Genomic DNA, 72,089 nt, shown 5'->3' on the forward strand with positions numbered 1-72,089 from the left:
ATAGAAGTCCATTATATGGAGAGAAATCCTGAAATGTTTTCCTCAAAAAACATAATTTCCCTATGACTGAAGAAAGAAAGAGATGAACATCTTGGATGACAAGGGGGAGAGTACTTTATCTGTAAATTTTAGTTCTGAAAGTGAACTACTCCTTTAAGTAGCATGTGTATATGTTTTAGCAATAGCCAAAAATACATTGTATGGGTCACAATTATCGAATTTTCTTTTATGCCAAAAATCAATAGGATATTAAGTAAAGATCATGTTCCATGACGATATTTTCTACATTTCCTGCCATAAATATATCAAAACGTAATTTTTGGTTAGTAATATGCATTGCTAAGAACGTCATCTGGACAACTTTCAAGGTGATTTTCTCAATATTTAGATTTTTTGGTAACACTTTATAATAACGTTCAGTTGTAAGTCATTTATAAGTGGTTAGTTAATGATAAAATAATGATTTGCAAAACATTCATAAATGTTTAATAAGTGATATGCTAACAATTTGTGTATATTTTGCTAATTCATTTACAAGTTATTTACAAGTAATTCGTTAATGGTGAACTAATCATTTACAAAACATCGCTATGCATTCATAAGTAATTAATAAGTGATGTTAGTATTTTTATGTTTTGTAGATTAAGTTATAAATCATTTACAAGTGATTAGATAATGATGAACTAATAATTTACAAAACATGATTATACATTCACAAATGATTAAGTAATAGGCTAACAATTTACAAATCTGTCGTAATTTATCTTAAAAGAAATAGCATATCATGAAATAATCAAACAGATCCTTAGTAAGTGGTTAATATGTTACTAGTTAATATATTATTTGTCACTTAAAAATAATTAAAATATCAATCATTTAATTGTTTATCCTTCACCGAAGATCGCATCATGAATAAATCATTTACAAATCTTTCTGCATCCCCTAATCTAAAGTGTAAACAGTTCATCAGTTGTAAATGTTTTACTCATTTTTCAAAGGTCTTTCACCCAGTGTGTATACCCACCTGATGCCCACACAGCCTGGAACCGGCAGGTTTGTAAAACATTTACAACTGATGAGTAGTTTACACTTTAGATTAGGGGATGCAAAAAGATTTGTAAATGATTTATTCATTATTTATTCATCAACAACTTTTGAATACTTTGAAGTGTGTACTGCAATGTAAGGGCTGACTGGTGAGGGTAAAGATGTCTTCTCTGGCAAACATGAGCTGCGCCCCAAATGACGCACTATATACTCTGCACTTATTCACTGTGTACTTATGCACTAATGCACTATGCACCATGTAGTGTATGAATTATATAAGGTTATTTAGTATTTTATAATGCCCTAAACAAACTTTTACAGGAACCTCAATTTTTTTCATATCAACTTCAAATTTGGAATAACTTATTTAGATGTAAGACTTCAAACTGATATCAAATTTAGGATAAAACCTGTTATGTACAATATGTATTTTATATAAAATATAATAAAAATTGTACTGTGTATTCTCTTTACAGTAAATTTAAACTTATGTAATTTGTTAATACTTTTTTTTAAATTCTGCTTCTGCAGTAATCTGCTGATTGTTTTCTTTAAAAAGAGACCTACCTTAGATCCAAAGTGTTCATGAATTACAATTTAAGTTTGGATAAACTTAAAAAATGGGGGTGACAGTTAAGGGGTTAACTAGTAATTTTTAACCATTTACTTTAACCATTTAATTTAACCATTTAAGGATCTGTTTGATTATTTCATGATATGCCATTTTTCAGATAATTTACAGATGGGTAAATCATTAGCATAGTACTTACAATAAAATGAACATATCACTTATTCATAATTTATAAACACATAGTCATGTTTTGTAAATAATTAATTCATCATTAACTAATTACTTGTAAATTAATTTGTAAATGACTTGTAAATGAATTAACAAAACATACACAAATTGTTAGCATATCACTTAATAATCATTTGTGAATGTTTTGTAAATTATTATTTCATCATTAACTAATCACTTATAAAAGACTTACAACTGAACGTTATTATAAAGTGTTACCGATTTTTTTTTTTTTTTTTGGCACCCTCAGATTCCAGATTTTTAAAGTTTTATCTCTAAAATATTGTCCTAACAATCCATACATCAATGGAAAGCTTATTAATTCAGCTTTCAGATGATGTATAAATCTAAAAAAAAAAAAAAAAGTTTTGCGGTCCAGGCTCACAAATTGAAATCACCACAAGCACCATTTCTTGGTACTTTGTACTAGACTGCTGTTGATTATCATGTCACTGCATATATATATTTGTCATTTTAGCTTTTTTTGTTGTTTTATTATTCAAAAGATCAATAAAAAATCTGAAGAACAAATTCTGGCACTCAAATTAACTACAGCATGTACAACAAAAGTGCAATTATCGTAGAAAAGCGTAACAAAATATTAACCACCGCCTGAACCAATAGCTTGAAACGTAAAATAATCCGGAGGTAAGAAATTTGCTGATATATTAAGTCTCATATAGTCAGTGGACTGCATTTCTCATTATTGTTGTTGTTGTTTATAGTTCACCATTGCTGGTGCTCAACAGCACACTGCTCCTCTCTTTCTGATTGCTTCTGGAGTTCATATGGATTTTGTCATTCGCAATCACGTCTTTGGAGGAGCCCTCAGGTGAGGTCCTGACCACGCTCGAGAAGGACATGCTGACTTGCTTCTTGAGCAGTCTGAGTATCTTCTTCTTGTATCCCTTGCAGGCAAAAAAGTAGATAAAGGGATCCAGGCAAGAGTTGAGATTCATCAGGCAGACGGTGATGTGAAGGGAGATCTGAAAGTCATGCAGTTCTGAGCAGTCCGGCTCGTATTGGAGCTTTCTGATCATGTACTGCAAGAGGTCGACGTGATACGGGGTGTAGCACACTATGAATACGAGAATGACGGCGCAAATCACGCCGATGGCTTTGCGACTACGGCCTGACTTCTCTGTCAGTTTATTAGACTTGGCCAGGAGGCGGAGTTTGGAGCACAGTGCCGAATAACACACGAGGATGGTGATCACAGGTATGCCGAAGCCAAGCAACACAGCACCAATGAGCATGATAGGCAGGTTGTCGATCTTCTCGAAGCTGGGATACTCCATACATGTTACATGGCCACTTTGCTCCACGCTTGTCATGGGCATTGACAGCAAAGGCAGGGTCTGCATCAACACAACAACCCATACGGCAACACAGATGTACTGCACCTTCTGAACCTTACGGAATCGGGAGAAGCGCAGCGGTAGCACCACTGCAATGAAACGGTCCACGCTCAAACAAGTCATGAAGTTGACGCTGGCGTACATGTTGATGTAGAACAGCAGCGCCACGGCCTTGCACAAACCCTCCCCCATCGGCCAGTGGAACCCCTTGGCGTAGTAAACCGCACGCAAGGGCAGAGCGAGCGAAAATAAGATGTCCGACGCCACCAGGTTGGCTGAATACAGAGTTGTGGAGTTCATTTTTTTTAAATTAGGCCAAATCACATGCAAAGCCAACATGTTGCCCAGCAGTCCTACAATGCAAATCAGAGAATACACTACAGGTAGGAAATACTGTGCCCAACTACGATGGTCGTACAGGTTGGTACAGGTGTTGGAGCCATTGTGGGTGGTGTTTGTAGCTATTAACATCTCCATGGGGTCAGTTATGAAATCTGAAAAAAAGGAAAACCAATACGTTACTACAGAACTGAGAAAAATCAGTCCATGCTTGTATCATGTTACAGTGTTGTTTCATTAAGGAAGTGCAACAAGTTTGCGCTCTTTTTTGTAGGGGCATACATTGCAGGCAAAAGGAAATACATTAAGCCACCTGTGGTTTCAAATCAAGAATTCGCTCGCCCCCAAACTTACTACAGCAGTGTTTTTGTGTGTCAAATAATTTTTACGTGTGTGTACGGAAGTTTGTGAATGGCAAGGAAGTTTTATGTCAATCATCAGTGCAAATGCAAAGACTGGAGGTCCAGACGAGCACCGCGCTCCATTGGAGCAGCAAAAGGTGTTTCCTGTCAGCCCGACAACTGCCTGACTTATGCACCCTCACAAAGACCTTGACTGCTAGAAAAACGTGTCTGAGTAGAACGCAATTCTTTGTGATGGGGTAACGATTATTGTGTAATGGTATACTTCTGCAATGCTTATATTCACTTTTTTGTACTTTTCCAGGGACTATTTTAATTTGAAAGAAAGCCTCTTCTTTTTTTAATATGTCATTTAGCATGTTGTAGTTATTCATAATTGTCTCGCTGTATATTAGCGACCATGCTATACATAGATTTGTAGTATGGTAATGAATCGTCCATGTGCCAGCATACGCAATACTCACATGCTCTGATGCAATACAACAAACCTGAATGGATATTTCAGCTTATAATAATTAGATTTTTACAGAAATATTTCTACACACACACATGCTGTACATATATTATTAATTTATATTATTAATAAATTGTTAATGTAAAAATGAATACATTATAAATCATTCCCATATACTATCTTGAAGCAAGAACTGGTTAAAACAGCTTTAAAATATAAATAAAATCTCCCAAGCTGTTTCCTAGAGTATTTATGATTTTTGTCTAAAGTACTATTTGTGTGATCCATACAAAAAGTTTAAAGTAGTCCTTTACATTATTATTATGAAAACATGTGTACTTACCAACACTTGCTTGTGCCCCAGTTTTTGTGCTTTTGTTGTGTCAAGTGGTCTGATCATTGCAGTGTCAGAAGTGGCACCTCCTGGTCCGGCATTAACCACGCTTTCTAACACTACCCGACTGAGCGTTGAAATACTGTTTCCACTCTGCTTTTGTAACCATGACGACAATATAATTTCCTGTATTTCTGATCAAGATCTGCCCAGTTTTTTTTCTTTTTCTCAGTAGTTCTCTTTCGAGTGAGGACCTCTCTCTGTCACATGTTAATTGTCATCCTACACGTGTCCTTTGCATTCAGCTGTGGTTGAAACAGGATGAAACACATCAGGACTTGTTAAGGTTTACTTGAATAGTTTAGTTTGATTACTGAATTTGTGAAAATTGATACAACTGGCAATAACATAAGTACAACGAAAAAGATTTATTTATTTAGTTAGTTATTTTGTTATTAACATAGTTATGTTGATATTTTAATGAGGGGAAAACAATCCAACTTTATTTATTATATAGTTTTATTTGTGAATTAGTATGTTAGAATTTTAGTGGATATAGTGGGATAAGTTGGAAAATGCACTTTTGATTTTTCTTCAGTTTTGATAAAATGTGTTATTTTGATTGTTTATCGTGCGGTTTACAGCACTATTGGGTGTGACAGTAGTTGTGAAAGTGCGCAGTTCTTCGTTCTATTGTTAGAAGTTGAAAATTACATCTGCAAGCTTACAAGACTTCCCAGTTTAGTTTGAAACATCCCATTTGCACCTGTAGACTTATGCTAAAACCACAGGTTTTAAAACAAGGTTTTGATAAATTAATGAGCATGAATGCCTACTTTATAGCTGTACGTAACCATAGTAGCTAAATTATTTGTCATGAAGTTTGAGAATGGAGTTTGCATGCCAACATTTTGTGCTTCAGCTTCTGTTGTCTAATGAAACACTGTTTCTGGCTGGATTTTTCTAAATGTCCTGTAGATTCCTTAGTGTTCAGGTTGTATATTCCCAGTATTACATGTGATGGTGATGACAACGCATAGAGACATGCACAAAAATTAGTTTCTTTTGTATAAAAATACTTTTAGAGGCTTTTTACTTTCACTAAACAAAATGTTATTTCCGGCTATGGCTGTCCCGAAAGCTGTTATTCTATTAACTTTGGAGAGGATGTGGCTTTTGCTAAATCTTTCCATTTTCGCCTATCTTTAAATGTTGAAAAATTTTAAACACCGTATAGCATAAAAAGCAATGACTAACTTATTCCTGTGGGGTCACCTATTACCTCAATCTGTAGCACTTTGGGTTTTTTTCATGTGGTGAGACAGTGTTCAGAATGTTATGTTTGCGTGTGACTGTGTTAGGCGAAATGTCAGTGCGCATTTTGGCAAAAGAGCATGAAAGTCTCTGAAACAGATAATCTGATAGAAAGATATGCAATGGATTACAATCAGCCAAAAAATTCAGATAACTGTTAGTATGACACTGTTTACAGAACTATCAATACTTTGTTGACCAATTAGCAAGCAATGCTTAATTTTGTTCAGTCTGTGGTGTTTAAGTCATTAGCAGTTAAAGAAAAAACACTAGTGTCTGAATAATTTTTGGTCCCAAATTTTGCTGGCAGTCCAGTGTATAAAGAATTTTGGGGTATAATATGTCACAGTTTATTTTATTTTGCTATCCTCATTTACATAAATTAACTATAGTGTCATGCACCCACTAGTAAAAAAAATAAAAAAAATTATATCTTGGCGTCTGAATGATTTTTTGGTTTGGCTGTATGTGCTCTGTACAAAGTGCACTGCATTCTAACTTCATCGTTTGCGGTCTGACTTTAGTGATTTATTTAATATCCAATTACAAAGCAGCCAAGTCATTTACTTTTGTCTTACTGCTTCTTCTCTAGCATATTTTAGATGTTCTCACACCACACCCTCTCCTGCTCTTCTATCTTGCTATAAATTTAAACAAAACATTAAAAAAGATTAGATGTATGGTTCACTAGATAGCTGTGAAAAGTAGTGTGATAAACAGGAAATCTGAAATTAAGTAAGTTTCTGTTGTTTGCAGATTGACCCCTGTTCCAAAAATGCTGTGGCATACACACCTGCTGCAACTGCATACGCGAGAAAAAAAAATTCAAATGTGTAAGCAGTAACATCTCACGTCTAGGGTATGACATGTAGCTGTTAGCTATTTCCCGGTGGTGTTTTTCATACACATTAGGGTGGTTTTCACACCCTCTGTGGCCTTCAGAACTCTGTTAAACTGTTAAACTTATAGGATGTCATTGACTTGTTCATACTGTTCCATCGACATACAATTAATTTTCATTATTATAGTTTAAAAGGTTGAAGGTTTAAACCCATAATTTATCCGATAGCTGCTTGGGCATTACTCTGTACTGACATTGAATATGTCAAAAATGTTCTGTGAAGTCACTGTGGATAAAGCACTCTACCTACATCACGTAGTGTTTCATTAATCTGTCTGCGTCTGAATGGAAAAACTGGATGACTTGATGAGTCAAAAACATATGAAAAGACAGACTGAATGTGTTCCTGTATTTATTATAGCTATTCATATTAGTGCTTGTTCCTGTTAGAGTCATATGTACAACAAAATGTCAATACAAATGTTTTAAAATCAATTTCTTGGCTGCAATTTTGACAATTTCATTTGGGCCACAAACACCACAGAGACTGGTAGAATGCTAGCTGAATTTGTTTCATTTCTAAAGCACACTAGACAGAAGTTTCAGTATTGAGTCATAGCAAAAAAGATCTCAGTTGTTTTGAGTGTCAGCAATACACTTGAAAGTTTAAACCAGACTTACCATCACAGAATCGTTCATTTTAAAAGACTATCACTTCATACTGAGATCTTTTAACAAGATAATACAGGTGATGATGTTTCTTTTTCTTGTAATGCAATACAGACAGTCAAACATGACTCAAGAAATGCTTTCAGTATATCTGAGTTAAAGGTTAACTGATTGGCAAGTGAGTCTGACTTGTTTTCTTGTTGGTAAGTAAAAGCATTAAGCAGAAATTAGTAGTAGTGAATAAATAATGTTAAAAGAGGAAATCTATTTTAAACCATGCTGAACAGCAGCTCACATGAAATACAGTACAGCACAGTATTTATTTATTTTTAATTTATTTAAAGGGCACGTTAGTAATATGCGGCTATATGCGGGTGCACAATGTGCGTAGACTCTGCTTATTACACGCACTGGACAGCAGCACACAAACATGTCAAATATTAAAAATGAAATAATTAAGATGTAAAAGATTATTATTGGTGTACATAAAGAAAGCTTGTACCATAGTTGGTCTGGAGAAGCGTTCAGTCTTTGCTCTTGCAAATTCCGCCATGTAAATAGTGAATCCGCCATGGTGCAAGTGCAACTGGCTTTTAAAGGGAATGGGAGATGATACTCTGACTGGTTTATTGCACATTAAACCCGAAACTCACCCATGACTCATTAAGAGAATAGGTACTCTTTTAGACCATGCGCCTGGCGCACTGACCGTTTTTTCTGTCATTAAACAAAAAAGGATAAAGTGCATCTGCGCTATGCACTTCAGACCTTGTGCTTAGATCATTAAAATAGGGCTCCCGGTGTTTATGGAGCCCACTTGAATAGGACTCAATGTCATGTTCAAGAAGCCAGTTTGAGACGATTTTAAACTTTGTGAAATGGTGCGTTATCCTGCTGGAAGTAAAGAGTTGGATATGGTCAGCAACAATACTATAGGTATACTGTGGCATTTAAGTGATGCTCACTTCATCTAAACGGCCCAAAGTCTGCCAAGAAAATATTCCTGACACTATTACACCACCACCAGCAGCCTGGATTATTGATACATTTACATTTTACATTTATTCATTTCACAGCGACTTACGATTGTGGACTCGATTCATCATAAAGAGAAAAATAAACACAGGAAGTGTTCATAATAGAAAGTTTTAGGCATTGTTCAGATTAGTAGGGTACAACAGGGCTAAAGGCACACCTTAAGAAAAAAATTGCTTTTCACTTCGAAAAACGCATTATTTTTCACATAATTTACAACATTACAATATCTCCCCAGGCTGGCACAAATGGCTCGATTAGTTTGATGAAGGTCCGAAAACGAAATGTTATGATTGGTTAGCAGTCCCACTGCGTTGCAATTGGCAATCAACTTAAGTCATTTAAACTCACAAGTTAAATCAACTAATTTTGATTGTAATAAGTTAAAATGACTTGTAGTTTTAAGCTGATTTAACTTAAAAATTTAAGGCAGCTACTGAACTTAGGTTTTTAAGTTGAATCTAGTGAAAACTTTTTACAGTGTATCGTCAGCCTGCGAGATCGCCGATATAGCGAGATAGCCAAAACCAGCTCCAGCATAAGGCTAGTGAAGTTATCTACACTGTATGATGAATAAATCTCTTACCGCACACTGCACACGTCTACGGCGCGGCTGCGATGCGGCAAACGATGATCGTCACTCTAGTCAGTGCTTGTGTTCTTTCGCCATTCTTTTGTTTTTTAAAAACTGTTGCTTTAATTATCTTAAACAAAACTGAAAATCATTAGGAAGAACTTTGTCTCAAAATATATTAAAATTTTTTTGCAATTCTCATTTGCTTCTTAAATCTACAACATTTAAAAAAACCTCAAATATTAGATCAAGTAAGCATAGAATCAACTGTGCTGCCGCCCGCGGTCGCGTCAAGCATCAGACAAATTTGCACATGCATTTTGAAAAGCAGATGCTTTGGAAAGTGTTACGCCAAGTTGTGGTGGTTTAGAGGATAAAAAAAGATCAGAGAAGCCTGTTACCTCAGGACGCCTTTAACCCCGTTGTACCAAGCTAGACGGGGGGATTAAGGAAAGAGAAAGAAAAAGATTATTATTAAAAAATATATATATATTTTTTATTTTAGGATGAAGTTAAATGGCTGTCGCTTGATACAGGGCAGGATGGATCCTTGCTTTCATGTTGTTTACATCAAAGTTGCAGCATTTAAATGGCAAAACAATACTCATCAGACCAGTGAACCGTTTTTCAATTCTCCAATCTTCTGTGCTTTTCTGCATACCTCGGCTGTAACAAGTGTTCATTTAAATTTTTTAATGCTTTTCCTTCAGCTTGAACCAGTCTGGTCATTCTCTTCTGACCTCAGGCATTAACAAATCATTTTCTTTGACAGAACTGCCACTCACTGCATATTTTCTCATTCTCTGTAAACCCTACAGATGGTTTGTGAAAACCCCAGTAGTTCAGCAGTTTCTGAAGTACTCACACCAGCCCGTCAGACACCAACAATCATGCTACTTTCATAGTCACTTAAATCAGCGCTTTTTTTTTCCCATTCTGACTCTCGGTTTGAATTTGAGCAGATCATCTTGACCGTGTCTACATGCCTAAATGCATTGAGTTGCTGCCGTTTGATTGTCTGAATAGATATTTGCATTGATAAACAGTTGAAAAGGCATAACCAATAAAGTGGCCAGTGAGATGAGGTGTGGATGAATTGCATGTTGAAAAACAGTAATATTACATTTTCTGTGTTGTACAGAATGTTTTGAAATTGAAATTCCTGCTTCATAACCTTGGACCAAAAGCTAGAGTGGTGTATTAATGTTGCCTTCCGCTGACATAATGAGCAAAAAGGGGTTTGCGGGTTGTTTTCACACCTTTTTGTTAGTCTGTTTTCTTTGAACTGTAAAAAGTTGGCAACTCAAAATGTTTTAGTGTAGTTTCAAAATATATTTTTTTACTTCACCTTCTTATTAGAAAAAAAAATCCAAAATTATCACTAATCACAAAAAAATAATTACTCTTAAAGATGATTTATTTTAATGCACATAAATGCACAAAGTCATGAGTGGAAATGCTTTTTGTAAAAAATATAAATAAATAAATAAAACAAAGTTTTGCTTCAACTGAAGTGATTTGAATGGAGTTCCCCCAGAATGAAAATTCAGTCATAATTTACTTAATCTCAGATTGTTTCAAAACCTGACGAGTTTCTGTCTTTTGTTGAACAAAATAAGATATTTTAAAGAATGGAGCCAAACATTTGGATGGTCTCCATTGAGTGTTTTTTCCATACTATGTAAATCAAAGGAACCCATCAGCTGTCTGGTCACCCATATTTTTTGAAATATCTTCTTTTATGGTCAGCAGAAGAAAGAAATGCATACCAGTTTGGAACAACTTACTCACCCTCAAGCAATCCCAGGTGTATAAGACTTCCTTCTTTCAGATGAATACAATCTGAGTTATATTTAAAAAATGTCTTAGCTCGTCTAAGCTTTATAATGTCAGTAAATTGCTGTCGAGACGTCCAAGTGTTCGTTTTTAGTTTGTCTGAATTTTCCCTCTCTTCCTCCATGTGAGTTTTACTTTCACTTTTGAATTAGCTGCAATTCAGCATCAGTTGATTGAATCTGCCTACTACGTCAAACTAACTGCGTTCCAGGCAACCTGTTACCCATGTTTTTCCAACCTTCTACCCATGAAAGTGCACTGGAACTGCAGTCAAACCTGTGACCTCCCACCCGTGAACTCGTACTAGATCGATGTACTCCCAGTTCCGCGCTCTGACGTCACATAGCCTGTGAAACAGCAATGGCAGCCCCTACGGATGCAGTGTTTATGCAAGTGGTACACGATGAGAAATAGACTTTAAGACAATATAATGTTGCAATCAAATGAATAATAATATAATAATATTAAATAATACACACACAATTATGTATTGCAATGTTATGTGTCTGAAACGATAAATATGTCGTGAAAGTATATCGCTACATGGAAATGTTGGGCATAGTTAACGTTAAGGTTAAGGTAGGTAAACCTGAACTTGACCATGCAAACGATCATGCTTTTATTAAAAAAAATAATGTAATGTACAATTTCTTAGCATAGCTAAATTAGACATACATTTTTTTAACCTTTATTTAACCAGAAAGAGCTCTCTGAGATTAAAAATCTCTTTTACAGGAGTGTCCTGGCCAAAATGTGCAGCAGTACAATCAATAACATCACAGATAAACATCACACAAACAGACTAAAAAACATTTAAAAGCAGTTGCATATTGTTAGATCAACTTCCATTTGCCGGATAACTGATTTAAAATGATCTAGAGTCAGCAGATTTTCTAATTTTAATTTAGATTGGAGGAAATTCCAATCAAACGGCGCTGCATACATAAAAGACTTCTTACCTAGCTCAGTTCGGGTAAAAGGAACAGAAAGAGTATAACAATTTTGCGAACGAAGAAAATATTTCTTGGTAATTTTTTGCATAAAACAACAGAGATAGGAAGGCAACAACCTCAGGATGGCTTTGTAAATAATTAAGTACCAGTGCATTTTTCTTCTGGTAGACAGAGAAGCAGCTTAGCCAGCTCACAGTTTAGCTAGCCAGCTCACAGTTTGGTGTGACTTGCCTGGAACGCTACAAAGTTGTGAGTCGTGGTTTGAAGTTGTGACTTACGGGCTCAAAAACCTGCCTGGAACGCTTTATTAACAAAACAAATAAAATACACCATGCTATAGGCAATGCCTAATATAAAATAACAAATAACTTACACAAAGTTTAAGGTAGCCTATACAAAACTGAAAAAAGTAGGCTAACATGGAACCAAATAAATAAGAAAAGTAGATTGTTATTAGCAAAATAAATAAGAAAACTTGGAGACACTGCATACACCTTCATGTCAAATAAAATAAATAAAATCTGCAAACACTGTGGAACCAATTAGATAAGAAACAAATAAAAAAAAACACTTCTTATCATTTTAGATAAATGGCAAAAGTCAAGTTTGGATATTTAAAAAAATCCAAAATATTGCCAAACAGGCACTTTTGCATTTCATTTCTGAACTAAATAATCTGCTGTCGTCTTGTCTTTATCACCTCTCTCTTCTTGTTAGCTCGATTTACTCACATGATAAATGAAATTTGTTGCAACTGTCGTTTAATAGTACTTTCTGTTCTCTAACGGAACTAAATGAATTTTATTACTATAAATAAATCAAAACGATGGTGTCAGGCGGTGCCACGGTGGGCAAGTGATGAAACCGGTGTTGCGGCTTCACACCGGTATCACCGTCTTTCGCAGCAAGCCTATTTCAGATACACACTAATATAAAAACACCAGCCCCGCGTTTTGATTTTGAAATGTGCAGTTCTCATGTTTATTCAGCGAAGTCAAAATCTTTTGAAAAAACTATTTGTGGTGGTCAGTTTTGATATTGTTTTGGGCCGCCACAAATAAATCAATGTATGGGAAACACTGGTAATCTCTAGCTTCCGCTAACTGTCATACATGTGTACGAGAGATTGCTGTTCCAAAAGATGACATAGAACGTAGGCGAATGCAGTGATGAATGCAGAAGCAGTGAAGAAAGCAAAACAAAACACTGGTCTGAAATTAGAAGTACAAAAAGAGGATTTATAAAGAAAAATTTTGATAAAAGCCAAGAGGAGACTGGTTTTCCTTTGCTGTAAACAAAACTTGGTTCTCATTAAACTAGCTATATTTTTCTTACACAAATGCATCGATTTGCTTCAGAAGGCCTTTGTTAACCTCCTGGAGCCATGTGGAGTACTTTTTATAATAAGTGGATGTACTTTTTTGGGCTTCAAAATATCAACACTCATTCACTGCCATTATAAAGCTTGGAAGAGCCAGGACATTTATATATATATATATATATATATATATATATATATATATATACACATACATATATATATACACATACATACATATATATATATATATATATATATATATATATAAAACTCTGATTGTATTCGTCTGAAGAAGAAAATCATAAATACCTAGGATAGCTTGGGGTAATTTTCAATTTTGGGTGAACTGTCCCTTTAATTGATCACAGAATTTTCCTTTTCGGATGAACTATGTCTTTAACATCATGATTACGACTTCCTGACTCAAACTTTCCAAGAGACTTGAATGCACCATATATCTATAACATGGCATAACATACAGCCAATACCGGGGGAAGTAGGGGTGCTGAGGGTGCTGCAGCACCCCCTGCCTCGGAGCTAAAGAAAAAATGGGGGTGCGGTGCTAAAAATAAATAAATATAAAATTCGTAACAAAAAAAGAACTAAAACTAATTTTAATAATTCGAATGTCCATTCAAATTCGCGTGACGTCACCGCATCCGTCATTGAAGATCAAAAATACACCAGTCAACATGGCGCAAAAACACATTTCCAAACAAAATAAAAATAGATGAGCCTTGAGCTGGCAGATCAGTCGGATAAGAAAGCAGACCTGGAGCTTATGATTGTGTAAGTATACTTTCAAATTTTTGATCTCATAAACTTTTAAGTCAACAGCAGCTATGTCGCATTCTCATGATCTTTTATACGTTATCTTTTCGTGGATCAAAACTAATGCTTAAGGTTGATTCAATAAAACTTGAAAAAAAAAAAACCTAATAAACTGACTTAGTGTAAAAAAAAAAGTCTTTGTATGTTCCCCCTTGTGGCTCATTATGTCACCAATAGCGCCTCTGTGGCCCTTTCCGACCGAACACAGCGGGAACCTTCTCCCGAATATTAGTTCCGCCCGGACTCTTTTCCCTCACGGACCCAGTACTTTTCCATCACAGCTGTGGCTCATTCTCTCATCAGTTATCGCCTTTATAAGGCGCGGACTTTCTCTTGTTCTTCGCGAAGTCTTATCGTTCCTAATGGTCATAATTCTAAGCGTTTATCTCTGTGTTGGATTATCTGTGTATGACTCTGGACTGTGTACCCCGTTGACGATTCCTGCTTCCTGCCATTGCGACCATTGCCTGTCTATTGAACTGTTTCCCGGATTACCTACGTTGTTCCTGTTTTCTGGTGATTATTCAGGCCTGTTGACGATTCTAAATAAAGCCTTGCAGATGGATCCGAATGTCTCTGACTCCGTGTTACAGAAGACTTCGCCACCTCAGGATCCAGCGGCTTTAGATCAAGTGGTGACTGAAGTGACTCGGCAAGCCTCTCTGTTGACTGTGCATCACCAACAATTGGATCGGCTGACCACCATGACTGAGGAGCTGGTGCGGTCTATGCGGTCACTCACTCAAGCGGCGTCACAAAGCCCCACTGCATCGAATCCTTCCACTTCAGCCTCCACCGTGCCGCCTCCCGCAGTCTTCACCACGGGAGTGCACGCCCCACACCTGGCACTTCCAGAAAAGTATGACGGCTCTCCAGGCAAGTGCAAGGGCTTTCTCATGCAGTGTGCCATCTATGTAAACTCCCTGCCGCCAGGCTCTGTGACGGAGGATGGCAAGGTTTCCTTCGTTTGCAACCTTCTCACCGGCAAGGCCTTGAGCTGGGCAACGGCCTTGTGGGAGGGGCAACAGATGGTTTTCCCCTCGTATCAGCACTTTCTCACCAAGTTTCGGGAGGTGTTCGATCACGCTGAGGATGGCAAGGAAGCTGAGGAGGAATTACTAAAACTTCGTCAGGGATTTTCCACCGCTGCGGATTATGCTCTCACCTTTCGCACGCTAGCAGCCCAGGCGGGCTGGGAAGGAAAACCACTGAAGGCCATGTTCCGCCGAGGGCTTCGCACGGACCTGCAGGCCGAGCTCGCTTGTCGGGATGAGAGCAAGACTTTGGAGGAGTACATGGAGATGGCGATCAAACTGGACCATCTGCTCCGCTCTCGCAGGAGTCGCCAACCACGATTCCCTCTCGCCTCACCCCAGTCTTCGGTTCATACCCAGGAAGAGCCCATGCAAGTGGGATTTTCCCGCCTCTCGGATGAGGAGCGCGAGAGAAGGAGGAGAAATCGTTTATGCCTCTACTGTGGTCAATCTGGTCACTTCCGAGCACAATGTTCTGCTCGTCCCCCAAGAACCACCGACCCTCGGGTAAGCCACACCTCATTGTCACCCTCTCTGTTGTTGGATGTGTGCTTGATAGTCCGGTAACTTTATTGACCAAGACTTTGCTAATCGCCATCGCTTGTCTCTTGTTCCATGTGACCCTCCTATGGTGGTGGCAGCCCTGGATGGAAGACCACTAGGCGCTGGAAGGATCTACCACATCACTGAGGCCATCACACTGATCACCAGCTCCTTGCACACCGAAACCATCCAGCTCCACGTCACCCAATCACCTCACCACGCCATTATTCTTGGCCACCCCTGGCTCACTCTCCACGATCCACAAATTTCCTGGAGGGATCGAGACATCACCCAGTGGTCCCAATCTTGTCTCCAGCGGTGTCTCAAAACCCCACAGAGGAACCATCACGTGGTGCCAGTTCCCCAACCTGAAAGTCACCCCCCGCAGGGCCTCCCCGAGGTTTACTGGGAGTTCCAATCGGCGTTCAGCAAATCCCGGGCCACCCAGCTGCCACCTCATCGGGACACGGATTGTGCCATCGAGCTCCTACCTGGAGCCACACTCCCCAAGGGCCGTGTATACCCCCTGTCTCAACCCGAAACTCTAAGCATGCAGCAATACATCGACGAGGAACTCGCCAAGGGGTTCATCCGACCATCCACCTCACCCACCTCTGCGGGCTTCTTCTTTGTAAAGAAGAGGGATGGATCCTTATGTCCCTGCATTGATTACCGAGCCCTCAACGAAGTCACAACCAAGTACCGTTATCCCCTACCCTTGGTGCCCTCAGCCCTGGAACAACTCCGCACTGCCCGCATCTTTACCAAGCTCGACCTGAGGTGCGCCTACAATCTCGTTCGCATCCGGGCAGGGGACGAGTGGAAGACGGCCTTCTCCACAACGACTGGCCACTACGAATATTTGGTCATGCCCTTCGGTCTGTCCAACAGTCCCTCTGTCTTTCAGGCCCTTATCAACGACGTGTTCCGAGACATGCTCAACAAGTGTGTCATAGTCTACATTGATGACATACTGATCTACTCCGACACCCTATCGGAACACATCCAACACGTACGGGCAGTGCTCCAGAGACTAGTCCAGAATCAGCTGTACGCCAAACTTCCCAAGTGTGCCTTCCACCTCTCCACCGTCTCCTTCCTCGGATACATCATCTCTGCTGAGGGAGTCACGATGGATGATAGCAAGGTTTCCGCCGTGCTACATTGGCCCCGTCCTCAAACCGTCAAAGACCTCCAACGTTTCCTGGGGTTTGCCAACTTCTATCGGAGATTCATCCGGGGTTTCAGTCAAGTGGCAGCTCCCCTAACTTCCCTCACTCGTAGTGGAGGTGGATCCCACAAGCTGGCATGGTCTCCGCTCTGCGAGAAAGCGTTCCAGGACCTGAAGACTCGGTTCACCTCGGCTCCCATCCTGAAACACCCAGACCCCCAACGTCAATTCACCGTGGAGGTGGACGCCTCCAGCACAGGCATCGGAGCTATCCTGTCCCAACGCCAGGGAACCCCAGAGAAACTGTACCCGTGTGCTTACTACTCCCGCAAACTCAATCCCGCGGAACGTAACTATGATGTTGGGGACAGAGAATTGTTGGCCATGAAAGCGGCCCTGGAGGAGTGGAGACACTGGTTGGAGGGCTCGACCATACCTTTCCTCATCCTAACCGACCACAAGAACTTGGAGTACTTGAGAACCGCCAAACGTCTCAATGCTCGTCAGGCCAGATGGTCATTATTCTTCTCCAGGTTTCTCTTCACCATAACCTATCGGCCCGGGTCCAAGAATGGTAAGGCGGACGCCCTCTCCCGCCAATACGACTTATCTCAATCAGACACCTCTCCGGCCACCATCATTCCCATCTCTCAGATCGTCTCCCCCGTGCAATGGGACATCATGGCCGAGATCACTGAGGCCTTGGCCACGGATCCTACTCCTCCGGACTGCCCTCCGGGACTGACCTACGTCCCTGCTCCCCTACGACATCGAATACTGACACTCATCCACGAAAATCCCAGTGCCGGCCACCCCGGCGTCCAGGCGACCAGGGAACTCGTCCTCAATAAATTCTGGTGGCCTTCCATGTCTCAACAAATTCTAACCTTCGTCAAGGAGTGTGTCACTTGCAACCAAACCAAATCCCTACGACAGCGCCCTGCCGGTCTGCTCCAGCCCCTTCCCATCCCAGAGAGACCATGGTCCCATCTGGCCGTCGACTTCATGACCGACTTGCCACCTTCTCACCATAACACCGTGATTCTCACCATCATTGACCGGTTCTCTAAGTCATGCCGCTTCATCCCGCTTCCTAAACTTCCCACAGCATGGGAGACTGCTCAAGCCTTGCTCAATCAGGTCTTCAGATTTTATGGTTTGCCCGAAGACATAGTCTCGGATCGAGGACCCCAATTCACGTCCCGTGTGTGGAGGTCCCTCTGGTCTCAGTTGAACGTAAACGTCAGCCTCACGTCAGGATACCACCCGCAATCCAATGGACAAGTGGAGAGGCTAAACCAGGAACTCTCCCGCTTCCTACGAGCCTACTGTCACCTTCACCAGGAGGACTGGAGCGAATACCTCGTATGGGCAGAATACGCCCAGAATTCCCTCAGAAAACCCTCCACCCAACTTGCACCATTCCAATGTGTGTTAGGCTTTCAACCCCCACTATTCCCGTGGTCCGGGGAACCTACTAACCTCCCCACAGTGGACACCTGGCTACGGAGGAGCGAGGCCACTTGGGATCTAGCACACACCAACCTACGTCAGGCTGTTCAACGAATCACCCGCCAAGCCAATCGCCTTCGGAGAGCTGCTCCCCCATACCAAGTCGGACAGTGGGTCTGGCTCTCCACCCGAGACCTGAGACTCCGGCTTCCCTGCAAAAAGCTTAGTCCAAGGTACGTGGGTCCGTTCAAAATCCTCAGACAAATCACTCCTGTGTCATTCCGTTTAGCTCTCCCATCTCATTACCGTATCTCACCCACTTTTCATGTTTCCTTGCTCAAGCCCGCTGTGGAACCGGGAGGAGAGGGGGACCAGGACGAGGCCGCTCCGGCAGAGACTCCTCCCCTAATGGACGCAGACGAGAGCATTTATCAGATCAACCTGATCTTGGACTCTCGGCGCCGAGGCGGGGTGCTCCAGTATCTCGTCGACTGGGAGGGATACGGCCCCGAGGAGCGGTCTTGGGTCAACTCTAAGGACATGCTCGACCCCCAACTTACTGCTACATTCCACCGGGAACACCCGGAGAAACCCGCTCCTCGACCTCGTGGAAGACCTCGGCGCCGAGGAGGAGCTCACGTCGGGAGCCGCTCGCAGGGGAGGGGCTCTGTCACCAATAGCGCCTCTGTGGCCCTTTCCGACCGAACACAGCGGGAACCTTCTCCCGAATATTAGTTCCGCCCGGACTCTTTTCCCTCACGGACCCAGTACTTTTCCATCACAGCTGTGGCTCATTCTCTCATCAGTTATCGCCTTTATAAGGCGCGGACTTTCTCTTGTTCTTCGCGAAGTCTTATCGTTCCTAATGGTCATAATTCTAAGCGTTTATCTCTGTGTTGGATTATCTGTGTATGACTCTGGACTGTGTACCCCGTTGACGATTCCTGCTTCCTGCCATTGCGACCATTGCCTGTCTATTGAACTGTTTCCCGGATTACCTACGTTGTTCCTGTTTTCTGGTGATTATTCAGGCCTGTTGACGATTCTAAATAAAGCCTTGCAGATGGATCCGAATGTCTCTGACTCCGTGTTACACATTATTTTTATAAATATGAATTAATAAAACTTAAGTTTTTTGTTAATAAAATTTGTAACGCAAATAAAATGGATTTCCACTTTTAAAACGTAGTTTGTGGTTCATTATTATTAAAACAGACCAGTCATAAAGTAGTACAATGGAAAATTCGCATTTATCAAACATCTAACTCTCATTAACAAAATAAAGAAGACGAATGCTTAATTTGTGGTTCACTGTTATTTTTTAATGAAAACACAGCAACGATAAAGACCAGCTCATTTATTTTAAACTAAGAAATGAAAAGTTTATTATCAATAGTTCTCTTGCGCTTTTGGATCCGCCACCAGTCATTTCGCATCATTCTTGTCTTGTCCAGAGCTGCTTGGAACAGTCGCGCGGCGCTCCTTCAGATCTGTAGCCTCCCATGTTCAACTAAACTAAATTTATTTTATTTCTATAAAAAGGCCTTGTAAAAAGGCACTTACAAAAGAGGACAATGGAAGCAATCAAAAACAACAAAAGAGCAACTTTTTTTTTTTCCTTATAACTTCGCTCTTGGCAAAACTTTTTTTCTCAGCCCCCCCTGCTCAAAATACGTTCCCGTGGCTATGCATACAGTCAAACCAAAATTCATTAAGCCACCTTATCAGTTTATTTACTGTAGTTTAGAAAATGGTAAAAAAAAAAATATTACAAGAACTCAAAAGGTTACCTTTTTTCAGAACAAATTCACCTTGATAATGTCTGAAAATTTTGATAGAAAGGTACGTAACAAAACATGGTCAAATGAAATTTTTGGTGCCAAACTTTTATCAGTTTTACTGGTAGTCCACTGTATGAAGAATTTTTGGGTATAATATGTCACAGTTTACTTTATTTTGCTATCCTTGCTTACATAAATTAACTATAGTGTCCTGCATCCACTAGTAAAAACTCAAAATCAAAAATTATATCTGGTGTCTGAATAATTTTTGGTTTGGCTGTACATAGCAAACATCAAACATTATATGCATATGCCCATTTATATCCAATACATGTGCATATGGTGGCAAAGATAAGATTGCAACACACCAGCAGGAAGTTAGAGCTTGTGGTAAGGATGTTCTTGCTGACTTCACACAACTGGGTGTAGGGTTAGCTGGCAAAAAAACAAAAAACAGAAAGAAAAAAAAACATGTTTATCACAGTATCCAGACACTACTGAGGTACCATTTTGTGGAAACAGAGAACTGGCACTTTTGACGTCATCCACAGATATCCTGCAAGATAAAGTTGCTTGTTTATGCCGCGTTGTTAGAAATGCTTTGTATATTTGGGAAACACGCTTATATGAAAGTTTGGTCAAGGTGGTCACGAGTTACATTTTTCTGGATATGGATTTGCAGCATTGCTGTTGTTTGCCATGGGTTGTTGTAGTTGTCATGGCAGGGAGTTTTTTTTATCATCTTGTTTTACACATTCAGGAAATGACTGTTTAACAGAGTGTTTCTACTAACGTTATTTTGTTTTGGTTGCTTCCTGCCAAACTGACTAGTAGGTACCATCTCCCTTCCCCTCGATGAGGGCTTCCCCAGTTTGAGTCTGAATTCAGAAAGCATACTTTTGCTGTTTTTGTCTTGGTACCTTCTCTTGGTCTTGAATATATTGAATATAGTTCTCCTTGCCACATTCTGTTTTGGCTTGCTCACTGAGGGGTTGTAAAGATATGTATAGTCACTTTGGAATAAAATGTATTGTGAAAAGCAATTCAGAAATACTTTGAATTGAACAGCGTAATATACAAATAAATTAAAAGTTATTTTGCTTTGCCCTTTCCTTGAACATACTGCGACAGATTAATCAAGTAATGAAAAACTGTTAATTGTGGTAATTTGGTAAGTGATATTGAACTTTTTGATTTGAAAGCCTTTACTTTAGAGCTATTTAAGAACAAATCAAGGATGTAACTTTTTTTTGTAGCTTATTAATAAGATATTGCAAATCAGTAACAGTACCTGTTAATAGGAATGCTTACATTTCACAAAAGAGGATTAAAAAAATCTGTTATTTAGAATAAAACAGTGATATTTCAATTTCTATCGGTTATTTGATCTGAACATCCCCACATTAATTCAACATGATTTTGGCCAAAATAATTGGTACCCAAAGTTTGCTGTGTGTAGTCACTAGATGGCAGTAATGCTCTTTTTTTAGGATTTAGCAGAATTCAGTGTTTTTATACATAGCATGAGCCTATAAATGCATATTTAGTGTGTATATTCATTTAGCTACATGGAAATATTGGAAATCAATTCATTCTAAGACAGTCTTGATATGATTTCAAGGCTTTTTTTTTTGTTATAAATCATAAACATTGTATAGCGGTCTAACTGAAGTAAACTATAAAGTTAACCAGAGACTGTATAGCATACTAGACTAATAGAAGGTGGCAATAGGATGAAGGCTGACTTTAAAGGAATTGTTCACCAAAAATAAAAAATGCTGAAAATGTGCTCACCCTTAGGCCATCTAAGATGTAGACAAGCTTGTTTCTTCATCTAAACAGATTTGGAGAAATATTTGCATTACATCACTAAATCCTCTGCAGTGAATGGGTGCCTTCAGAATGAGCAAACAACAGCTAATAAAAACTTCACAGTAATTCTCCTTAATTTCTTGTTAAGTGAGAAGCCGCATCTTGGATGACCTTAGGGTGAGTCAATTTTCAGCTAATTTTCATTTTTAGGTGAATTATTCCTTTAATTTGACATTTTAGTCTGTAGATATGCCTCCTTTAGGTTGTATATGAGCAGCAGCACCAATAAATAACACCAATAAAGTACAACTACTTCATGGCCATTTTAAATTGGAACATGATAATAAATGACTGATATCCTGATTATTTTGTGTAAATGTGTTGGTGTTTTAAAGTTTGAATAATTGTTTATACAGACCCCATGATTAAGTTTACTGCTTACATTTTTCTTGCTTCATTCATTATGTGACCTAATTTTATATTGTTGCCACATATAGCTTCAGGATGTTAGCAGTAGAATGCATTTCCCCTTTTCAATATATTTAATTTCTCAAATCACTTTCACACATCAGATAACACAGGTCTCCCTGTAGTAAGCCGCACTTGTATGATTCATTTGATTAAAGGATGTTGCTTTTCTTATCTCCGTCTATGAATTATACTTTTTTTTTTTTTTTTAGCCCGTTGTGCCCCGTGTCCACATTGCTAATAGAGTAGTTCACCAAAAATGAAAATTTGCTGAAGATTTACTCACCCTTGGGCCATCCGAGATTTTTTGTTTCTTCATCAGAAGAGATTTTCAAAAATTTAACATTACAACCAGCTTATCAATAGATCCTCTGCAGTGAATGGGTGCCATCAGAATGAGAGTTCAAACACCTGATAAAAACATCAATCCAAAGTCCTTTATGATTCATTTGATTAAAGTATGTTGCTTTTCTTATGAATTACATTCCTTTTGCATTGCCCTTACCACAATGTTAAAATTTGTATAAGAGTAACCTTTTTTCCACTACAGCATGTTTATATATGTGTATATATAATTATTTCATATGCAATATATATATAATAAATTCTTCACAAAGAATATTAAACATGTAGGTTCAAAAGTGCACAATAGATGTGTCCAACCAGGATGCCACAGCTTCCTGTTCACACGAGACAGAAGTTGAGAACTTCTTCATAAATGCCCACAGCACGCATACAAAAATACAAAACTAAATACACATTGTACCAAATACACTTTGTACCAAAACCAAAAACAGGTAGGAGATTTAAGAATATAACAGTGTGGGGCTGCATGCAATCTTTGAGGTGCCATAGACTTTGGTCAGAACAGATGCCATATTGAATTTTACATGAATAAAAATGAAAGGACATTTTTGTTTGTTTAACAGTGGTAATTTTTTTTATTATTATTATGATTTTTTTTTTTTTTTTTTACAATTGAACACACTGTACTTCTGTCCCTCACGGCCTTCTTTTCTTTCCTGTCAACAAAGTATGGTACTACCCTGACTAAGGTCTATGACTTCCAGACTGAAAGGTGGAGTTGCTGGTTGCTTTTTTAGCAGAGAGTATTTCTGTCATCACTGAAGGAAATGTTGAACTCAATTAATCTAAATTAAAGGAACCGTATTAAGAATTGTGGCCAAAACTGGTACTGCAATCACTTTCAAAATACTGTAGAACGGTGTATCCCCTCCCTCTCCCCCCTGACTTGAGGTTGCCAGCTAAGTTGCAGGATCCAGCAGGAACCTAGGCTGCTACAAGGAGCTTCTAATGGCAAGTGACGTGTCCTACACAGTCATTTTTTTTCTTCTGTTAATTATGTTTATGCTTCACGAGAGATGTTTTGCGAAGTAATTATTTATCGCAAAAATGTACTAACGGCGATTAGCCAAATATTTCGTAAAGATGTACTGTAACACCATGTCTACACCGGACGCGAGCGGCGTGGCGCGACGCGACAAAATACAATAGAACCTATTCTGTCTACACTGGATGCGGCGTGTCACGGCTAATCCCCGTCAGTAATCTGCTGCCGCATTCTATTTATGGCGTGCTCACACAAAGTTTAAATGATTTGCAATGGTCGCTTTGTCGTGTCCAGTGTGGACAGACTTTAGCTGTTGCGGTGCGACAACTGTCGCGTTCGGTGTAGACACGGTGTAATACCACATTTCAGTCGAACATAGATTGTTTTCATACCCTGCTAGGGGTGCGATATAAAGTTTTTTATGAATGCATTTAGCTTGGGCGACCGTGGAAAATCCAATCTGTACAGAAGCAAAGTTAGCCAAACATAGATGAATCTTACCTGTCCAGGAGAAAATTAGCAACGTTGGCGTCTGTCTTCAAATTCTTCTCCGTTTTCAGCCGTCTCCATCTTTCAAAGGCATCTCCTATACAAATCCTTGTTTTATTTCGGACTTTGTCACGACGTATTTCGGATTCATAATGAGGCTTTTAGGTTTGTAACGTTATACATGTTTTATCCGATACGTTCATAGCTGCAGCTGGAACAGAGCTGGCAACCCGGATGACGAAACTCTACTGACTTGGAGGGTGGTGCCTCAGACCAAAACACAAAATGACAACAATAACATCAGTTGTGGGCTGCAACTGTCACTTTTAATTGACAATATCCTGGCCTTACCACTGTTGTCAGTTATAAGTATTTGAAATGAACATGATTTCTTAATGTCTAGTGACATGTCAGGGCCATTTTATGATTAACTGAAATAAATTTCTTACATACAGTACCTTTAAGACAACAAAACCTATATCCATTCATATTTTTGAAGATTAAATTTGAGTCCACGATTTTGAAAAATACCCAATTGCATTTTGCCAGTGGCGCATTCCATCTACGAGAATCTATGAAACGCATTATTTGTCTGTTTTCCAAGATTACATTCAATATTAAAAACATTTAAAAGTTATCATAAAGCATAATGCTATTTTTAAATTCACAAACGCTATGATTAATTGAAATAAATATATACGATTCAGGTTTTATATATGTGCTTTAATTATTTACATGTGAGTAGGTTATGTAGGCTCGTCTCAGGGCAGCTCTGTTCACAGTAAATGCTGCTCTGCACACTCTGCATGTGTGGAGCGTCCCCCATCTCTGCATATTGTTGTAAGTTTGGATTTATTATAATGTTCATCTGGGAATGCAACATTCCCCATTTAATCAGATTTCAATCATTTATAAACCTAATTTATAAACACATGAGAATACATCAATATTTTTCTCAGTAAGCTAACTGTTCATCACAATTTCAAAATAAAAGTTTATACCCTCGCTCTTGAGTTTTGATGCCCACATATTTAAGAAATTACAGTGACTATAGCTGTTCTGCCGTTAAGAATGGCTAAATATTAAAGATTACCTAGACATTTGAAATGTTGTTTTGTCCAAATTACACAAGGATTAGATGAAAAGGCAAAGTGTAAAAATGTCAGGCTGTTGGCGCCCTCTGCAGTCATTTGTTGTCATTACAGTTTGATGGAAACCATTTGACTACTTGCTTTTGATACATTATTTAAACTACTTATTATTGCCTCATTGCTGTTATGTATGTATTTTAGTTCACTTAGGTCTCTATATTTACGTTATATTACAACAAAAAAATATTACTTGATTGTCAGAATAATCGACCGATCAAAAAAGATGATTGTTTGGATTACCTCCCCAAGATCCTCTCTCAGTAGAAGAGGTTGAGGCATTCGTTTCTTTTATACTGTTTGCAGTATTGTGAACTAATATGCCTGTTTATGTGTAAAATCAAAAGTAAACAACAACTTCTGGAAAAGCTAGGGCAGGAAATGTCACAAGAAACGTCAGAAGAAAAGTTTGTTTTATTTTTATATACCAACTGGGGCGGGCTTATCTGAAAACAGATAATACCACAATAAAAGACTGACGTAAAAAACACAAAAAAACCCAGATAATTATTTCCTTCGCTAATCGCTGACTGGGGATTAGGGCGTTATGGTGGACGCGTGAATGCAGCAAACCACTATTACTCATTTCTCAGATGAAGAGGATGTTGGCAGACAAATAGCTAAAAAGAAGAATTAAGGTGGAAAATATTAATGTAAAATTGAAAATAAATAAATATCAATGATCATAAATATCAATACTCATGTGATCTAGTTAATGTAATGAGGTGCAAAAATTGTATTCATTTGACAATTTTTGTTGGCGTGAGCGTGTTGTACCACATATTTGAGGAAAATAAAGGGTGTTAGTGTGTGGTTAGGTTGACAAAATGTCATTTAGTGCTTTAGATAGTGTGTATTTAAATTCTAATTATATTCTTTGCATATACTCTACAAAGACAATTTTACCACCCACATTGCTTGCCACCTACATCCTTGTGTTCTGTAGGCTTCTGCATACTTGCCACATTCTCCGCATTTTTTTATAGACATGTAGCTTCATGGAATACACAACAAAGTCGAGCAAACCACCTGTCACAGCTAAAAAAGACATTTCATGTGTCTGTGGTTAGGTTGATATCCTGTTCTGAAGCTCAGGTGAAATTAAGCAGGAAAAAGAACACTGCTGCCATGTGTGTACGCTTAACACCCACGTGCTCCCTTCAAACACGTGCTGGTGTGCGCATTTTGGTCCTTGCTGCCCACACAGAAGAGTGTGATGGTGAAGTCATCACCGTTTCGTAGTAACCCTGTTTCAGTTGATATGTCAGAGTGAACCAAGTGGCATGACATTCTAAGAAATGCTGTGATGTGATTCTGGTTATAGATAAATCACTTCTTGTTGTGGCACTCAGAGGCTTGTTGTGCATTCCTTGGGGTTGATAACTAAATGGCAAATTAGGTCATCAGAAACATTTTTCTCATTTCTTGTCGTGTTGCGTAGGCAGCTAAAGATGATAAGTGAAAGAAAACATGAGAACATGTAAATGAACCTCTTTAATTGATATTCAAAGAAAGTAAAAAAAAAAAAAGTTGTTTTGCACAAATGACAGTTTACAAAAGCTTTAAATTCCCAAATGGAAAATGCTGTTGTAGGGGTTGCTCAAAATGTTTACATGCACATCGTGAGCGTCTTTAAAGCAAAGCAGTATTTACACAGCAGCTTACAGAAATGTCAATAGGTATTTACATACACCTACATAATTGTTCATTCTTACTCAGAATGGTCTTCTAGCCTCCTTGACCTTTATGTGGGACTTTTCCAATTAATTAATTATAGGGGCTAGTTCACTCTAAAATGAAAGTTCTGTTATCATTTACTCACCATCATGTCATTCCAAGAAGACTGTAATTTATTTTGAGAACAAATGAAGATATTAATGTTTATTTGGGCTGATTATCAGACAAACCAATCATGCCTCTTCAGAAGGATCGATATTCATTTTTTTGAATATGTTCATTTGTGATCTGAGGATGAACAATTTTCGTGTGAGTTTGGAACAACATGAGGGTGAGTAAATGATACATTTTTTTATTGTGTACTTTTAAGTCTCTGAATTTCTATTGACGTCAATGGCAGGCCTACCTGACCAAGTGAAAAAATGAGAATCCAACAGCATGTTGATCATTCAAAGAAATATCTTACACAAACAATTCAGTTAAAAATGCATATGAGCGACAAATTCATAATGACCACAGAAAAGCTAAATGCCAACAAAAAGTGGTCGTATTTTGCCAGATATATCGTAAATTCACACTAAATGTGGTTCACACAAAAATCCCAAAACAAAATAACATCAGTGCTAAGAAATGGTAAAACATTTGCTCAGAAATATAAGGTATGAAACTCTGTACTCTACAGCGACCCAACCGCATTTTCACACATGTGCACAGACATTTCCTCTGCAGTTTGCACTATCAGATTTTTCTGCGTATAATATTGTCCCTCATGTGTTACTACTACTGTTGTCCTGCATGCTCTTGGAGGATGCCGAAATGGAAATGTAGCTCTTAAAAAGACTCATGACTCTATGCTTGTATGTTTTGATGGCAAAAAAGTAAATAATAGGGTCAAGGCAGCTGTTAAAGTTCATCACGGCAACGGTTATCTGCAGGGTCATTTTCAAAGTCTTTAACTCCTCACAAGAGGGCTCATTGGAGAGCCTTCTCAGTGCAAACTGCATGATGTTGATGTGGTAGGGACTGAAACACACCACGAAGCTCAGCAGAATTAGCAGGATCATATTTTTGGCCCTGCTGTTGCTCCCAGACTTGCTGGTCACTGGGTTTTCCTTGGCCGTCTTGTAAAGCTTGCAGCTGACCCGACTGTAGCAACTCAGGATGAGCCCCAGTGGCAAGCAAAACCCAAAGATGCAAGCGAACAGAAGAACGTATGCCATCCTGTGGTTATCAAAATTAGAGAACTCCATGCACGTTCGATGAGTGGTTCTGTCTTCCACGATGCTCTTGAAGAGCAGAGGAGATGTCTCAAGAAGCACCAACACCCAAACGAGAAAGCAGATACCTCGCACGACTTTGGTTTTCCTCAGCCTTTGACATCTCTGACGGTGCAGCATGGCCAAGTAGCGATCTACACTGATGCAGGTCATAAAGGCGATGCTGGCATAGGTATTGCAGTAGAAGATCATAGCGGTCAGCCTGCACAAGAATTCTCCAAAGGGCCAGTCGAAGCCTCGGATGTAGTAGGTGATCCTGCCGGGAAGAGCCAAGGTGAAGAGGGTGTCGGAGACGGCCAGGTTGATCAGATATATCATGGTGGAGTTCATCTTTTGCTTCTTCTGACAGGTGATGCAGAGGACCAGGCTGTTACCTGCCACACTGATGACAAAAATCAGGCTGTAGAAGATGGGAAAGATGATCCGAGCAGACTCCTTGTAGATGAAGACATCGCAAGTCTGGTTTGTGTTGCTGTCATTCACTGGCATTGTCTGTTTTGGAGCTTGATCTGTCATATTGATCTGTCAGACAAAACTGTTAACATGACAAAAAAGTTTAAAAATGTTCAGTAAAATGAGGTATTTATGTATTTATTGTTATGGAAACTTTTAGAGCACAGTATTTTGCATATATGCAATATAAATTGAGATCCAAAAGTAGTCAATAATTGTCTCATACTCACAAAAAGTTTGATGGTCTGTCTCTCTTCGAATTGGAAAGTGGTGTGACTGAGTTAGTAAGCGTTTTTGCTGAATTACTTCAAAAGGAACCCACCCCCTTGAACCTGATTGGTTAAGCTCAATTGGGGTTAGGTAAGGTATCCTGTCTCTCTTAGAGTGAAATGGTAATTTAAAACTTTTTTCCCTTTTTTTAAATGTTTTTTTTTTTTCTTGCCTTTAGTTTGAATTACTATAACATGCATGTTTTTATTAAACTTATATAACGTAAATGCTGTTTGCCATTTACACATTGTGGCGGGAGTCCCGAGGAACAATCAGCGTCGCCCTGGCAACTCATCAGGAACACCTGCAACTGCTCAACACGGACCAATCGATCACGGCGAGATCTCCTTTATAAACGAGCCCCAAAGGACAGAAGGGTGAGAAGCTTCTCCAAAGAGCTAAAACGCTTACCGTCTCTCTCTATCGTTCCTTTCACAGACTCGCCGTGACGATTGGGCCGCACCCAGCCTGGACCGCTTTCACTCGGGGTGACCGCACGTTCCTGCACTCACCCCTCACTGGCCACAGTCACCAAAGAGCACGAAGGGACAGAGGATTCACGAGACACCGAGCACCGAAGACGCCACATCGCCCTTTCCCCGTATTATCTCCTTCACTTCTGCACTATTGTCAATAAACGCACCCTCCGGGGCTCACCTAAACCTCTTGTTCTGTCGTGCTATTCCCCGCCCGGCCACAAGGTGGTGGAGAATGCGGGCAACGTGACGGGCCTGGGAAGCCGACGAACAAGACACTCTTTGTTTACACCGCCATCTTGCCTCGTCTCTCACTTCCGGTTTTTTCTGTTTTTCAGGCGCGCTCCTCCCCGGCAGAATGGAGGACATTGTGAAACAGCTGGCAGAGGTTAGCGTCCGCCAGCAACAGTGTTTTGAGCTTTTGACCGAACAACACGGCCAAATTCAAGGTTATTTAGCAGAACTACGACTACCAGCCGCTCAACATATTCCCCTACCTGATCCCCGCGTCACTGCTGCTCGGCTTTTACCCAAGCTAACCGCAGATGATGATATTGAGGCTTACCTCAAAATGTTTGAGTCAGTCGCTCGTACAGAGGGCTGGGCTAGAGGTACTTGGGCTGCGTTACTGGCACCGTTGCTTTCGGGGGAAGCTCAGCGTGCTTACTTTTCATTACCTGCGTCTTCTCAAAGTAATTATAATGAACTGAAAAGAGAAATTTTAGGCCGCTTAGGGCTATCAGCGACCACTGCCGCCCAGCGCTTCCATGAGTGGGAATTCAAAGCGCGGTTGCCAGTACGCACCCAAGCCGCCGATCTGATGCGGTTAGCCGAACACTGGCTGCTAGAGGACTCGCCATCCCCCTCCCAAGTCGCCGAGCGGGTAGTGGTTGACCGGATGCTGAGAGCGCTCCCGCGCTCGATGAGGCAGGCTGCCGGCATGCGGGGCCCAAAGTCCATCGCAGAGCTCGTCGAGGCGGTCGAACTGGCGGACGCAGCCTATCATCGGGAGGCCGGGGAGCGAGCGCCGCCTTTTCCCCGGAGGGTGCCCCAGGAGCGACGGCCGCCAGAGGGCATCCCACGACCAGTGCGCAGACCGTCCAGCCCCCGCGACGAACCGATGCCCACGGACCCACCGTCTCCGCCTGTGAAGCCTTGGATGGCGGGCTGTGTGGTTCACCGCAGGACCCCCCGTGGAGCCCCGATGACCACGGTGAAAATTCAAGGCCGCTCCTGTCAAGCTTTACTGGACTCAGGAAGTGCCGTGTCCCTAGCAAGGCCCGGCACGCTGGAACCCCGGCCTAGTCCCAAAGCTGTAATGCCCATTACTTGTGTCCACGGAGATACCCGCCAGGTATTTACTAATCTTCTCACCTTCCACAAAGGTCGTAAAGCCTGGACTCTGGAAGTTGGCGTCCTCAAGGACCTACCTGTGCCGCTGCTACTGGGACGGGACTGGCCGGGGTTGGAGGCCGCCCTAGCCGAAACCACACAGCCCGCCCGTCCACGCCGACGCCTACGTCGCCAGCCGTCGCGGGGGTCTGAGAGCCCACACAGCCTGCTGACAACCGACAGTGGGAGAGAGGGTGAGTCCCCCGCCCGTGATACTAACCTTTTCCATAATGTTTTCCAGCAGGTTACGGGTGGGGGAGACTTTGGAAGAGCCCAGAAGGAAGACGACAGGCTGAAACACTGCTGGCGGCAAGTACGCGTCCTTGAAGGCCAGGACGTCCTTCCGGCCCCTCACCCTCTCCCACACTTCGTCGTGCAAAACGGTCTGCTGTACTGTGTCGCGGAGCGGCGGGGGGAGGTAAAACGTCTTCTCGTTGTCCCCAAGGAGAAAACGGAGACAGTCCTGGAGCTGGCGCATGCTCACCCCATGGCTGGACACCTGGGCGCCCAGAATACCGTGCAACGTATCCGTGATAGATTCCACTGGCCGGGACTCGAAGCAGAGGTCAAGAGGTTCTGCCAGGCCTGCCCAGCATGCCAACGGACATCCCCACGGAAACCTCCCCCCAGCCCACTCATCCCTTTACCCATCATTGGGGTGCCCTTTGAGCGGATCGGGATGGACATCGTAGGGCCGTTGCCGAGGTCTGGCCGGGGCCACGAGCACATCCTCGTCATTGTAGACTACGCCACCCGGTATCCAGAGGCCGTTCCGCTACGCCAAGCCAACGCGAAATCCATCGCCCGGGAACTGTTCCTGCTGTGTAGCCGGGTGGGGCTACCGTCGGAGATACTGACCGACCAGGGAACGCCCTTCATGTCCCGGCTAATGGCTGACCTCTGCCGGCTGCTGAAGGTACGACAAATCCGCACATCAGTCTACCACCCTCAGACCGACGGGCTCGTCGAGAGGTTCAATCAGACCCTGAAGCAGATGTTGCGGAAGGTAGCTGCTGAGGACAAGAAAGATTGGGACCTCCTCCTCCCCTATGTGCTGTTCGGAGTCCGAGAAGTTCCCCAGGCGTCCACGGGGTTCACCCCATTTGAGCTCCTCTTTGGACGACAACCCCGCGGCCTCCTCGACGTGGCCCGAGAGGCCTGGGAGCAGCAGCCGGCAGTCTACCGGACCGTCGTTGAGCATGTGCAAGATATGAGGAGTAAAATCGACCGCGTCATGCCATTAGTCCGGGAACATCTGGTGAAGTCCCAGCAAGCCCAGCAACGTCTGTACAACCGGGCGGCCCAACCGCGGGAGTTCCACCCAGGTGACAAGGTGATGGTCTTGGTCCCCAACGTAGCCTGCAAGTTCCTGGCACAGTGGCAAGGACCCTATACAGTGGAGGAACGAGTCGGCCCGGTGAACTACAGGGTAAGACAGCCCGGCCGAAGGCAGGCTGTACAACTATATCATGTCAATTTGCTGAAGAAATGGGTCGGGGACCGAGACCAAGTGGCCGCCCTAGCCGTCCAAGAGCCCGCGGTTGTGGACGCCAACCCTAACCTCTCGGCCGCCCAGAAGACGGAGCTGCGGCACCTGGTCGGTCAGTTCCAAGACGTCTTCTCCGACACCCCCGGCCAGACTAACGTCCTCTCCCATGACATCCACACTCCTCCAGGCGTCGTCGTCCGGCAACGGCCCTATCGAGTCCCAGAGGCCCGCCGGCAGGCTATAGAGCAGGAGGTCCAAAAAATGCTCAAACTGGGGGTAATTGAGCCATCCCGGAGCCCTTGGTCCAGCCCGATCGTCCTCGTCCCGAAGCCAGACGGCACCCTGCGCTTCTGTAATGACTACCGGCGCCTCAATGAAGTCTCTGCCTTCGACAGCTACCCCATGCCCCGAGTGGACGAACTCCTAGAGCGCCTGGGAAGGGCCCGGTATATCACAACACTCGACCTGACAAAGGGCTATTGGCAAGTCCCCCTTTCTTCCGAAGCCCGACCAAAAACAGCCTTCTCCACTCCGTCTGGCCACTGGCAATACCGGACCCTTCCCTTCGGCTTGCACGGGGCACCCGCAACATTTCAACGCCTCATGGATGTCGTCCTTCGCCCCCATCAGACATACGCGGCGGCGTACCTTGACGACGTAGTCATCCACTCGGAGGCATGGGAGGACCACCTGGAGCGGCTCCGCAGGGTGCTGTCTGAGCTCCGTCGGGCTGGACTGACCGCCAACCCCCGCAAGTGTCACCTAGCCTACAACGAAGCACGCTACCTGGGGTTCACGGTCGGGAGAGGACTCATACGACCACAGGAAAACAAAGTAAAGGCCGTCCTGGACACCCCCCGGCCCACCAACAAGACCCAGGTACGTGCCTTCTTGGGGTTGGCGGGCTATTACCGGTGTTTTATCCCCAGTTTCTCCTCTATAGCTGCCCCCCTGACGGACCTGACCAGGAAGGGACAGCCAGAACGGGTCCACTGGAATGATTACGCGGAGCGGGCCTTTACACGCATTAAGGAAGCCTTGACCACGGAACCCGTCCTGAGAGCTCCAGACTTCGGCTGTCCCTTCTTGCTCCAGACGGATGCCTCTGACACGGGGTTGGGAGCCGTGCTCTCCCAGGTCCAGGAGGGAGAAGAGCATCCTGTCATGTACATCAGCCGTAAGCTGTCCCAGGCCGAGAAGAAATACGCGGCCGTGGAAAAGGAAGCCCTCGCCATCAAGTGGGCAGTCCTGGAGCTAAAATATTACTTACTGGGTCGACATTTTACTCTCTTTACAGATCACGCCCCCCTACAGTGGATGGCCCGAGCAAAAGACACGAACGCCAGAGTCACAAGGTGGTTCCTTTCGCTCCAGGACTTCCACTTCGATGTGCGCCACCGAGCCGGCACCAGCAACACCAACGCAGACGGGCTCTCTCGGTCCTGGGCAGCATACGCAGGTCTGTCAGGGGTCACTTCCCCCCCACCCCCAGTCTCCCCCTTTTCTTCTCTCCTCCAGAACCAGGACGTCGCTTGGGGGGGGGAGTGTGGCGGGAGTCCCGAGGAACAATCAGCGTCGCCCTGGCAACTCATCAGGAACACCTGCAACTGCTCAACACGGACCAATCGATCACGGCGAGATCTCCTTTATAAACGAGCCCCAAAGGACAGAAGGGTGAGAAGCTTCTCCAAAGAGCTAAAACGCTTACCGTCTCTCTCTATCGTTCCTTTCACAGACTCGCCGTGACGATTGGGCCGCACCCAGCCTGGACCGCTTTCACTCGGGGTGACCGCACGTTCCTGCACTCACCCCTCACTGGCCACAGTCACCAAAGAGCACGAAGGGACAGAGGATTCACGAGACACCGAGCACCGAAGACGCCACATCGCCCTTTCCCCGTATTATCTCCTTCACTTCTGCACTATTGTCAATAAACGCACCCTCCGGGGCTCACCTAAACCTCTTGTTCTGTCGTGCTATTCCCCGCCCGGCCACAACATTCAGAGAAATTCCAGGTAAAATCTACTAAAAGTTTCAGTGGTCATGTTCACTATAATCTTAAATGTCAAAGTATACTCATTTTTTCATTATTAACAGACAAAGAAACAGGCTACACCTGCGATAATAGCCTACCTCTCTTTCTGGTTATTACAGCTCACGTACAACCACAAGCTCTTATTTCTGCAGCGCTGACCCAGTTAACATGCCAACAAGTATGTTGAGGTACTTTTGCAGGGCTTAACAACATCCCTTTTCAAAACCATGAGGATAAATGTAACACACCCCAGGCACGGGAAGCACACATGTTGCCAACTGCTTTGGGAGGACCAAAAGAAGTCACTTTAAGCATTTAGTTTAACTGAAAACAAATCTTACATGGTTGTGCAACTTTGATTTAGTATCAAAACACAGGTAGTCTGCAGAACCCAGCGAGCAAGTCAGGCTGCTGATAACATCTGTGGTTTATAACCACACCATACCTCATCCTCATGTTCGATACATGGCAGCAGTTTCCCAATCACTTGGTTTTCTGTTGATGAAAGTAGTCAAAAACAACAAAAAGTACTGTCTTCATTTCACAATAGTAAAAAACGAGAAGGAATGTACGAGAGATGTTCACTTCAAGATATCCCTGTGGTATTTATCTTGCACAGAGCCTGGCACTATATGCGCTTTTTTATAATCTCTGAACATAACAGCAACGGCTGTGCAATTTGCTACAGATTATATTAACACATTTCCATTAGTCATTATAGGTTTTCATAAAACTGTAGTTTTGGTAATTCTTTACAGCAAGGTTCAGTTAGTTAAAAATATTAATGCATTCGATATCATGAGTTAGTAATGACCAATACTTTTCCAGTGTTTATTAATCTTGTTTAATCATAGGCATAATTAGATAAGCATGGTATTAGGATTGTTATATTATTTCTGTGACCTTTGAGGCACCAAACAGTATTGCAAAAACAATGATTATTTCCAATGTTTCCCACAAAACTTTTCTAGTTGTTCTAATAAACAGGTAACCACAGCTGGGTAGATTACTTACAAATTGCAATCCGTTACTGATACCAAATTACATGACAAAAATTGTAGTTAGTAACGTAATCCATTACATTACACATTTTAGGTAATATAATCAGACCACTTTAGATTACATTTTACCTATGCCTTTCGCATTGATTTATATAGTATAAACTTGTACCATATATTGATATAAAGATACTAAGAGTAAAGGCCTTTCCACACTGAGCGCAAAGCGAAAATGTGAGGTGAAGTGCAGACAAATGGTGCTTTCACACCGAGCCTGAACCGATTGTTCGCCTTCTGCTAATTCGCACCTGCACGCTAAGTGGCGTCGACCAACAATGCTTTTTTTCCTCAGATATGTATCTTGTATATGGATTCCACATCATCCGCTGCTCAGTATACAGCATTAATTTACCTTTGGTTATACGCCAGAAACACAAACTATAATAAATTTATAATGCCTACAAGAAAACATCTTAAAGGGATAGTTCACCCAAAAATTAATATTTTATGTTTATCTGCTTACCCCCAGGCTCGTGACGATACATTGAGGTCTTAAGACACAAAATGATTGTTGTGTGCAAAAAAGTGAACAGTATTTATATCATTATTGGTTGGTCTGACCGAAAAGTAACAGTTTCAAAAGTATTGGAATCATGTAGGACATTTAGGGTGAAGCTCACGAAGGACTGTGTATTATGCAGTAGTTTTGTCACACAAAGGGTTTTTAGATACTGAAAGTGACGAGACACACATGAAAGTCAGTATAGGAGTCTGACTTTTTTCTGTTTGTTCAGAAAGTTTCCCTGTTTGTTGTGAATGTGCTCCATACAGCTGAACGTTCTGGTGGATCAGAGGTAAATAATGTTATACTGTTCAGTTTTTTGCACAGACCGATTGTTTTGTGTCTTAAGACTTCATTGTATTGTCACAAGCCTCAGGGTTTAATTTGGTTTTGTTTGTGTGTGATTTTTTTACTCTTAAAAATTTGGTAACCATTGACTTCCATTATATGACTGACAGACTGCAACGGTTTAAGTTAAAAATCTTTGTTTGCGTTCTACTAAAGAAACAAATTCATCTTGGATGCCCTGGGGGTAAGCAGTTAAACATCAGATTTTCATTTTTGGGTGTGTGGAAGAAAAATTAATTTTACTTATCATATATGCTTATGCATTGTGTAAGTTTCTGCTTTATCTAAACCTGCTCTGAAGATGACATGAAGTAAAGGTATCAGGGCCCCAAAACAAAGATTTGAGTCTTGGGAATATGATATAGTAGAATGTGTTTCTCTGTTTCCTTACTATGTGTGGAAAATTACTGGCTGTTAGGAGATGTAACCTTGAAGACTAGGGAAGAGATATAAAAGTGGAGGAAACCCTCCCTTCTTGGTCACACTCGGCAGCAACCTGTGTTTCTGTATGACTGTCTGACCTTTCTTGCAAGAAATAAACCTTTAAAAAGACTCTAAGTGTGAATTTGTCTCTTATGCAATGAGAGTCGTTGGATTTTTGCCACGACAGGTGAACTATCCCTTTAAAATAGAAATAGAAATAAAAGTAGCATCATGCCAAATTTAAAAATGTATATAATTATTAAAGGAGTAGTCCACTTTCAGAACAACAATTTACAGATAATTTACTCACCCCCCTGTCATCCAAGATATTTATGTCTTTTTTTCTTCAGTCGTCAAGAAATTATGTTTTTTGAGATAAACATTTATGGAAATTTCTCCATATAATGGACTTAAATGGTGCCCCGATTTTTGAATCTTCAAAATGCCGTTTAAATGCAGTTTAAATGCAGCTTCAAATGGCTGTAAACAATCCCAGCCGACGAAGAAGGGTCTTGTCTACCGAAACGTTCGGTCATTTTCTTAGAAAAATATATTTTTACATACCTTTTAAGCACTGAAACTCGTCCAGCACTAGGGCTTGTAGTGCGCGTTCCCGACTTTACTTACTGCGTCCACCGTGCTCTGCAACGCAGCGGATGCTTGAAGCAGTCCCATCACCTTACTCGCCGATTGTTTGTAACAGTGGAACAGATGTGGTCCAGTCGTGACAGCACTGAGATTCCTGCTCCGCTGGAAATGGCTGGCATTTTCCACACTTGCACCACCATCTCGTCTCGTTTGAACGCGGTCTGCCCGAGGCTTGTGTCGCCGCCGCGGCTGTCGCAGTTTTCTCTCTCTCACAGAGTTCAACGTCTGTGTATCCGGCTCAAAAAGTTAGGAAACGGTGAAAAACTCCATCTCATGTGCTCCTCCAGCTTCAAAGTTGTCCGGCATCGTTGTACTTTATGTTGTACCTTGTTGCTAAAGAGTATTTGATTGCGTTGCACTTCTCTCTTCTCAAGTTCGCTTTGTAAACACTGGGTCTGTAGTTTCGCATACGTCACACGTGACCTTTCGACGTGAGTACGTAAAGTCGGGAACGCGCACTACAAGCCCTAGTGCTAGACGAGTTTCAGTGCTTAAAAGGTATATAAAAATATATTTTTCTAAGAAAATGACCGAACGTTGCGGTAGACAAGACCCTTCTTCGTCGGCTGGGATCGTTTACAGCCGTTTAAACAGCATTTTGAAGGTTCAAAAATCGGGGCACCATTTAAGTCCATTATATGGAGAAATTTCCATAAATGTTTATCTCAAAAAACATAATTTCTTGACGACTGAAGAAAAAAAGACATAAACATCTTGGATGACAAGGGGGTTGTCACAGGGAGGGTCAGAGACGTGCGGATCCATTTGCAGCATTTATTGAGAATAGTCAACAGGCAGGAATAATCACCGGAAAACAGGAACAACGTAGGAAATCCAGGAAACAGTTCGATACACAGGCAATGGTCGCAATGGCAGGTAGCAGGAATCGTCAACGGGGTACACAGTCCAGAGTCATACACAGGGAAACCAACACAAGGGAAAACGCTCGGAATTACGACCATAGGGAACGGTAAGACTTCGCAGAGTGGCTGTGTGTGTGAGAAGCATAAATGCAGTAGGTGTGATGAGGTGCAGCTGTGAGCGGTAATCAGTAAAGTGAGAGCAGGTGAATGCAGTGATAGTGCAGTGGCTTGTGGGGAATGAAGTCCATGAAGTGTGGTGCAAGAGTTCATGATGACAGGATAGACCAGATACGTGACAGAGCCCCTCCCCAAGGAGCGGCTTCCAGACGCTCTAACCACCTAATACAACCTGGAGGGTGGTGGAGCGGAGGCGGAACAGGGGGAGGGATGGAGGGCCAGGTTCATGAAGGGGTACTGGAACCACGAACTGAGGCGGAGCCGACGGAGGGAGAAGCCATGGTGGAGGAAGGGTTGGCTCCTGCCTGGGGCCGACCGACGGAGGTGGAGCCGGTGGAGCCCGAGGCGAAACTGGAGAGTCGATGGTCCTGGGCGACACAGAGGATCCGGAGGACCAAGGCGGAACCCAAGGCTCTGGCGACCCCGGCGGAGATGGAGGTCCGGAGGTACGCAGCGGAGCCGGAGTGACAGAGGATCGAGGCTGTGCCCACGGGAGGGAGGAGGTCCACAGAGCCGGCAGGACGGAGTGACGAGGCGCAGCTGGAGGAGTAGAGTCCAGAGGCGAAGGTGGGGCGACGACTGACCGGGGCGGAGCCGGAGAGACGATGGAGCCCGGAGGAGCTGGTGGGCCGACGGCCGACAACGGAGACGAGGGAGCACAGAGCCGGGGTGGAGCCACAGGGTCGGAGGGCCGAGGTGGAGTCCAGGACTCTGAGACTGGAGGTGATGGTGAGGGATCCTTCAGTCTGGACATCGATGGAGACTGGCAGTCCCACGGCAAGTCCTCTGCACCGAAGGTAGGATGTGGGTGAGCAGAGGGACTGTCAGGAGACAGAGGTGGCGGGACTGGAGCAGCAGGGAGGGTGGGTGGGAACCCACACAGTCCATGCATGGCCTCTGTGACCAGAACCGGGCAGATAGGAATCTCAGGACGACTGGATGGAACCAGCGGAGGCTCTGGAAGACTGGGCGGAACCAGCGGAGGCTCTGGAAGGCCGGGCGGAACCAGCGGAGGCTTTGGAAGGCCGGGCGGGACCAGCGGAGACTCTGGAAGGCCGGGCGGGACCAGCGGAGGCTCTGGAAGGCCGGGCGGAACCAGCGGAGGCTCTGGAAGGCTGGGCTGAACCAGCGGAGATTCTGGAAGGCTGGGCTGAACCAGCGGAGACTCTGGAAAGCCGGGCTGAACCAGCGGAGGCTCTGGAAGGCTGGGCTGAACCAGCGGAGGCTCTGGAAGGCTGGGCTGAACCAGCGGAGGCTCTGGAAGGCTGGGCTGAACCAGCGGAGGCTCTGGAAGGCTGGGCTGAACCAGCGGAGGCTCTGGAAGACTGGGCTGAACCAGCGGAGGCTCTGGAAGGCTGGGCTGAACCAGCAGAGGCTCTGGAAGGCTGGGCAGCACCAGCGGAGACTCTGGGAAGGCGGCCATCTTGCAAACAGGCTCTGGAAGGGCGGCCATCTTGCGAACAGACTCTAGAAGGGAGGTCATCTTGTGAAAAGACTCTAGAAGGGCGTCCATCTTGTGAACAGGCTCTGGGTTGGCAGCCATCTTGCTTGCAGACTCTAGCATGGCAGCCATCTTGCTTGCAGACTCTGGCATGGCAGCCATCTTGCTTGCAGACTCTGACATGGCAGCCATCTTGCTTGCAGACTCTGACATGGCAGCCATCTTGCTTGCAGACTCTGGCGTGGCAGCCATCTTGCTTGCAGACTCTGGCGTGGCAGCCATCTTGCTTGCAGACTCTGACATGGCAGCCATCTTGCTTGCAGACTCTGGCGTGGCAGCCATTTTGTGCTGTGGCTCTACCTCACCCACCGTAAACGGAGAACCACACAACAAAAGAGCCAGATCCATGTAGTAATGCAGAGTCCAGTCAGGTTCAGAATTTGGCATGTGGGAAGCCAATGGCTCTGAGAGTCCTCCACGAAAAAAAATCATGAGGCACGTCTCATCCATCGACGACAGATTTGCCAATTCAATGAAGTCCATAACAAAATCCTCGATTGTCCGCTCACCCTGCTTGAGCAGCATGATCTGTACCATTGGATTCATGCTGGAACCGGATGACACCATAAAGCCGCTGGATCCTTGTGTGTGGCGAAGTCTTCTGTCACAGGGAGGGTCAGAGACGTGCGGATCTATTTGCAGCATTTATTGAGAATAGTCAACAGGCAGGAATAATCACCGGAAAACAGGAACAACGTAGGAAATCCAGGAAACAGTTCGATACACAGACAATGGTCGCAATGGCAGGTAGCAGGAATCGTCAACGGGGTACACAGTCCAGAGTCATACACAGGGAAACCAACACAAGGGAAAACACTCGGAATTACGACCATAGGGAACGGTAAGACTTCGCAGAGTGGCTGTGTGTGTGAGAAGCTTAAATGCAGTAGGTGTGATGAGGTGCAGCTGTGAGCGGTAATCAGTAAAGTGAGAGCAGGTGAATGCAGTGATAGTGCAGTGGCTTGTGGGGAATGAAGTCCATGAAGTGTGGTGCAAGAGTTCATGATGACAGGATAGACCAGATACGTGACAGGGGTGAGTAAATGATCTGTAAATTGTTGTTCTGAAAGTGAACTACTCCTTTAATGTATTTGCCTAAAACCCACTTTAAACCATCAGTGAGTGCTTGTAATAACTTCTGATTGTGATCTGCAGTTGGTTTTGATTCGATAATACTGTAGGCAGACATGCACTCTTTGTATGTTTAATAACGCCACAATGCTTATTATCATAAACATAAAAATTCTATTTGTTGTTAATAACAACATTAAGTGCATTAAAAATTACATTATGTCAAGGCTTCCCAAACTGGGTTTATGAGTTTAATCAAAAGCTAATAATTAATTAAATAATAAAAAGGTAAATAAAACAAATAACCTTTAAATTCATCAAAATTAAACACTTAATGAAAATGAAATATTTTCTTTGTTAACCTGCAAGTAATGTGATCATAACCAACGTTAGAGAACAATGAAAATGTGATACATTATTAAAATAGATCTTAGGGGTACTTCAAATAAAAATATATTAGGTGAAAGAGGATCAAATAACAAAAACAAAATTGTGCATTTTACTGTGTTTGAAAGACAGATGCCTTTTAAAGTAATATATTATAATTAATCAAATAAAAATGAATGTGTTCATCAGTAGTTAAAAACCTAGAATGATTTCTGTAAATCCAGTGGTCAAATGCTGTGTATCCACAAGACTAATGACTGGCTTTTGTATAAACGTCCATAAAACTGGAAAACTTTCTGAGTGTATATAAGCAGTAGGCTATTTTAGAAAGGAAAGGTGGAATTATGTAGAATCAAAAGGAAATCTTTATTCATAATTTATTGTGTATAATATGTTATCATGTAATCCATAAAAGATAACTGTAGTCTGATTATGAGTATTTTAAAATGTAATTGAATCTAATTACAAGTACTTGTTTTTTTGGAATCTGATTACTTAATCCAGATTACATGTAATCAGTTAATACCCAGCTCTGCAGGTAGAGTCTTAATCAAAATTCATACCATTACTTCAGCAAAAAGACATGTTAAACTCAGGCCACCAACACAAACAATGTGCCACAAAGCCACAGCGTTCACACTTTTCAGGGGAAATCTACCTACAGTTAGCTTCAGTATGCAAAGACAGACTGTAGCTGTCTCTGCATATAAAACTAGGACAGAAAGTAGTTTGACACTGAAAATGTTTATATGTTAACAAATAATTTTAAAACAGGAGAGCTTTAAAAAAAAAAAAAAAAAAAAAAAAACAGCTGGGAGAGGGGGGTACACTGTAATTGAGGTAAATGGTTTTCGAGAGCAGCAAAAGGTCACTAATCGTCACCAGTCGCTTACAGTTATGATACAATTCACGGAGGTCACAACACCAGTTCCTCGTGTGGACAGCATTTCAGATAATAGCATAGCCTACTATGCTATAGGTCAGTACTTCATTTCATGCTTTAGTGACACTTCCTGTTTACAAAAACGTCAATTTTATACATTTTGTCCCTTCTAACTACTGCACGTTGCTCGATTTTGTATATATGCGCAGTCAGATATTTGAATATTACGTTGGCACGCCACCTCAGCATTTCAGAGCATGTGCACACCGCAGAGGACAATTGTTGGATTACACCACCAAAGACTCCTTGAAGGGGACTTTGATTACACATATGCTGGACCAGACTAAGGAATAAACACATGATCTGATTAAGCAAGATAATGTTCGACTAAAGCAGTGTTTCTCAACGGGGGCGGTACCGCCCCCCAGGGGGCGTTGGGAGAGCCTCGGGGGGCGCTGAAAGCAATAATTTTGAAAGGGGGGCGCTGAGGTGGTTTTAGGGGGCGTTTGGTTAAGACGAGTTTAAACCGAATAAGTTTGAGCTAAAACTTGCAGAAGAAAATGGTCTGCCACATCCTAATGCCATTTCTACACTGGATGCATCAAAGCATAAGCGCACGGAATGCGTTTACTGTAGCGCTCGCGCTCAGTTACTGAATGACTCATTATAACGGGATCTACGTGCTTTAACGCAACTTGTTGCGCCGTTCGCGGCCAGTGTAGCAGTGTTACGGTCATTGCACACTGTGTCCGAAATTTTCGTATACGTTATTTCGTATTCGTAATCCTAAAAATTCGTCAAGCACAGAAACCTTGCACACTGAGTCCGACGAAATAGAACGATGTTGTCCACTCTCTTCTTAAAAACAGAAACAGATACAGAGGAGTGAGGGAATACTTTTAAGGCGCACCTCCTTGTTAATAAACTGCGGGATTATCCCGGGTAATTCAGAGTTTATTTCAGGATGTCAGTAATCGTTGATGCTTTGCTAGCATTACTGGAGCCACATATTATAAAGAAGACCACTAATTTTTGCGAACTCAGCGTACAAGGACCTTTACAGTGCTTGTGCTGCGGGACAAAGTGAATGAACTTGACAGACGCAATTCTGGATTTTGGCGTTCGCTTGTACGGTGGCTCTGAACTGTCAAAACACCTCTCAAAATGCTTGCTACAGATGCGAAAAACGCAAAAAAAAATCAAACCCGATCCGCAATTTTTTATGACGGACGAAAAATTTGGAGGCAGTGTGCAAGTGTGATTAACATAACGTGAGGTATTTATTTTTTAACGTGCGAAAAATTCGGACTCAATGTGTGCAATGACCTTAAGTGTTAGCTGGCTGCTAGTTTACAACAATAGTCACGGTCAAGCATGAGATGCTTTTTCTTGTTTAGAAAAAAATAATAATATGAAAGCTTTTTGTTTGCCAAATGATTTAAATGCCAAATTTTCAAAGAATGTATTCAAAGCTCACAAATAATAGCCCAGCCTAATTTTTTATGCTTTTTTCTCCTTGGGAAACTAATGAGAATGATATTTCAAGCCCAGTCAAATCAAATATGTCATGAATGTCATGTGGCATTCAATTACATATATTTGAAATAAAAGTATGTACGGGCTAATGTGGGCTGTTTGGGTTTAGATAGGTTACATGCTTTTAAAATAGCCTATATATTATAAATAAAATATACATTACTATTAAAAAAGGCAAATAAGATTTTTTAATGGATGAATAAACATAGGTTGCATTTGTTTGTTTTTTAAAAAATATATACCATTAAAAAAGCTTTTTTAATTGAATATATTTTAAATGTGTTTTCCTCTTCATTACTCTAGCTTTCAGTGTCACATGATCTTTCAGAAATCATGCTGAATGCCATAAAATCAAGAATATGTAATTTGATCTCTTTAACATTTATTTAATTGACTGAAGTACAAAGAAACAAATTCCAATGTTTACACTGGCCAACATATTTTTGTTAATATAAACAAATTTTGAGCCACGATCTAGCTTTGCTTGCAAAGACTGAGAAGCTCATTTTATACCCAAAGATGATCCCCTCACCTATTACCAATTCACCTGGCTCCTGTCAACTGTTTCAAAACAGATTAGCTTATTCTATAACCTTTTCACTTTTATTTTTCTTCTGCCCCAATTGTTTTGGAGTGTGTTGCACTTTTGTGACTTTTCTTTGTAATGTTGTCAATTGAATAAAAGTTAAATAGAATTAACAAATCATAGATTTTATCATTTTACAAAACGTCCCAACTTTTAGTGTTGTACTTAGTTTTCTTTAAGGTATTTGTAAGCAAACTTTTAAATATTCTAAAAATTGTGAAATATAGTAAAGTAGAGTTTACATTTCTTCCATTTGCATGTGTAGTGGTATTACCCACAAAATTAACCATGTCTACTATCTCAGAAAAAAGGGAATTCAATATATTCTCAAAAAGCAGGGTATTTTCCAAGGAATTTTTTTTTTTTTTTTTTTTTTTTTACTGAAAGCTAATTGAAAATATCCAAACATACCACAGCAGTAAAAAGGGTGTTCAAGAGTTCCAGAAATGGAAGAACAAACTAAAATCACTTATGTAAAAATGTCCTTTTGGATATGTTCTAAACAGGAATTTTTATTTAGTCTTTTTAAATTTGGGGCAATAAAGTATATCAGCATCACAAAAACACTGAAGCTCTAGCAATGAAAATCACCAATTTGCTTAAAAACTGCAAATGAATGTTATTAATGTTTTTTTTATATATATAATTTACTGTAAAAAAATGATCAATTCAATGCGTCCTTAAATTAATTTCGTAAAAATTGAAATGACCCCATACATGTGAATTGCTATAAATATAATAACAGTCCTATTATAAACACAAAATACTAATAACAATCAATTTTAATTTTCATTGAGGACAATTAGACTATGATTTATTTGATGGGGGGCGGTGAGGGACCTGAATAATGGGTAGGGGGGCGCTGGACCAAAAAAGGTTGAGAACCACTGGACTAAAGCGTTTACGTGACATGATATTGGTTGGTCTGACCTGAAAGTGCATGTAACAGTTTCAGAAGTATTGGAATCTTGCCCAGTGAATGTAGGACATTTAGGGTGAAGCTCACGAAGGGCTGTTACCTGTGTAATATGCAGTAGTTGCCGTTGATGGCACTGGCAAGTGACAGAAAGGGTTTTTGGATACTGAAAGTGATGACACAGCGTGAAACATACATGAAAGTCAGTTCTTAGGAGTCTGACCTTTTTCTGTTTGTTCAGAGAGGGGAGGGAGGCCAGGATGAAACTGATTTGGAGGGAATTATGCATTTTACGTACATCAGCTTCAGAAAAAAAAACGACTGTGTTTAGTGTTTACATCAAATTTAAAATCACTTGGAATTTTCTCCTAAAAACGTTTTGATTTATTACTTTTGTTTTTACTTAATCAGGATTTCAAATGCAAATAAATCACTCTGTTATTCGTGACAAAATGGGACTTTGCTCATAAAATGCTGCCTAAAATGTGACCTGTAATCCTCCTCATTTGTATTTGGGTGTTATTTCACATTTTATGCAGTTATCAGGGGAATGGTCTCAATCATCCTCACAGGGGTCCAGCACCTAAGACACAGATGACAGTAATTATTAATGGGTGTGAAAATGCCATGCCAAATGCCATGGCTACCAGGTGCAGCCTTTGTGCACGTTGTTGATAGCAGTTTGTTTAACCAGTTTAATCAACTGCATATAAGACATGCGAAATTGAAGAGTAAGACTGCATAAGACATTTCCTTACTTCGTGAAATACTGTGAAATACAGCAGTCCTTCTTTTTTAACCGAAAAAAACATGTTCAGTTCTCTGACCACTAGAGGGAACCAAATTCTATCAAATCCACTTCAAGAAGTAGTAAATCCATAAATGTACACAAAGTTGTATACATTACATAAAGCCCATATGTCTTAAGCAGCACAGTTATGTTTGTAGCAATAGCCAAAAATGCATTGTATGGGTCGAAATTAAATATATTTTTCTTTTATGCTAAAATCATTAGGATATTAAGTACTTCATGTTCTATGAAGATATTTTGTAAATTTCCTACCATTTTTTTATTAGTAATATGCATTGCTAAGAACTTCGTTTGGACAACTTTAAAGACGATTTACTCAGTATTTTGAATTTTGATTAATATTTTTTTGCACCTTTAGATTCCAGATTTTCAAATAATTGTATCTCGGCTAAATATTGTCCTATCCTAACAAACCATACATCAGTGGAAAGCTTATTTAAATAAATCAATAAAAAAAACTGGCCCTTAGGACTGGTTTAGTGGTCCAGGGTCATATATCACATAAAAAATACACAAATATAAATATCCAGCAATGAGTTTTATATGAACAGACTACACTAGTTCAGTTCTTTATCTGCATTACTTTAATCTTAACATGTTATTAAAAGCAAACATTCAACTTTACATTGCCCAAGCAAACAGCCTGAAACTAACACTAGTAGTTTACTTTCTTCACGTTAGCAAAAATGCATCTCAGTATTTCATAACTGCGTGTTTAGCATGTTTGTTCCTGGTTGATGTGAATATGAATTAGCTGATTATCAAATTCAATTAATTTATCAGTGTTTTATAAGGAAAATTTTACTGGTTTACGTAATTAAATGTGACCTTGGACCACAAAACCAGTCATAAGAGTCATTTTTTTGACATTGAGATTTATACATCATCTGAAAGCTGAATAAATAAGCTTTCCAGGCAGATTTGTAAGGATAGGATGAGATTTGGCCAAATATTTGAAAATCTGGAATCTGAGGGTGCAAACAAAAATCTAAATATTGAGAAAATCACCTTTAAAGTTGTCGAAATGAAGTTCTTAGCAATGCATATTACTAATCAAAAATTAAGTTTTAATATATGTGTGGTAGTAAATTTACAAAATATCTTCATGGAACATATTTACTTAATATCCTAATGATTATTTTTTTATTGCTACAAATATACCCGTGCTACTTACGACTGGTTTTGTGGTCCAGGGTCACAAATGTGCACATTAAAAAAAATTAAATATAAAGAAATAACTAGTACTTTTAAGTGTTGAAAATCATGTACATTCACATGAGATGAATACTTAAGCCATATCAGTAGACTAATGCAAGCTCTTTTTATATTCTGCTTAGAGCGGATCGTCTCATGGGGGCTGACATGTTAAGATCACATGACCGGCCGAATGAAACTGGCTTTACCTTGGCAAACCCCCTGTTATTGGACACTTTCACCGTGCAGCTTTAAGGTAACTAAGCTATACTTCTAATGCAATGTTGTCCACACCTATAGACTGATGTGATCCATTTGGATTCGAGTCTCGGCCCGCCCGGGGTAATTATGATATATCTCTATCTCTCTGTTCTTTTGATCTTCGACTGTGAATTCATCCAGGCTGAATGATAATGATATGCTGAAATATCACTTTTTAGAGCCTCTCTGGGTGTGTGAAGAAGAAAAGAACGACTCTGGCGGGCTTTGAAGCTGCCCTGCCCCTTTCAGAGCCGTCATCTCTCCCGCCAGCCCTTTGTTGGTGGCGATGCTGGTTCTTTGTCAGCGGTCTCATGTGGCTTGTGTCCATTCCCATCATCACCAATTACACGTGGCTTTCTCGGACGCACATCTCTGGCGGTGTCACTCATTTACACTCGCGTGAAGACGCCCTGCGTACCTTTAGCTGCTTGTCAAAATTAGCACTCCGTTTAGCTGCCTCCCCTTTTCTGGGAACTGACTCTCAGAGTGCAATTTAGAAAGGAAACAAATGTGTGGCGAACACATACACAAGGATGGTGAGATATGTTTGCGTGTTTGAGCGCAGATAAGGCCGCGGGCCTTGCGTCGCTGTGTTTTAGACTGACAGTGTCTGTCAGGCCTGGCTCTGGGCTGTGTGTAGAGTAAAGGCAGGTCTGCGCTTCTCAATTGCACTCAGCGGGGGACAAGTGCTCGGCTCTCAGGGACGCCACAGCCAGCTGGCTTCACATAGATGAGCCGTGCCCCGACTGTCTGCCCTGCAGTGTGTGTGTGTGTGTGTGTGTGTGTGTGTGAGAGAGAGAGAGAGAGAGAGAAAAAACACTTGAGAGGGAGACAGAGAGCATTTTCCCTATTTATGTGGAAAAAAGTGTTTGATTCTTTGAGTGTGTGTTGTATAAAGTAGTTTTCTAAATCTTTTGTAAGAACTACAAATGTAACAGGAGTGGATTTATTTTGGAGAGATCCTGAAGCAGTTTGCTTTGGTTTTGGAAGGTGGTTTCTCAAAGTGTTGGTGGTTTCACAGCACATTCCATGAATATGGTACACTCCTGTGACTTTTATTGAAAGCACTGGAGTCACAGATCCCATGTTTTGGGTTACGAGAAATATTAGTTATGTTTTACTTTCATTGTGTGTATTTAACAGTTAAGCTCATACAGCAGTATCATAATGTGACATATCTATTGAGTAGGTGTTCAGTTTATTATGGTAAAATATTTTTTTAAACGTGTGTTTAGCCTTTTAACCATCGTAACATTTAACAAACTGTGTAACTGTGCTGTAATGCAAAATGCAAAAATATCACTTAACTAGATAAACAACAGAGAATATTTTGCCTGTGTGATAAAAGGAGTTTATCTGCTGTGGGTTGTGGTAAGCTGACCAAGATCTAACAAATATGTTATGTGTTATCATTTACTGCATCTGCAAAGCCCCTACTCAGTGGCAGCTCAAATTTAGGCAGCATTTGCATCCGTGTTACTTAAATGAAAACATTTCATTTTTTAAATTGTATTTATTTTTATTTGTTTAAGTATGCATCTAGGTTCAACATCCAGAAGGCATGGTTAGACTTCACCTTCACCTACATTTACAGGCAATTCTTTACTTGTTTTAAAATAGTTATTATATATAGCCAAATTACCTTGTTTACATTGTTTTGATGTTGATTTATGTCAGTGGAACTTATCGTTCATTTTTCATTTCTTTTGCATTTCATTTTTTAGGAAATAACTTCAGGTTAGTTATCTAATCTATGCTGATTTTATAAATTATAAAACCAAAAACAGATCTCTACAGTGTTGGGAAGTAACTAGTTACATATAATAGCATTACATAATTACAAAATGAATGTAACTAATCTGAGAAAAATGTATGAAAATGGTAATGATTCAAGGGGGGTTACATCTGAATATTTTCTGTAAAAAGCTAGGATATGTTGAACAATATTCATTTGTTGTTTTGCCTGTTTTTGATGTGTATGATGCCACCTGCTATTTAATAGGCAGGTTAGTAAAGCAATGCTGTTTTGATGCTTTTGATTGGTTCTCTTGTTCGAATTTGCTGCACACATCTGCCAATTACATTAATTCACATTGCTGCTGAACACTAGGCTACAACCTGATAAACAGTGTTGGGGAGTAACTAGTTATATGTAATTAAATTACAGTTGCTTTTGAAAATATTAATGATTATAACATACTTCCATACAAATTTAATTGACTACTTTTATAAATTGCATTGACTACTCTAAAATTAGACACGAATGTTTCAGGAGATTAGGACACAGAATAAGACACATGCTTATTCAGTAACTGTATAATTTCCTATTTTAGTTTATGCATGTACTTTATTTTTTAAGGTTAATTGTTTTTTTCCAAGGCATTGTTAGATGCCTAATGTGGTCGTAACTATGCAAACATTTGATTTCAAAACCAGTATCATAGCTATTAAACTACTACTTGTTATTATTTTAAACCTGTATTTAACATTAGAATGATCTAAAAGTAAATAAGAGGAATTCAATCGGAATTTGTAGTGTCTGTGCTTTAAATTGAATTATTACATGGCTCTGTGGAATGCCTGATTCTGATTGGTCAGTCATGACATTCCAAGGTATGTTATTCCTGGTAAAAACGAATAACACAGACTCATCCGGGCAACTTAATTCAGCGCAATACGCTTGATAGTTTTTCTTGGTAAAAGCTTTGCGTTTGGTTAGCTAATAAAATAACTCAATTCAATATTATGTGTACAATTTCTTAATTCTGTCATCCTGGTATTGTGGACTCGCTCTATTGTTTCATACAACGCAGCTGCTGCCATATTGTTTTTGTACACTGTAATGAATTATAAGAAAACAAGTGTAAGTACTAGAACTTAATTGTTTATGTGGTGAAATGTGTAATAAAAGCGGTATGACTGCACTGTATTCCTTAAATGTGTAGTTTGAACTTGCCACTTGCTAGCAACTGATTTCTTCATGGAAACTTGTGGTCAAATATTTCAACTTAGATTAGTGTTTTGTGTCAAATTATTTACTTTTGTGGCAAGCAGCTGTGTAATAAGTGGGATGATGTACATCTAGCCAGTTGTTATCACAAAATAAAGATGTATATTATCCCTTACTTATTATAATCTTAATTAAGTTAAGTGCCACTGTTGAGTGCTACTGTAAGGTTAACTCTGACTGGTTTAAATGTTTCAAAATGATTAACAGTTGAAAATATTAGAAATTTAGAAAAGTAATCAAAAAGTAATCAAATGTAAAAAGTTACAATACTTTAAAGTAATTGAAAAGTTACACTACTTATTACATTTTAAAAAGAGTAAGTCGAGTATTACATTTCCAAAGTAACCTTCCCAACACTGCTGATAAATGTTTATTGTTAGATGCCAGTCCTTCCTGTTATAGCAAGGCAAAACAACATCATATCTATTAAACAATTTCTTGTTGTGATTTTAATTCTGTACTTATCCTCAAAACGATCTCAAAGAAAAAAAAAGAAGTGCTAAAGTCTGATTTTGTGGTGGCTGTGCTTTAAAATGTAATTATTTTTAGGTTAAACATGCCTGGTTTAGACGTTTGAAAATGATTAACAGTTGAACACTTTCGTTAGAAATTTAGAAAAGGAATCTAATGTAATCCGTTACATTAAATAGGGTAACTTGAAATCACATTTCCAAAGTAACCTCCCCAACACTCTATCTCCAATTCTGCTGATCTGCATGTTAAAAAGCCTCTGATTAGTTTATGATCACTAGCAGGATCCAATTTGAATTTCATTAAATGAATATAAAATGAATATGTAGGGAATCAATATTGATGCAGTTCTGTGTTTGAAGATGTTGCCTTTGTACTTTGCCTGTATGGGATAGCCTATTTTCAGTTCATCTGAGGCAAAGCCCATATTTTGGATGTCAATTTGGCTGTTTTCATATTGTTTTATTCACAGAGAGTGGACTAATTATTCCAGTGGGGCTGCGCTACGACTAACGGAGTGACAGTTGGCGTTATCGGAGTGATCAGTCTGCTTCTAAGCCTCTGCTTTAGCCATTTGACATATATTAACAGTAATTGGTGCCACAGCCACAATGATGTTTTGTAAACCTTATGCCATTTTCCAGGAGGATGGCCAAGAGGAATGCAGGGTGGAGGCTGGTCCGTAAAGACGTCTTCAAAACCACAGAAAAACACTTTTAATCATGAACCTCTGGCTAGGAAGACTTGCCCTCGGGCCTAAAGGTTGGTCACACACAAAAAACAAACACTTCATCTCAAGGTGCATCTTTGTTTGGTATCTGTAACCTGTCAGAAAATGGTATTTTTAATCACACCAGCAATTACTGATTTTGTTTTGCTACAAAGAGAGCTGTATTCAATTGTATAATCCTGGTTTCTCAACTGGTGGTTTGTGATCCAAAAATGGGTCTGTTCTGACAGACACTGTCACAGTTAATGGTAGCATTATTACATTTCAGTGGACAATTTTGTTTACTTGACAGAATAATTTTGGTGCTGCATATTCAGATTAAAAGTTTGATTGTGACCAGCAAAAAAAGAAAGGACATTTTTAACTAAACCTAATTTGAGTACTTATTCAGCATTTCCCGCCCTTGTGTATATGTACAGGGCACATAGGGTCAACATTAGCTACGCTCTACAGATGTGACTGGGCCTCTCAAGGCTTGCGTGCAAATGCTCTCCCCTTTTGTTTGTGTGTTTATATTTTGCGAAACGCACGTAATGTACTCCGAGGTTATTTAATACTGAAGAGAGGAGTTCCGAGGACTCCAGCAGGTTCTGCAGCTGCCAGATTGTACAAGCGTACGCAGCGGAGAGATGTGTGGTGACAGCACGCCGCTCATTAAACCGAATCAGCATCAGGGGGGTGACAACTGGACGACTCGAGCCTTGCCCGGTCACTCGGCCACTCTTTGTGGTCTCCTTGCTGGTATCAGGTCAACAGCGGGCATGGGTTGTACTCTCCGGGCTGTGCTGGTGATATCTATTTCAATCCACTTCACCACCTGACACGCAAAATTCCACGTGTGCCAGGGCGCTTTCAACACGGTCTTGTGTTGCGGCATCTCCCGCGTCTAGATCGCTTAGCCTCCGACGGGCTCGCCCCGAGTCATAGCGAGTCTCATTTGTGGAGGCTCAGACACTGAGGTAACAGATGTGTGTGGATCTATTCATAGGGTGGTTTATATAATTCTGTCTGTTTCGGAAGTAATGTGTAATCCCTTTTAGGCTTTGTGGGCCTTTGCAGTTTAACAAAACAGTTTCAGTTGCTCATGTGGTCGAAAAACAATGCAAATACTTTTGTTGTACCTTATGTCTGTGGAAATGCTTTATGAATTCAATACCTATTACCAACATTTGATGTGTTTTCACTTTTTGGCATGCTCTCACATGACTTTCCCCATTTATTCTAAACTACCCCCCACTAAACTCACCGCACACTTTAGGGGGTTGGTTAAAACTGAATGGGCTCAGGGGAGGTGAGAGAGATGCGGACTCATTGTTGTTGGACAGTTTTACTTTGGAAAATCTAGTGATTTATAGACTTTTTGACGAAAACGTATCTGTGGGAACGTTTTCGTGAGACGCGTAATATGTACTGCAGTCTCCAACAAAAATGTCCACCGAGTGGCATTAAAAGAGTGTTTCGTTTTTTCCCGGAACAGATAAATGTACATATGGTACGTTTTATGTGACGTTGGTTTTGTATGTGTCACCGCAGTTCTGACTTGAAATGTCCATTGAGTGGCGCTATAACTATAAAGCTCTGTGACTTTTTAAAATAACATACCGATCTGCACTATGCCTAAACGTACCCGATAGTATGAAGAAAAGTGAATGTTAAACGCAATCCCAAGCATGCCATTTTAGCGCTTGTTTTAGCTTGATCTCTCATCTTTCAGCTCTTTCACCGTGAGTCATGTTTTTCACGGGATTCATACCCAAGCATTCCACATCCTTAGTCCAATTCCGTGTCGGCTGAGCTACCGAGCAAGTTTGTTAAAGGATTAGTTCACTTTCAGAACAAAAATTTACAGATAATGTACTTACCCTTGTCATTCAAGATGTCTTTCTTTCTTCAGCCGTAAAGAAATTATGCTTTTTGAGGAAAACATTTCAGGATTTCTCTCTATATAATGGACTTCTATGGTGCCCCTAAGTTTGTACTTCCAAAATGCAGTTTTAACGCAGTTTCAAAAAGCTCTAAAAATAACCGATTGTTTCACTATATAACACCCTTCTTCCTTGGCTGGGATCGTTTAGAACCCTTTGAAGCTGCGTTTAAACTGCATTTTGGAAGTTAAAACTCGGGGGCACCATAGAAGTCCACTATATGGAGAGAAATCCTGGAATGTTTTCCTCAAAAAACATTATTTCTTTACGACTGAAGAAAGAAAGACATGAACATCTTGGACAAGGGGGTGACTACATTATCTGTAAATTTTTGTTCTGGAAGCGAACTAATCCTTTAAGTCCGGAAAACAAAACATGGAGCTGTAATCAAACTGTGTACAAAAAACAATTACAAGTGCTTGGTGTTTTACTGCCCCTAGTGTTCATTTCTGTTGGAAACTGCACTGATATGTGCTTAGTACTGGGGTTCTCAACTCTGGCACTCAAGATCCACTTTCCTGCAGAGTTTCTCTCCAACCCAAATGAACTGGATTGCTAGAACATTACAGGCAGGTGAGTTTGATCAAGATTGGAGCTAAACTCTGCAGGAAAGTGGATCTTGAGGGCCAGAGTTGAGAACCTCTGGCTATGTATTTTGCGTCTCATGGAAAGGTTCCCACAGGCACGGTTTTGTCATGAGACCAGGTTGCATATTTTGTAATATTTGCATTTTTTATTTTTGTATAATAATTTGCAACACTGCCTCCCTTGCCTCCTCAGAGGAAACACCCCTGATTTTTATCTATATGTAATTCTTACAATGTTGGGATATGAAATTCTAAACATGATCATTTTAGACTCAAACACCAATCCAAAGCAATATTATTGATTTAGTATAAATATAGGGTGCTGAACTTTGGGATTTTTCCAACTTGGGACAGTCTTGTGCACTGTCGAGTGCATAAACTCTCTCTAGAGTCCAAGACTGCGAGTGTGGGTATTGGGACAGGCCCATTATAAACATCAAATTTGTACTGATTGGCTGTGGTTGGGTGTGGGCTTGAGACAAATAGCAACAACTTCACTGTCATTCCTCTTGACTAAAGCCTTTCCAAGTAACATCTTCTGAGATTTAACCACATGGTGTTGTGTTTTATATTATAAACAGACTTTGAAATGTAACATTTTTCTATATGCTGATATTGGAATGAGACTAAACCAGTACCTCATGTTAAAATAAACTGTGCTAATTTTTTTAACATTGTGAAATCTATTGTAAGGAGACTTTTATGGGTTGTTCGCTTTATGGTTTCTGTGTTTGGAATAGCATACCACTACCATACACCTCATATTTTTTCTGTGGTATGATGTTTGTACTGTGTGCAGAATTTAAATTTTATGCATGCATGAGAAAATGTGCCAAAATGTGCAGTATGCAATGTACTGAACTATTGTATCTCACAATGCATTGCTCAGCTTGACTTTGCATGTTACAAATAAACTTTACAGACAAAATCTGCTTCTTGACTCTCTATGTCTGTTGACTCTAGTGTTCACTTTCATGCATTGTGTGGACACTCCGTGGCATTGATTGGAATGAGAGAAAATGGGAAGAAAATAAATGGTGCCAGATTAAACCCCATCTGCTAAACTGCTAAAATTTTCTGAAGGGCAAATAGTAAGTGTTGGTGTACATTTTTAACGCCTTGTCAAACTTCTGCCTCCTGAACAGCCCTCAGTGGTGAAAAATGAAAAACAAATGTTCTACTGACAGCTTTCCTATGCCCAGGGTGGGAGGATATTTATATCAAAAAGGTGCGAACATAAAGAGCTTATAGACCGGCTAGTCAGTGCTAAGGGTGTAGTGAGGGGCTCAAACAAATTTGGTACCTTAAGCACTTCAAAGTGTTAATTATGTTATTTTATTAGCTGATGGATGGACACAATGAAAATACGTTGGGATAGTGTGAATTGGTCTTTGTTTGGCTTGAGGAAAAGCTTCAGTAACATGTAGGCCAGCTGAACCCAGTGGTGTAAAGTGGATTATCCTCTAGGTGGGGCAACAAAAAGTCACTGAATTATTTAATTTAAAACTCAATTATGTTGTAGCATTAGGCTAAGTTTACTTTTGTAAAGTGCATAAGACTGCATGAAATAAACTCCACTTTTGAACATCATACAAAGCCTGTACATCCATCTTCCCTTGATATGTGGTAACACATGCTCATCTTTTCTTTTTCTTTTTTTTTACTAATCTGATTAGTCTTTCCAACCAGTTATGCTTTGTTTTTACATTTAGTGTAATTTTCACAATTTTAATGGGAAGATGTTCCCATTAAGACAGTATTTCACTAGATTTGTAATGAGACGTGAAGCTGGAGGTTTCCGCTAAAATTTGCAGTGTCTGCAAAATAAAAGCTCATATAGATTTATCTCTTGCAAGCAAGGACTAAAATTAACAGACACGCACAAAGAAAATACTGTACAACAGAGCAAGCTCACTGTTTATTGAAAGAAAAATATAAATATTGGGGTTGGGGATTATATGAATGTATTTCTGAAGGGAACTGACTCCAGACAAATTTTGATGGCATTTTCCCCCCTCTGTTCCATAAGCGCCACCTGCTGTCAGAGAGTGAAAGTCAGCCTGTCTGCTGTTTTTGTTTTATGCAGGTTTTAGCATAATTTCACAAAGCTAAAGTCAAGTCAGACCATTCTGTTTTTGTTTCACATGTTGAAATGATACAATCATATTTAAATTAAAAAACTGCTCATGCTACATGTGTTTCATCTTTGTTTGTATCGTGATTAAAATGCAATGGTTGGTTCTTTGGTCCATTATTAAATATGTTTAGTTGTTGTAGTAGCAGCAACTGCAAAAAAAGTTTCATGGCCAGGAAAAAATATGTATGGCTGGTAAATTTTCTCAATTCACAGTAACAAAAAGTTAGTTTTAGGCCCTGCTTTCAAGTATTAGGACAAAAGTATTGTAATTTACATGCTGTAGATTAAGGTAAAATAACATACCTGTAAAATAAAAAATTTATTTCATTTATTTTACTTACTAATTACACATTTATTAATTAATTTATTTGACAGTAAAATAATAAAAAATAATACAATTATTATTATTTTATTATTTTTTATTTGTTTGGCTTCCAGATTCACCGGTGTGATTGTAATTTAGACTGAGACACTATATTACAACTAAAAAGAGGACAGAGTTCCCCTTAAACTTTAAGTAAGTCAATTTTCTTTCAAATGTGCATTAAATAAAAATATTTATAATATCATCACTGTTTGACACATGGCATGACACATTTTTTTACTATTTATTCATTAGTTTTTCACTTTAAGGTATAATGACGACAATTTTAAGAACACAGGTGCTAATTAGAAACCCAGTTTAGTTCATCACAAGTAGCTTTTTTATAAGCTGAGATAAATACTATTTATTTTGGTATTTATAGAATTTATATATGCATGGTCTCATACACAGAAATACAAAACACCAGCATAGTAACAACGATAATGCAATAAACATCAATTTACCAGCATAAAATGTAACAATATCCTAAAGTAAATGTTCACTTTCAAAAACTGTACATTTATCATCTTCACTTGATATGTGGTAGCATGCTCATCATTTTTTTTTACCAATCTGATGGGTCTTTCCAACTTTTCTTTTATATATATTTATATAGTTGCCGAGCTAATATTAACAGGCTGACAAGCAACAAATTTAGACTTTTGTTTCTCCTTTCTTCACATTTTTTTTTACAAAGAACGTCTTTGGTGGTAGTCCAGCCATCCTCAGAATTGAGCAGCTGACCTTGATTAGTTTATTGTGAAAAGTAATTTCTATAAAAATGTATATTTAAAAACACACACACACAAACACACACACACACACACAACTAAAATAAATACTATTTATAGTGGTATTTAAATTATTTATATATGTTTGGTCTACAGCATAGTAACTTACAATGCTAAGATAATGCATGTTTACTTTCAAAAACATTTACCAATATTTTGCTGTAAAATTACATGAAATGTCCCATTAGATCTAATACAGTTTTTTACCGTATATAGTAAGGGAACTTTTGTAAGTTTTTTTACAGTAACATTTTTTGTCTTTTTTTTTTTTTTAACTATGTGCGGTTTTATACTTAAGCAGTTACAGCTAAATAATGAGCGTTCTTGAGCTGCAGGCATGATGTTGCGTCAATTCAAAGAATACATATGGAGCAGAATAAGCCCTCAATGACGCCCACAATAATTAGACCCAATTTGTCACATGACCTGCTTTTATGTGTCCAGTGAGTGGAGTAAAACCTGTTTTCACCTTTCCCCTCATCACCGGCGTGTACTTGAGAGCCAGTGTATTCACGCTTACCCATGGCTTGGCAGTGGGGCATGTTTCCTCGCCCCAATAATATATTAATAATCAGATACTGCCACCGCATGTCTTGCTGTCGCTGTTTGCTTGTTTTTATAGTTCACGGGTCAGTGGAGTGGCATTTGGTGCATGTCCCCTGTGCAAGTCATGTCTGTACTAACTAGCTAGTTGTGACCACTGTGAGGCCGCGCCGGTGACGAGCCGCTTTCATAATGTTGACTATGTAAGTGACAGGCATGATAGGGAAATGCTTATGCAAAACTGAGTATGAATAATGGATGAACTCATATCAATTCATAGATCACATGACCATGGCATAAGCAAACATATTGTCCTTGTCTGTTTGATGAGAGTGGAAGGTCACCAAAGGAACGGGGGGAAAAAATGTAAAAGAGAGAGAGAGACGACACATGAGAAAAGTGAGTTTATCTAAAGGAGAGGTCAAGAGAAATACATCTGAAAATATGCAATAAAATGAACGCAGCACATGCTTGTTTCGCTTCAAACACGGCAGGTGCAGAACTGACCATTTTTCTCATTGCCTCTTTTATTTTCTGTCTGTTTGAAATGGCCCTGAACCTGCTCATTAATTTAGTTAAATGAGGTGAGAAAGTTGTTTTCAAGGTGGATTGGGGGTTGGGCGATCTTGAAAGCATTTCCTGTGATTTTGTTAATGTGCAGACCAGGTCCACCAACCCTGACTGCAAGCCGCTACTGGGTCAACGGCCACAATCTCGCTCAAAGTCTTTACTCTACTCCATTTACTTTGGGCCTCTAGGGGCTAATGTTTTGTGACATTGCCAGTTATGCTCAAATCACTGAAGTTCTAACAGTATGCCTGGATAAATTTGGTGCAATGTATGCATAAACCTCAAAAGACAAATACATCGATTTTAAGCTACCCTAAAAGAGCAGATCAATATCGTCATCTTTGTGCTAGAAAAGCTCGCAAGATACTTTTAAAGGCATTTGTCTGTTAAAAGCACATATCTGAATTGTTGCTTAACCCAACCAGTGACCCTGCCACTTGCAATCTCCCCCCCTCCGCCCAGATTCACCAGCGCACGATCCCCCTCGGAGGCAGGCGATACAGGGTGTGTCAAAAAGGACCACTAGAACCAAACAGGAAACCTGTGATTCACAAATCCGAAGGCTCGCTCCATAGCTGCTTACTCATCTGTTAAAAACAGAGTGATCTGGAAAGTTTGTATGGGAGGCCTTTTGACAGAGCCCTGCTGCTCTGTCAGTGCAGCACATGCTCTAGGCACTGGCATCCCCTATTGCCTTCCAGGTCATTGGGTAGCCGCAGAGGGGGGTCTGCCCCAAGCCCCATGACAAGCCTCTGATTCGCAGCTGGATCCGTAACAAGGTATCATAGTAAATGAGTCGGTAAAACATCACTGAACTGAGAAGCGTGACAAATTGCCATGATATCATTTGTAATACTTAATGTGAGTTGCGGAAGAAGGTGGTTTAGCGATGACGGACCTCGTCCTCTGCTGGCGCCACCAAAACTGAGGCTACTACTAATGCGAGAAGGCAACGAATAAATAGTCTCGGCATCGTGGTTTTACAGGTTGTAGGTGTTGTGACCGTGACATGGGTTGTTTGTGACATGTTGCCCTGCTTTAAATTTGGGGTTGGCTCTTCATTATAAATGAACAGTGATAATGTCACAAATTGCTGCTGTCTTAAGTTAGGGTTTCACCGCAGCATAGCGCAGCACTGTTTTGGCAGTTTTCAGAACCCTCAAAAACAAAAAAGGGAAACCACAGATTAATACTTTTGAAACTCTGCTCTGCAGTTGCTTGTAAAAAAGCATAGCAGTGTGGGATAACCACTCTAGTGGCACTCTAATGCTTTTTTATTCTTATTTACTAATTACAAAAGTTTTATATGAATATTAAATTTGTGTAAATGTAAATGTTTGTGTAAATGTTTTCATGTTTATCTTGTAAATCTTTTTAAAATCCTTTTTTTTTTTGTTTCATGTGTATTTGTAGCTTAAAATTTTGGACATATTTAATTTATGCTATATATATATATATATATATATATATATATATATATATATATATAAGAGTAAATAATAGTGTATTTATTTATTTTTTATTTTTTTTTTGTATAGTGATAGTTGTTCATGAGTCCCTTGTTTGTCCTGAACAGTTAAACTGCCCGTTGTTCTACCCTTTTTAACAATGACTATATGATTTTGAGATCCATCTTTTCACACTGACGACAACTGAGGGACTCATATGCAACTATTACAGAAGCTTTAAATGCTCACTGATGCTTCAGAAGGAAAAATGATGCATTATGAGCCAGGGGTGTAAACTTTTGAACAGAATGATAATTGATAATATGTACATTTTGCTTACTTTGCCTAAATATCAATTTTTTTTATTTAGTACTGCCCTTCAGAAGCTACAGAAGATACTTACATGTTTTCCAGATAGCAAAATAAATAAAATGTACTAGTGGTGGGCCGTTATCGGCGTTAACGTGAGACTCTTATCGGGCGATAAAAAAAAATATCGCCGTTAATCTATTCTCAAAGTTGGGTTGGGAGCTGGGTCTAAACTACGCAAGATATGATGACTTTCACCTTGATATTTTAGCACGGATGACGTATACCTAGTCGAATTGCACTGTAGGGGGCGAGATCGAGTCTTCAACTTCTGTGAAATTACCACATCAAACGAGACGTGCAAACATGGATGCAGCTATGAAGCTGCTTCAGGGCAGGTGCGTTGCTAGACCCTTTTTACTGGGGCACGTGCCCCAGTGAAAATCTGCTGTGCCCCAGTAAAATCTCAAATTTGAGTTATAATTTACTTTGATAATCCCGAAATAAAGACATTAAACTATATGCAACAACTGAATTGACGCTTCTAAAAGCAACGCAGTTTAAAGGAAGACTATGCACGCAGAAATCCACGCGTCTGTGTATTTAACGGCAACGCGCACGTCGTGCAGCCTTTTGCGCAGAAGTACTTGGTTACACAAGTTTGTATAGGTAATTATGTTGTAAATGCAATTGTCAAGCAGTTTGTGATGCATTTTGGAAACAGGAGATGAGCGCCTGGTCTAATGCGCCACCTGGCCCGTTCTCGAAGACTTACTTTTAGTCATTATTTGGGTAGCACACATATTCTGAATGCCTTCAGCAGAATTCAAATTAGCCATTTTAATCTAGATTAATCTAGATTAATTCCAAGATTTAATCTAGATTAGGGTACAGTAAACTGTGTAGTGACTGTAAATCATACAGTCATTGTTGATGCTGAAATGCTGAAATAATTTGTTAGTTTGAGTTTGTGGGACCTGAAGGATTTTTCTGAAGAACAAAGGGCAGTTAAACTGTTCAGAACAAATAAGGGAATCATAAACAATTACTAAAGAAAAAAACTGCTGTGGATCATTCAGGTAACAACACAATATTAAGAATCAAGTGTATGCAAACTTTTGAACCGGATCATTTTTATAAATGCAACTATTATTTTATCTTGTGGACTATATGTAAACATATTTTATGTGAAATATTTTATTTAGGTCAGTACTAAATAAAAAATAACATGCATTTTGTGTGATTCCTCTTATTTGGTAAAATAATTAATATTTTGCAGATTCTGCAAGGTGTATTTAAACTGTATATATATTAAGTAAATACATTTCTTCAGGGCTTTTTGTTTGTTTAACCCATTGCACTTTCATTTAGTGAATTTTGTTATACATATATATATGTATTTATTCATGTAGATGCAGGTATTTCAGAATAAATTTTTTTATATTAATATTTATTATTTTAGCATAAGCTTACATATGTCTCAGAGAAAGTTATAATAAAATAAAAAAACTTGCTGAAAATCACAATGGATATCTTGGGTCTAAATGTCATGGTTTCATACCAAATCCAGTGACATTTCTGTGATGGGATGTACCCCTGGGTGAACATTGCCAACACTCAGAGAGCATTGATGGCATTCATAAGGAATCTTTGTGATTTGCATTTGTTAACATAGACTCCATAAAAAAAACATGCTCAAAAATAATATTTATCATGCATAATAGCTTTTTTATTATTTTTTATAATCTTAATTTTGTGTTGTATTATTATTATACAGTGTAGCTTATTCTTGTTTATTCAGACACATCAGAGTTGAATAACAGAACCAAGTAACATATAAGTTACAAACATATTTGCAAGTATATTATTAATAAAACAAATCAAATTGACCAGAATTCACAGTATAATATCAAATGTAAAGCAAATACAGAGAATATAGGCTTACTTGAAATCCCAGAGTTAGATTGTGACTTTCCGTCCATACATTTTGTCGTTCATGTTTTGTTCTTTAATCTCCAGCTTCAGAGTTGGCACTATTTCAAGATTTTCAATGAACCAGACATCCAAGACACCAAACCCTGCTGATTCATTGTCCATTTGTACCACGGTAGACCAAAGAGAACAAAGGCGGTCAAGAGCTGCTATATGTATTCTATATATTCTTACATCAAATGATAACATTCAGCTTTCAATAGCCATTATACACTTTCCATGATTTACACTGCCATCAAATAATGCTCGTACCCTATCAGTTTTGCTATAGAGAGTGAAATGGTCCGATTATGATTAAGTGCATATCTGGGCGACTTTCATCAGACGGCACACAGGCCCCCTTTTCTGGACAACCGAACTCTGGCTTCTTTCGGGGGCTCTGTGGTTCCTAGGGGAGACCAGAATAGAAGTCGTGGAGCTTGCTGTGATCCAAAGAAAGTGTGCCAAATGCTATCAAAACTGGATTAACAGACGACAATTGCGGTTGATGAAAGGCATTGAGCAAGAAAAAGGGAGTTTCCAAGTAACCCATGAATGGAATTTCAAACTATATGCAATATGTTGAATGTGAGTTCCCATTCTACACCTGTTATGTTGTGATATTATTGTTGCAGACCATGTAGTTTTAGTTATATGATATTTATTGTGTATTAAAACATAGATTGCTGTTCTGTTCTGTCTTGGATATGCAATTTGTTTCATACCTCATGTTAGTACTTAATGTTTTAAGATAGATTTTTCATGGACTAAGTTGTCCAAATATAGTCTTAATACTCCAAAACAATGTAGGAAGTAATATAGCGTGACATGGTTTGCTCACTTATTTTACATTACAATGCAAAATAATGTGCCATAGTTGTTGTTGTTGTATTTTGGTATTTTTTTTGGCTCTTACAGAGTTCTTCTCCTTCAAGCAATGCTGTGCACAACCATCACGTAGCCAGAGAAAGGGTTTTTGAAACCTGACATTTCCTCAGAGTCCCCTGCTGACTTAATCATGGCAAATATTGCGTGTCATTTGTTTGCCACGCATGGACCTGGCTGATGGTAGTAGTAGTAATTCACCACCGCTGTGCGCCGGTTCCTGGAGTGCGCTCCAGTGATGGTGTCGTGCACGTCAGCGCACAGACATGACAGCCAGGATCATCACCAAACTGAGGCTATGCTCGGAACGGAGTATAGTGTACACTAGCGGCTGCCTTTTTTTTCTTTAAAAGTTATTAAATGTGTGGAATAATATGTATTATGTAACTGTAAATATTTCAAATAGTAGTTACTTATATTGTTCTCATGTGAACTCATTATAATTCATTGAGTGGCATTCTATTATAGGAATAAAAATACAAATTTTGCATTAAGGCGAAACACTGCAGGAGAATAGGGTAACAAAAATGAACTAATAGTTATACCTTGCTTACCAAGTTGATTGATTACTTTGATAAATGCAAACATTTTTTGTATTACAAGTTTTCTAAAAGGTTTAAATATGCAAATGAGGAAATATGTGCTAATTTGCATAGATTTCTAGTACAAAATCTAAACACTGGATGAAGTGAGTTTCAAAATTCTTGTTTAATTTTTTTTTTTACATATTAGAGTCAAAAGTTTTTATAGAGGGAGTTTGGGGAATCTCATTTCGTCACAACATAATTTAGAAAAAACTTAGAACAGACAAGAAACACTATATTTCTTACAATTTTTTAAGGAATAAAATGTATAAAATCAAGCAAATTATATATGAACAAATCCCTCTGTAAAAACCTTCAGGATATGGACAGGAATAAAAATGTAAAGTTTGGTGTGTATAAGTGCTACTGAAGTGGAGATTTATGGCTCAGTGTAGGAGAAAAAACTCATTTTGAGAAAATGGCCCTTAAAAATAGGCATTGTCATTGCTATAAAAGAAACACTTAACAGTGTTTTTTGGATGTTTTCTTACCACGAGTCTGAAAAACACCAAAAAGCCCCAAATCTATAAAATGATAGGTAGATGGAAAAAACAGCGTCCCCCCTTAAAATCCAATTTTATGTGAATAAAATGTTGTAACTCAGTGAGTTTAAATAATGAGTAAAAAGTATGTTAAAATTCAGGTTGATTTTACTTCATGTGCCACATTGTAATGGAAGGTCTAGTTTAGTGCATTGCATTGTGGGGTAAAATTCTACAAAGTGTGTTCTAGTTTGGTTGTATACAAGTTTATTTGTATAGCACTTTTCACAATACAAATCGTTGCAAAGCAGCATGCTCCACATTTCTGCCAAATGTAGTGTGTCATGCAGGTATTTTATGTCAAAAATGTGCACAATATATAATATATACTGTAGAAATAGTATAAGTCATGTGTTAGTATTTTCTGAACATGGCCTCCAAACATGGCATGATAATATAGTTCACCTAAAAAGATGAAAATAAAATAGAAACAGCTGAGGAACGATGTATCAGTAGTAGTTTGATATTTTTACTACTACTACTACTACTATCGTTATGTCTTATGCTGCCTTCATGTGCTATCGTAATTATGGTAAATACCAAAATCCGACATCGAAATTGCACATGAACACCCACTCACGTTGTAATTTCCACTGGAAAGCTCGAAAAATTTTATGATACCCGAGTTGCCGAGATGGGATAAACTTTGACCTTTCAACATGGCGGACAGTAATGAAACCATAATGAATGGTAAACATTGCATGATGTTAAAAGTAAAAAAACTTATATAGGCTATATAAAATATATATACTATATATAGGCTTATATAAAAACGTATATATAGGCTAGCTAAAATAACCATTAGTAAGTATTGTCTTTAAAACAACTCTACTATTCATGATCAATAAGATACAGCCTATAATTTACCGTTTGCGTTTTGATGCATCCTGTAGCAGATGCATTAGGGAGTTTATAACCGTTTTAAAACTTTTACCAAAGTAGCATGTGAGGACAAATTCCGAGTTCGCCATGTTTCTCTTCACTACGACAACAAAAGCACCTGAATACGACACACTGGTAATTTCCACTTCACAAGTGGAAAGCATCATCTTTCCCATATCACATGAAGGCAGCATTAGTCCATAACATGCAAGAACATGCAATTGTCTGCGACTTTAAATCAGAAAGGGGCAATTCTTCCTGGGCACCTATTTTTTTTTCTCGGACCAATCAAGCGTCTTTATTTTTACACATAGCGACGCTGGCAGCCAATAGGAACATCTCATGTGAGAAAGCTGAAGACATGGCGCTGCGCATAGGACTTGCTTACAGAAGAGAGTCTGTGTTGTAAGTTTGAAACCTACTAGAGATTTCTGTTTTCTTTACATTATACATTATGTGTTAATGACACTGAGCGTTTTTAAAGTGCATTCGTAGTAAAGGACGTCCTATAAAAGTAAGCGGAGAGAATTAAGGGAGAATATGATACAACTCTTATGTTATTAGGAGGGTGACATTGACATGTTTATATGCTTTCTTTTACACGGATAACTGTTTGTTTGTCTGTTTCTTTAAGTTTCTGTGTGACAAAACGCTTGCGTAGCCGAGGTTTATCCTCCGTGTATCTCGTTTGGTGATATGTTTTAACGGAAATGTCAAAATATGGAATGAAAGAGCTTAAGTTTGATGTCCAAAACTATTGATCAAACCTTAGTCCTGTTGCCTAGTCAAAAACAGTATTGATGTTTCGAACAGTATCCAAAGCAAATAAAATATTGTTTTGAGGTAAAATTATGCTGTATAAAAGAAGAAAGAGACAGTAAGGTGACCAGGAGCGTTTGGCGTGCTGATACACCTATCGGTTGTTTGCTAGCCGAAAAAAAAAATCATTGTAGTATCTCATTTAAGTCTTTCAAGAAGAAAATAAAAATAAATGGCACATGTAGCCATTACTTAGTAAGTAGTAGGTTTGGGGTCAGTACGTTTTTAAGAAATTCATATTTTCTATTGAGCAAGGATGCATAAAAAAAAACACATACTTTGAAATATTTTCGTTTCAAATAAATGTTTTTTTGAAATGAGTGCTGAAAATGACAATTTATCATGGTTTCCGCATAAATATTGAGCAGCAGATCATGTTTTTAATACTGATGATAATAGGAAATGTTTATTATTAGCTGAAGACTGAAGTAGGCTAATGGCTGCTGTAAATACAGCTTAGCCATCACAATTTCATCACTAAATTTTATAATGAATAAAGTAGAGGAATAAATAACAAAAATGTATTAAAATAAAACATTCTATTGTAATAATATTTCGCAATATCAATGTTTTATTTTATTTTTTATCAAATTAATACAATCTTGGTGAGCGCGAGAGATTTTCAAAAACATTAAAAAAAATCGTACTGACCCCAAACCTTTGAACGGTATGTCTATATGTATAAAGATATATATATGTTATTTTTCACAGATCTTTCTTTATATAGACTATACATATATATTTATATTGGATTAATATAATGCTAAATTAAATTAATCTATTTTTATTCATTTATATCTATTAGAGAATTCTTGGGATTGTCTGTGGTTAATGCTGAAGTTTATTAAGAGCGGGCAGTGTCTCTTTTTTTATTATTGCAGAATGGATGATTCAAATATAATCCAAAGCAAATTAAATTTTGTTTTGAGCTAAAAATGATTCTTAATATAATGCAGAATTATTCTTTGATTTTTATATTCATTTATATCTATTCTATTTACAAAATTCTTGGAATTGTCAGTGGTTAATTCTAAAGTTTTCTAAGAGTGGGCAACATGTATTTTTGGCTATTATTTTAGAATTATTATGGATTAATGCATTTTTAATACTTTATAATACTACTTTCAACTCGTGAGTAAACTCCCAATTTTGACTAGACCAATCTCTGAAAATTAAAAATAAATAAAGAAATAATAACAGGCTATTTTTCGCTGTCAAGAAATGCAGTCAGCAGGTAGTACCTGTTAACTAAGGCAAACACACCAGGAAAATGTAAATTTCAAGAGCTTTGGCTACAAAATGACCGATTTAAATACTGGGTGTTAAAGTAGACTATAGAAAAGCAAAAACTAAATGTGAAGAAATAAAAAGATTTGTATCTTTTTTAAGCATTTAACAGGTAAAAACAAAGAAAATAAATAATAATGTGTACTGTGTGTGTGTTTTGCACTAAAATGTCCATGATAAAGCTTAGTGCTGGGCGATATGACGATATATATCGTGGGGACGATAGAAAAGTGTCTATCGTCCTATTTCTCTTCTATCGTTTCTATCGTCTCTAACCTAATTTTATCAATTACTAAAGAAAATATTGTATTAAATAGGCTATGACAAATGTATGATAGTGTCTTGTTGCTGTGCAATGCATACTCTACCCTATAAGTGATAATCAAGAATAAAACGAACTTTTTGACAAAGAAACTCCGTCTTGTGCGACGTGACGCTTTACGTTGTTGCGACATGCTTTAACTCGTGAGTGCCTAAAGATGGAGACGCAAGAGGTTGAAGATGAATGCCCGGATCGAGTCGCAACAAACTGAAACTGCTACGCAGGCAGCAGACAAGAAGTACTTTTACCGACACGTGGGGATACGTCAGTGATTTTGTTGCATTTTGGCTTCAAGAGCTCCGACACGGACCAGAAGACAGTCATGTGCAAACTCTTCCAAAAGACTGTTTCCGCGCCCGACGCTTCACACATACTTCGTCTGCAGTGCGTATGCGTTGCGTATTTTTTTCCGCACCCATGTTAACGGATCAGATCGTTCACACTGCACGCGGTTGCTGTCCGGTAGTGCGTTCCAGAAGCGGTGCGTTTGCAGCAGTGGAGCGATCCTTTCGGCACAGAGTCTGTTTTTGCTGCGCTGCATGCGCTGAATTAAAGTGACAGCGCATTGTTCGCTGTAAAAATGACCATGGATTGACACGGAAATGTACCATAAATGCAGTCTACTGTGCTTCACAGTCAACACGTGGCTTTTTGGCTAGGTTTAAAATAGTGCAGTTTTAAATAAACAAGGCAACATAATAGATGCACTTGTCCAGGTAGAAAAGTTCTTTAAAATATGGTTTTTAATAAAGATTTAATACGAAAGAAAGGCACAGAGAGCCGACTGCTTGTCTGTGGTAAGTTTTAATTTAAAATATTTGTGATAGCCCAATTTCAATATGAAAAGGAAGCTATAGCCTACATGTGCTGGGTTTAAATGTGTTGCAACTTGCTTGACCAATCTAATAAACAAATCTAGAAGTCAAGTGCATTAAATAATAGCCTACGTTGTTTATAATACGTTGAGTTTAAACGTGAATATGTCTAGTATTATTGTATTAGTGTACTGTGATAAAAGAGTATCCCAATGCTGAAAAAGCACGTTTGGATTTGAAATTAAAATAACGGATAAATGGTGTGTTTGTGGTAAACACCCGCGGATCAGGAACGGACTGCAAACGCGTTCTGTGTGGAAGCAAAACGAGTCCGTGCTGCCTCTGCACCGCATACGTAAGGCACACGGACTGCATACGCACTGCAGACGGAGTATGTGTGAAACAGGCGTGATACTTTATTTTGGTTTGCAAACTTTGCACTACAAGGTTGAAAAATGTTTTGTTTATTTTTTTTATAATTGAGTGCTTTTCTGCTCAGAAACTTGAAATGGCTGTGCACTTTATTTGATAATACTATTTAACTATGATGTGGATAAAAAATGTGAAGGCTACTGTAGCTCTACCTCCACCACATCTGTTGCCATTTGATACATTTATATTGCTGCACTAAAATGTATTTTTCTCATTTGTGACAGTTCAGTTAAATGTCACTTCAAATAACGAATAAAAATAAAGTTGCAAAAAAATTATGCAATGATATTTTTGTCAAACTTTTCAGAGAATAACTGAAAACGTACTTTATTTTGGTATATCGTGATATATATCGTTATCGTGATATAAAATAATCCATATCGTGATACATGATTTTTCCATATCGCCCAGCTAATAAAGCATGGAGAAATTCAGCTTATTAGTCAGTGAAAGTCAGGGAATTTGACATTTGGCTTAGAGTGGCAACCCTGTAATAATTGGTTTGGTTCATGATATACTATATATAAGACCATGCTTAAATTTTATTTTGATAGTGTGTCCCATTTTAAACATTTGATCTGTCAGACATGAATAAATGACAAACATTTTGTGTGCTCAAGAATTCAGAAATTATACGATAAGGTTGTCTTTTCCAGAAGTATTTCGAACAACCAGTCAAAATCACTAAAGCAAATTAGTACTGTACTTCTACATGGTACATCTGTGTCTAATTCCTCTTGAGAGTCTTTAATGAGGGACTTCAAACAGTTTAAATGTCAATTACAAAGAAGGCATGGTTTTAAGGTCCCAGTAATCTGTCCATATTGGGCATTGGTCATCAGGACATGGTGCCAGGTGGCTGTAATTCATAGCAGATGAATTTCCAGAGGCGCTCTACTGATGGGCCAGCTAATGTACAGTGTGAACTGTGACTGTCACGCCAGGGTTTGTCATATTTGCAGTTAGTATGTGAATACGCAGTGCGTCCAATGACAGTTTCGGTGCCTGAGGTCGTCCAGGAGGATGTGTTTAACTCTGTTAATTAAACCAGCAGTTCATGTTTGTTATCCCTCGAAGACAAATCCATTTGTTCAGCTTGTCTAGAGGAACGTGTTTCTCACACATTCACAGTTAAATTAGTTTGCCCCAGCGCATGTATAGAGAACCTGGATTATCATCAGCTTTCCATTTGTTTAATAACTGAGTGAGCTGATGTGAGTGTTTTTTTTCCCCTCCTTCCACAAAAGCCACAAAGCAAACTGAGTTGGCTTGGAAGGAAATTTGAACACATGGCTAACTGCACGGGCTGGACCCAATTCCGAGGCCCGTGAGCAGAGTGTGTGTGTGTGTGTGTGTGTGTGTGTGTGTGTGTGTGTGCGCGTGTTTTATGGAGAGCCGAGAGCCACTGGCTTGGAAGCAGGCTGGGATATGTCACAAACACCCTCATGTCAAAGATGCAATAGCATCCCAGAGGAAACATGGATTGACGCTATGAACTCGACAAGTGATGAAAGTAGCCTAGAGCTTGTCAATTACACTTCCCGGGCCTGGACCCTATAAGTTAATGGGCAGCTTCCCCTTTCGAGGCCTGCCAAGGCTTTATAGTACTGGTTATAAAACCATGAAGTGTAATGTGCTACTATAACTTTTTCAATTAAGAGCAACTGTGCAAATGCCTTTGGATACCTGGAAGCAATGGAAAGCAATTTTAGAGGGTTTTCTTGGCATAAATCAAAGGTGGGGCTCTATATGCCAAAACCTTTTTAATGAACTTCTTTTTGGGATCCAATCCTAATGGGTTTTTGCTTGTATTCATCCTCCCCGTTTGTAATGATGAACCTTGTTTTCAAATGCTAAATGCGTGCCCCTAAATATCCTACTGTGCCTGTCGCCATCAAGTTAATTGTTCATATTATTTGCTTTCAAACCACTGCATTAAATATACGTCTTCGACCCACGTTTGAATTTTATATTAACTGCGTCGACAATGCATGAAAGAGATAAATTAGGGTTGTTGTTGTTTCCTGTTCTAATATTCTTTGTGTGTGTGGAAGGACTGTGACATTTCCGAACAAAGTCAACAGGACAGGACAGATCATTTTAAATGTTCAAAGCCGCCGATCCCCCCTCATCTGGTGCCTTTTAGTGTAGGTGCAGCCTTTGGCATCCCATAGAAAAATAAATGAGTGCTGAGTAAATAGTGATGTGTTGACAACTCATTTCCACATTGATTGGTGCCGGTAACAGGAGCAGAGGTGTGTGGCCTTAATCCAATTACGAAACAAAACCAGAGCCTCACTGTAACCACCCATCTTACAGCATATGGCCTGAACCGAGTAACCGAAATGTGAGTTCACCGGCTGACCCAGTGTGATCAAAGCAAGCCTGAGGTTGTTTTAGTGTGAAATAAGCAAGCTGGATTCAACGGCACACCCTCATAAAATGTGTGAGGTTGTGTTTATATGTCTTCGCTCTTCACGTAACCAAAAAAACGGATATCGGTTTTGCGTCCGTCTCGCTCTCACATTTTAGATCAGTACGTCAATATATCGGTCTATTACCTGTTGTTGACCCCCCCCTAAACTGGGCCTTTGAAATTTGTTACAGAGCATTAACTTAACACATGTTCTGGGGGAAAAACAAAGGGGAGGTAACAGGATTGGGAGCCAGCTGAGTAAACTGAATGTTAGAGGGATGGCAGTTCGGAGCGTTCTCGTCCCGGAGGTAACTGAGAAGGTCCATACGGCCAACAGATGGAGATTTGTGCTCCGAGTCCCCACCGACTCAAGCAAGTGCCTCTGCTCTTGCATTAAAAGCTTTGATCAACGGAGGGTCTCGGCCAGAGAGCGGCTCCTCAGATAGGCAGTGGACTCGCATCTGTATAAACATGGCCTTTCAGGAATGTGTGAACAATGCAACAATAGAATCTTGTTCTAGAGCCAGACCCCTGGACTCGTGCGGTTCACAGATCGAGCTTGTGCTCGGATTGAATGAACAGTTTTGGGAATATTCGCTGTTTTCAGTCATAACAGCGATGGGATGTTGAAACTTTGCCTTTGATTCACACGAGTTTCAATGTGAGAGTGGCACAAAATTGCGATAATGTACTGTGGAG

At 39.9% G+C, this 72,089-nt stretch overlaps 4 protein-coding genes across 4 annotated transcripts in view; 2 read left to right on the top strand and 2 right to left on the bottom strand.

Annotated features, from left to right (window-relative positions):
* Positions 1-2,352: 2,352 nt before the first annotated feature.
* Positions 2,353-4,893, bottom strand: gpr183a (G protein-coupled receptor 183a). The gene is made up of 2 exons (XM_073846282.1): positions 4,703-4,893; positions 2,353-3,698 (listed from the first exon to the last, which is right to left on the bottom strand). Exon 2 carries the CDS (start codon positions 3,679-3,681, stop codon positions 2,566-2,568), a length of 1,116 nt encoding a protein of 371 aa, XP_073702383.1. The 5' UTR covers positions 3,682-3,698; positions 4,703-4,893; the 3' UTR covers positions 2,353-2,565.
* Positions 4,894-27,760: 22,867 nt separating this feature from the next.
* On the bottom strand, positions 27,761-28,759 carry LOC141340350 (G-protein coupled receptor 183). The gene has a single exon (XM_073845281.1). The coding sequence runs from the start codon at positions 28,757-28,759 to the stop codon at positions 27,761-27,763; it is 999 nt and encodes a 332-aa protein (XP_073701382.1).
* A 491-nt stretch (positions 28,760-29,250) lies between these two features.
* LOC141341234 (uncharacterized) lies at positions 29,251-34,309 on the top strand. Its single transcript, XM_073846385.1, has 2 exons — positions 29,251-29,594; positions 29,808-34,309. The coding sequence occupies exon 2, from the start codon at positions 29,828-29,830 to the stop codon at positions 34,094-34,096; it is 4,269 nt and encodes a 1,422-aa protein (XP_073702486.1). The 5' UTR covers positions 29,251-29,594; positions 29,808-29,827; the 3' UTR covers positions 34,097-34,309.
* Positions 34,310-65,602: 31,293 nt separating this feature from the next.
* clybl (citrate lyase beta like) overlaps positions 65,603-72,089 on the top strand; it is a 104,592-nt gene continuing 98,105 nt past the window's right edge. The window contains exon 1 of the mRNA XM_073846095.1: positions 65,603-65,704. Coding sequence (XP_073702196.1) covers positions 65,661-65,704 — 44 coding nt within the window. The 5' untranslated portion in view covers positions 65,603-65,660. The remainder of the gene's footprint in view (positions 65,705-72,089) is intronic.

The sequence above is a fragment of the Garra rufa genome, chromosome 8 (genome assembly GCF_049309525.1).
Source record: "Garra rufa chromosome 8, GarRuf1.0, whole genome shotgun sequence".
Taxonomy (NCBI): domain Eukaryota; kingdom Metazoa; phylum Chordata; class Actinopteri; order Cypriniformes; family Cyprinidae; genus Garra; species Garra rufa.

Excerpts from the sequence above, each read along its gene's own strand:
- gpr183a (XM_073846282.1), bottom strand. The coding sequence starts at position 3,681 with ATGGAGATGTTAATAGCTACAAACACCACCCACAATGGCTCCAACACC.
- LOC141341234 (XM_073846385.1), top strand. The coding sequence starts at position 29,828 with ATGGAGGACATTGTGAAACAGCTGGCAGAGGTTAGCGTCCGCCAGCAA.
- LOC141340350 (XM_073845281.1), bottom strand. The coding sequence starts at position 28,759 with ATGCCAGTGAATGACAGCAACACAAACCAGACTTGCGATGTCTTCATC.